The 72089-nt window shown below is 44.4% G+C and overlaps 3 protein-coding genes across 4 annotated transcripts; all 3 read right to left on the bottom strand.

Annotated features, from left to right (window-relative positions):
* Window positions 1-1774: 1774 nt before the first annotated feature.
* Window positions 1775-2320, bottom strand: LOC135392396 (uncharacterized). The gene has a single exon (XM_064623111.1). The coding sequence runs from the start codon at window positions 2318-2320 to the stop codon at window positions 1775-1777; it is 546 nt and encodes a 181-aa protein (XP_064479181.1).
* Window positions 2321-2349: 29 nt separating this feature from the next.
* LOC135392395 (uncharacterized) lies at window positions 2350-3881 on the bottom strand. Its single transcript, XM_064623110.1, has 2 exons — window positions 3470-3881; window positions 2350-3335 (listed from the first exon to the last, which is right to left on the bottom strand). The coding sequence occupies exons 1-2, from the start codon at window positions 3879-3881 to the stop codon at window positions 2350-2352; spliced, it is 1398 nt and encodes a 465-aa protein (XP_064479180.1).
* Window positions 3882-15520: 11639 nt separating this feature from the next.
* Window positions 15521-52261, bottom strand: LOC135391469 (uncharacterized). Of its 2 annotated transcripts, XM_064621732.1 has the most exons (3): window positions 52093-52261; window positions 27437-27507; window positions 15521-18222 (listed from the first exon to the last, which is right to left on the bottom strand). In XM_064621732.1, exon 3 carries the CDS (start codon window positions 18218-18220, stop codon window positions 15968-15970), a length of 2253 nt encoding a protein of 750 aa, XP_064477802.1. In that variant the 5' UTR covers window positions 18221-18222; window positions 27437-27507; window positions 52093-52261; the 3' UTR covers window positions 15521-15967. The 2 variants fall into 2 exon arrangements, with proteins under 2 accessions (XP_064477802.1, XP_064477801.1); XM_064621731.1 differs by lacking the exon at window positions 27437-27507.
* Between the last annotated feature and the right edge of the window lie 19828 nt (window positions 52262-72089).

Below are 72089 nucleotides of genomic sequence, written 5' to 3'. Positions count from 1 at the left end.
AGTCGCAAACTTTATTCTCACAGCTAGTCACATGGGTTACTAGTTTCAACTGAACTATTCGAATTTGAACTATTCTACAGCGCAAGCAAGTACATACAGCTTTTCATCAAATACGGTTCATTCTACCTGAGGTAGAGCACTGCACGGGCCCGGGCTTCGCGTGTTTTAGGCGGGCCTGGGCAGGGCTCGGGTTTCAGCCACCGGGCCTGGGCCGGGTACGGGCTTGGCAACGCCAAACATGGTCGGGCATGTACGCGAACATATTTCACGGGACTGGACAGCTGAATTTTCACGTTACTTTTTTTCCCCATTGGGTATGGGATATCAGGTATTTTCATCTGACAACTATCACTTTTTTACACGTGATCGTGCTTATTTCGTGAAAGGGTCTGTATTTCACGCGTGCATTCACACACATTTGGGGGCGATTGGTGTGGCGGGCGCGCTGAGGGTCCTGCACGAGCGTCAGTTAGGTTAGGTGTCGGGACATATTTCGTTCTCGTGAGGGTCCGGCACGAGGGTCAGTGAGGTTAAGTGTTCTGACATATTTCGTTTTTATGAGAGTCCGGCAAGAGGGTCGGTTAGGTTAGGTGTTCTGACATATATTTCGTTCGCGTTAGAGTTCGAGAGAGGGGAACTAACACCGGAGCATGTGCAGTCGAGCGGCGATGAGTCTCTCTTGAACCGCAATGTACATACGCCGCTGCGCGCTGCGTTCCCAAGCAAGCAAGCACAGAGCGGCTTGCCGGCAGAGAAAACAGCCGCTGCTGCGTTCGGGTGTACCGTAATTTCACGCGTATAAGCCGCACCGCAGATAAGCCACAGGACGCGTTTTTTGGGACGTTTTGAAAATTTTCTGGCAGATAAGCCGCACCCGCAGATAAGCCGCGGGCAATATGAGACGACTGATTTGTGCGACAAAGGAGACCATAGAGAAGGCCATAAACCCTGTGGTCCATACTCCGGGATCGGCACAGTGTACAACAGAGGAGGTCAGTTCTGGAGTTCTACCAAAATCGGATTGTGCCCTTGGGGGGGGGGGGGGGGGGGGTTCGTGGACTGATGGGTCAGTGATCTTCCAGAAGACGTGAATCACTGTCACAACTTTCCTTAAAGCTGCTTTGGGAAATGCACCAGGAAGATTAATCTACTCGAATGTAGACCCGTCCCTGTTACGCACTGTTCGTGCATCTGTAGGGCAGTGCTGTTCCAGAGGCACTGTCGGCCCTTTCGTTAAAATCGGCGTATGGGGAAAATACCAGGAAAAAATAGTCATCAGATAAGCCGCACGGTGGATAAGCCGCAGGGCGCCCGTGAGAAAAAAAAATCGCGCATAAGCCGCGGCTAATACGCGTGGAATTATGGTACCTCTGTACGGGCTGGGCCCGGGCCGGCGGTGTCGCGCCCGGGCCTGGGCCGGGCACGGGCCTGAAAATTAGGCCCGTGCAGTGCTCTAACTCATCACAAAATAATCAAATCAAGCCAGGAATTTTAGTGTCCAGAATTCAGAAAATTCAGTGATTCCAAATATGAGCCTCATGGCCTCTGCATTTTAGATAGTAATATAAATTGCAGCGGCCAAAGCAACAGTTATGACAAACACAACAAATAACCTCAATGATCTTGTAGAGCGAGAAAAGAGGCGACCAGGCCCTACTGAGGTTGATGGGTTTTTAATGACTGTTAATGGCGATGAACCGAAAACGAAAGCTCGGGTCGCGCGCAGTGCTGCGCGCAACCGATGGCGGTGCTGGTGATGAAGATGACGCTGGTGCTACAGGGCTCCCCCCGCAAAGCCGGCGAAGAGGGCAGCGGGAAGGTCGGGCGCCGGAGTCAAGGAAGACAGGAGGCGGACATGGGGCGGCGGGCGGCCCGCAGTGTGCGAGCTGCGGGGCCCATTACAATGTACCCGACGTGAAGGGGTAGAAAGGCCGGAGACAGGAGTTGAGCGCGGAGCGGGCGATACATGCGGTTCCGACTCCAGGAATGCCAGCTTGAGCCTGTCGATGGCCACAGTGTCGGGTCCCCGCGGGAGGTGCAGGCGGAAGAACTTCCCGGCTCGTGAGATGACCCTGTAGGGGCCGTCGTAGAGTGGCTGCAGGCTGGTGCGTACAGAGTCCCGGCGGACGAAGACGTGGGTGGCTTGAGGAAGGGCGGGGCTTACGAACACGCCTGTTGCAGGACCGGAGCGGGTAGGTGTGGGCTTGAGGTCCTGGAAGAGCTGGGTGAGATGGTCGATGTACGAGGAGGGGTCGGGCAAGAGCGGAGCCGAGGGGGTGAAGAACGCTCCGGGAAGGCGGAGCAGGCAGCCGTAGACCATGTGGGCCGCGCTGCAGCCGCCCTGGCGGATCACGGCGCGAAGGCCAAGCAGGACGAAGGGAAGACGCTCGGGCCATGTTGTGTCGCCGTGGTCAGTGGCGCGGAGGGAAGCCTTGAGCTGCCGATGAAGGCGCTCGACCAGGCCGTTGGCAGTCGGATGGTAGGCCGAGGTTCGGATGTGATGGGTTCCGAGGGCGCTGCACAGGTGACGGAAGAGGACCGATTCAAACTGGCGTCCTCTGTCCGTGGTGACAGTGGACGGGGCGCCGAATCGGGAAACCCAGGAGAAGAGGAATGCGTGGGCCACTGTTTCTGCTGGTCAGGAATCGGCGTTACCTTCGGCCAGCGGGTAAACCGGTCGATGCAAGAGAGCAGGATGCGGTAGCCCTTGGCCGGATGAAGCTGGCCGACCAGGTCGATGTTTACCTGGCCGAAACGGGCATCTGGCGGAAGGAACCGCGATGGAGGCGAGATGGTGTGGCGGTGGATTTTGGACCGCTGGCAGGCAAGGCAGGCGCGAGCCCAGGCACGGACGTTGGCATTCATGCGAGGCCATATGTAGCGCTCTGCGACAATCTTCTGCGTGCCGCGCACGCCAGGGTGGGACAACGAGTGGAGGGCGTTGAAAACAGGCCGGCGAAAGTCCAGGGGAACGAAAGGGCGCGGGGTGCCAGTAGATGTGTCGCACCATAGTCTCGCCGTCGAACCGGGGAGCGACATTTCGCGAAAAGTGGTGGATGCGGGGGATGAACGAAGATCGGCGAGCTCTTGATCAGCCTGTAGCGCTTGGGCGATGCCGTCCAAATCGACCGCGGGGGGCGGATGGAGAGCATTAACGTCCGGCCGCGAGAGCGCGTCGGCAGCTGCATTGTCTTCGCCGGCGACGTGGCGTACATCTGTCGTGAATTCCAAGAGGCAGCACTTGTGGCAGGTTTCACGACGTGAGTAGTTGCCGGACGCCGATCGCAAGGCGAACATGAGAGGCTTGTGGCCTGTGTACAGCACAAACGGGCGGCCTGCGAGAAAATGTCGGTAGTGTCTGCATGCCAGGTAGGCTGCGAGGAGATCACGCCCGAAGGTGCTGTAGCGTGTTTCTGGTGGCGAGAGGCGCTGGGAAAAAAACCGAGAGGTTTCCAGTGGCCACCCTGACGCTGCTGCAAGACGGCGCCGACGGCAGCAGTGGAGGCGTTGACGAACAACGCAGTTTCGGCGTCAGGACGAGGATGGTGGAGCAACACAGCATCTGCCAGGGCCTGCTTGACCTCTGCGAACGCGCGTTCTGCTGCCGGTGTCCACTCCAGAGGGGCAGCACGGGCCTCTTTCGGATGGTCAGCGCCGAGAACGGCGTACAGAGGTTGGAGCAAGGCAGCACAGCAAGGCACAAAATGTCGGGAGAAGGTCACGAGGCCGGGGAATGAACGCGCGGAGCCCTTTGCGAGAGGTGGGGGTAGGAAAGTCTCGGATGACCTGGACCTTAGGTGCGAGTGGCCGGATGCCTTCCGGGGTGATGGTGTGTCCCAGGAAGGTAAAGCTGGTAACGCCAAACTCGCACTTCGCGGCATTGGTTGAGACCAGAGAATCGAACCGAACCTGAACCCGAACCGAAAACCGTTAATAACCGTTATTTTTAGCCGGAACTGAACCGAACCGAAAGAGTCGACGCCATCTTGGAGCTGAACCGGAACTAAACCGGTAAAAAAATACCGGTTACCGGTTCAAATAACGGTTCACACGGAATTAAGCGCGGAACTTTGCATGTTGTGCATGAACGTAAAAACTATTTTTCCTCTTTTTTCTTCATTTATTAGCTTCGTAGACTTCCTTTTGCTTGCCGAAAAAGTCGTGCCCTGCAACAATGATCTGGATTTTCTCGAGTCACGAAGTAACAACAACAAAGATAGTAACTGAAAACTGTTAGGACTACTAATGTCTAAGACATACACAAGAACCTATATATCTTTTTTGTCACAGGTTTTTGTCAGAACCTTTTCTGCCACAATTATGCCGGACATAATTGTAACAGAAAAGGCGTACGCCTACTGTTTTCAACAAATCAGGGGAGAGAACGGTGTCATTCGAGATGATGGTTGGTTAAGAGGTGAAGTTACTGTCATTCCGTTTAATGCATTAAGTTTGCCGCGTGACTAGGGTATTAGAAAGTAAGGCGCCAGCCACCCTCATGCTGGTCAGAATGAAAAGAACATGGTGTTACGATCGCATGCAAAACAGATGACCATACTGTTCATACGTAACAACTGGATGGCAGCGCTGGGATGACGGATTCTTTGGCTTTGGACAGCGGCTTGAGTGACTGAGTGGTTCTTTTCGTACGCACACCAAGTGTTAGTTAGGAATTGGTAGTGCTATCGAAATTTTGTTCGGCTACTGTTAGGAATTTTGTTTGTGCGTAATATTCAGCAGTAGATGAACAGGCATAACTGACACTCACAAATCAGTCCGCTATGGATCTAAAGAAGCTGTTGAAAGCAGATTTTTTACTGCTGTGCGAAGAATTGGGGATTGATACCGAGGGTTTGCGTCTGAAGTCAGCCATCATAGCGGCTATTGTGGGATCGGGTGCCGATGATGACGAGCTTACCGAGTGTTGGGAACTAATACAAGCCCAAAAGACGGAGCAGGCCAAAAAGGCAGAAAGTGAAAGTCTCGAACGTCAAAAGGACAAGGAGCTCGAAAGTAGAAAGTTAGAAATAGAGCGGGATATTCAACTAAAGAAGGTTGAACTGGAGTTGAAGCGGCTGGATGGAAGACCGGCGTCGGAGGCAGGTTCCGGCGACCTAGATCGAGTAAAGATGACTAAGCTTCTGCAACCATACAAGATGGGGGAAGATACAGGCCTTTTCCTAGTTAACTTTGAAAGAATCTGTGAAAATTTTGGTATAGCAAAGCCTTTGTGGCCACAGCGCTTGCTTACCGTTCTTCCTTGCGAGGCCGCTGACGTTATCCCTCGCCTGAGTAAAGAGGACGCTGACGATTACAGTAAAGCAAAGGACAGCTTACTGCGAAAGTATCGTCTGTCAGCCGAGGCATTCAGACAGCGTTTTCGAGAATCGATGTTCAAAAAGGGGCAGAGCTATTCAGAGTTCGCGTACGATCTCAGGGCAAACATGACAGAGTGGCTCAAAAGTGCTGAGGCTTTCGGCAACCACGATAAAGTGTTAGAATGCTTTTGCTTAGAGCAGTTTTATGTGGGTGTATCCGATGACGTGCGGTACTGGATCCAAGATAGGATGGATGTCCAGACACTTGAGAAAGCCGCAGAGCTAGCACAGGAGTATGCCACGCGTAGGGAAGCTAAGAGTTCTCCCTAATTCGTACAGTGAGAGTCGCCACTCAGTCCAGAAGTTTCCCGAGAAAATGTCACGGTTTCGAAAAGTGGGGTTGCCTCAAACAAAAGAGCCGACTCCCAGAGAAAAGAAAGTAGAGGAGACCGCCCCAAAAGAGTTGCAAGAGAACCCCGGGGAAAGTGAGAATGGGGGTATGCCGCGTAGCAAGGAGTTCGAACGTAGACGACCGTTAATTTGCCACAGGTGCAAAAAAGTAGGCCATATTGCCGCACGTTGTCCGAACCCCCGAGTAGCATTTTCTTACGTTGCCGACGATGAGGAAAATTTAAGCTACTGCGACCCTACATGTTTGAGTTAGAAGTGAACGGGAAGCCGTGCCGAGTGCTGAGGAACTGTGCCGCTACTATGGATATAGTGCACCCCGCTTATGTCAGAAGAGAGCACCTTACGGGGAAAGTGTCTTGGATAAGGCAGGTTGTGGAGGAAGAAAGTGTTTGTCTTCCGATCGCGGAGGTCACTATTAAAGGGCCGTTTGGAGAATTGCGCACTGAAGCCGCCGTGTCAGAAAACTTGTCTGTTCACTACCCCTATTTGTTCTCTAATCGCTCAGATGAACTTCTGAGACAAAAGGGTCTAAGTTTTGAAAATGGTGTGGTGCAAGCTTTAACGCGCTCGAAAGCACGACAGTTGGCCACTCAGCTTCGATATGATGAGGGCAAACAAGATAGGCACATGCCCTTCAACAGCGAAAGTGTAGAGAGCCGAGTTGGTGCAAAAACTACCGCTAGTGAGAGTGAAACTGCTGTTAGAGAACAAGAAAGCACAAAGGCAACCCAAGTAACATGGCCAGAATCAACAAAAGATGATGACGCGGTAACAGAAACAACGGAAGAGACAGGGCTAAGATTTGGGGACAGCTGCGAAGCGAATGAGGTCAGAGATGACCCAGTCGACGGGAACGACAATGAGCAAGACCTAGAAGACCTTGAGGGAATTCTTTTGTCGCCCGTAAGCCGAAATCTGTCTACCCTTGTAAGGCTAACCAGCTCCGGTGGCGCAGCGGTAACGCGTGCGGACAATGTTTTACGGGGGTTGGAAAACTACGCAGTGCCCTACTTAGACGACGTGGCAATATTTTCTAATACTTGGGACGAGCATGTTAGCCACTTGAGATGCGTGTTTGACCGTTTGAAAGAAGCCGGTCTCACTATAAAAGCTGAGAAATGTCAGCTTGGATGTGCTGAAGTGGAATACTTGGGACGCGTTGTAGGACAGGGCAAGCGGAGGCCGGTCGATTTAAAAATCGCAGCCGTCAAGGACTTCCGTAAGCCTTCCACGAAATCTGAGATCAGATCGTTCCTAGGCCTCACCGGCTACTATCAGAGCTATATTCCGAATTATTCGGATATTGCGAGTCCTCTGACCGATGCGCTAAGGAAAGAAGAGCCAACCGAGGTTAAATGGGACGATAAGAAGGAACTCTCCTTTCAGACGTTGAAGAAAGCACTGACGAGTCGCCCTATTTTACAGGCACCGGATTACTCGAAGCCCTTTGTCGTACAGTGCGACGCTAGCAATCACGGGCTGGGAGCCGTTTTGTGCCAACGGGACGCACAAAACAAGTAATTCCCCATATAACGCTTCGTGCAAATACTTTACGTGCAAAGCGTCCGCCGCGCCACGGAAAATCCTGGCGGCAGCCATAGGAACTTGTTGTGTGAGTCCGCTCCGTTTGCGAGGGCTATTCGTACGCGTTCAATCGTCACCTTGCTTCGGTGACGCCGCGCCTGAATTGATAGCTGCTAAAGGTAATGCGGTACCGCACAAACTGTTGCGTTGTTGGGTGCACAAAAACGTATGATAAAGCGGGGTATGAAAAAAAAAGCTCCCTGGTTGTGTAGGCAAAAAAATGGTCCCCCAGGCTCCTGCGCGCCCAAAAATACAGGGGTGCGGATGGGGTAACTGACGAAACACATCACAGCCGACCGAGTGTTACCATTCGCTCTCCTCATTTGTTGAAAAATGAGGCATAGACCTTTTTCATCTGTTAGTAGATAATAAAATCTGCACGACATTCAATGAGTAACATAAAAGCGACATCATTCGCTGCACTAGATCGCTAGCGATACCGTTCGCTAGATGCTAGTACTTTTCTACTGGTGGTCAGACACGCGTGCTTGAATGTAAAAAGAAAAAGGAGACACGAACTTTACAGTTGTCCCCTGCATCTTTTCCGTGGTGATGTTTATGGACAATAAAAGCTGTCGCCTTCTCATTCGTTGTTTCATTGGCTTTACAACTCCACTTCTGCTAGAGATACGGTTCATCGACATAGAAAGTATGACAGAACAACTGTGAAACCTGTGTGACCAACAATAGGAAAACAAGAACATGATGAAAGATGAAAGCCACTGAAAAGGTTAGCCAGCATCCAGCACTAGCATCCAGGTTGAATTGGGAACTGCACCCCCCCCCCCCCCCCGTACAGAGAGTGTGAGGTCGGAGCCAGGCTAGTGAGCATACAATGTAAACCGTTTATGTGTGCTTTATTTTATTGGTACGAATACAGAAGGTAAAGTGCCTCTTTGCTTACTCCTCTGTAATCCGTCCTGTTATAAAAGAATGCGGGTACCATTTTCCCGACATATCTGCAAGACATTGCTTTGTCTGTACTGCACAAAAAAGAGAGAGAGGAACAGGAGGAACAGACGCATTGCGCTCAGTACAACCGGTGCAGCAAATGTAATCGCTTTTATGTTCCTCATTGAATGGTGTGCAGCTTTTATTGTTCATTAACATCAATGTTGATTTTAAAAAAACCTATGTCTCCCAATTTTAACAAATCGGGAGACATACTAGAGTTTCCACACTCTAGAGTTTCCCGCCAGATCCACACGAAGTGGACATGAGGAGAAGATGATTGTCGGCCATCAACCGTTTGCGTCACAAAATAAGCTACTCCGTGGATTCTATCTGTCTTCGTTTATGCCAATAAGCCTAATTGGTTGCCATAATCAGACCGTATATCGTTCGTGTTGTGTTGAGTGATGTTGTGATGTGTGTTCTCCATTCAGACAAGAACTTCCAACTAGCTTGGACCTTGTCGCTTTTTTCAACTCAGCTAATGAGAATTCTGCATCCACTGTAGGTGCAACCTTTGCAAGGTTGCTGGAAAATGTATAAAAGAAAACATACGCAAGTGCGGTGCTCACGAAGAAAAGCTAAAAGAATTGTAAAAACGCTCAGATGCCTGCTTCTGCATATAGCCTTATGCCTTATAGCCTTATGACCGCTGAGGACCGAAAGTTGTCGTTCGGAGTTCAAAGCGATTGAAATCCACAAAGATGCACAACCGATTCACACAATTTCGATGTTCATGACGTCCGCCACACACACTTTCGACTGGTTTCGATATCGGACGACTCACACAAAAGTTCGCTTTCCAACCACTACGTGGCCGCGCAAAGCGCCACCTTTAGTCTGTGCACGAGGCGTTATGGCTAGAACGAATGTGCTCTAGAAATGGACGCCTCCTTCGCTGGAGTCTCTCTCTCCAGCAATACAATTTCAATGTCGTGTATAAAAAAGGAAAGCTCCACGGTAACGCAGACTGTCTCAGTCGATGCCATTGAGTCCAGAACGGTCCTGTCATGGTCTGGCTTGGAACTAAATTGTGGGGACCAAATTGTTCGTTGCATGAATGTTGTACATGGTATGAAGTATTCTTTGGTTCCAAGCGTGAGACAAGAGTGTCAGATATGATCTTTAATTGTATAATAATTCCTTTTTATATTGTCACGAAGCGAAATGGGTCGTCGAATAAACAGCGGACGGTTTATTAGACTACTTGGTAGCAAAACACAAGAGTGATAGCTCTCTGAACACAACTGAGTCCAAAGAATGAATGCTCCAGCTTGGAGCGCACAAGCATTTAAGCATCGCGCCGAAAAGTCTAGAAACAGCACGTGCGTTTGCCAGAGAGCAGGCGATGTGTCTGGAAGCTTCTTGCTTTTTCTTCAGCATGCGCCGGGATGAGATGTACCGTTTCGTGCCTGCCCTGGAAGTTTCGCGATGATGATTCGTGGCATTGCCCCCTCCGTAGACGTGGCATCGTCCCGATGCCAGAACTTGTGTCGGCTCATCGCATTTCGTTTGCACCCTGCGAAGCCTCGTAGCCAACGTCGTCGTCTTTAACATTGTCGTCGGCGCCATTATCGATTAATGCAGCTGTCTCGTGGTCGTGATTGAGTATTTGCAAGTCACTGGTAAGGTTTTGAGCGTCGCGTCGGTCTGTATTGCTGTTCGTCGAGCTCGGAGACTGGTCGCGTCGTGAGTCAGCAGAAGCATGCTGCTGCCGTAGAGAGTCTTCAATTGCGGCGGGATGACTATGCGCTGAAGGCGGGGTCGGGTGAAAATCCGGGTAGACCCAGTCGTCGGTACGGGAAACGGCGGTAGACCCGGGTGGCTTCTTCACAGTGGTAGCGCAGAGCGGCCTCAAGTCTGATGTTCGCCGTACGTCTGTCTTGCGAGTTCCTTGTGCGTGTGGCTGGTAGCTGAGTGGTGCAGGTTGGGCGGGTCGCGAATGCGCCCAGCTGTTGCCGTGCCGCGCGCTGCCGATGGTGGCTGTCGTATTCATCTTCTTGCGGGTTGGGGTTCCATGGCCTGAATTCCGAAGGTAGACCACGCTATCTTCGACTAAGTCGTTTCTGTTCTTCCAGGCCGTTGAGCAGAGATTGCCCTGCACCTCACCAGAAATGTCACGAAGCGAAATGGGTCGTCGAGTCGTCGAATAAACAGCGAACGGTTTATTAGACTACTTGGTAGCAAAACACAAGAGTGATAGCTCTCTGAACACAACTGAGTCCAAAGAATGAATGCTCCAGCTTGGAGCGCACAAGCATTTAAGCATCGCGCCGAAAAGTCTAGAAACAGCACGTGCGTTTGCCAGAGAGCAGACGATGTGTCTGGAAGCTTCTTGCTTTTTCTTCAGCATGCGCCGGGATGAGATGTACCGTTTCGTGCCTGCCCTGGAAGTTTCGCGATGATGATTCGTGGCATTGCCCCCTCCGTAGACGTGGCATCGTCCCGATGCCAGAACTTGTGTCGGCTCATCGCATTTCGTTTGCACCCTGCGAAGCCTCGTAGCCAACGTCGTCGTCTTTAACATTGTCGTCGGCGCCGTTATCGATTAATGCAGCTGTCTCGTGGTCGTGATTGAGTATTTGCAAGTCACTGGTAAGGTTTTGAGCGTCGCGTCGGTCTGTATTGCTGTTCGTCGAGCTCGGAGACTGGTCGCGTCGTGAGTCAGCAGAAGCATGCTGCTGCCGTAGAGAGTCTTCAATTGCGGCGGGATGACTATGCGCTGAAGGCGGGGTCGGGTGAAAATCCGGGTAGACCCAGTCGTCGGTACGGGAAACGGCGGTAGACCCGGGTGGCTTCTTCACAGTGGTAGCAGAGCGGCCTCAAGTCTGATGTTCGCCGTACGTCTGTCTTGCGAGTTCCTTGTGCGTGTGGCTGGTAGCTGAGTGGTGCAGGTTGGGCGGGTCGCGAATGCGCCCAGCTGTTGCCGTGCCGCGCGCTGCCGATGGTGGCTGTCGTATTCATCTTCTTGCGGGTTGGGGTTCCATGGCCTGAATTCCGAAGGTAGACCACGCTATCTTCGACTAAGTCGTTTCTGTTCTTCCAGGCCGTTGAGCAGAGATTGCCCTGCACCTCACCAGAAATGTCACGAAGCGAAATGGGTCGTCGAGTCGTCGAATAAACAGCGAACGGTTTATTAGACTACTTGGTAGCAAAACACAAGAGTGATAGCTCTCTGAACACAACTGAGTCCAAAGAATGAATGCTCCAGCTTGGAGCGCACAAGCATTTAAGCATCGCGCCGAAAAGTCTAGAAACAGCACGTGCGTTTGCCAGAGAGCAGACGATGTGTCTGGAAGCTTCTTGCTTTTTCTTCAGCATGCGCCGGGATGAGATGTACCGTTTCGTGCCTGCCCTGGAAGTTTCGCGATGATGATTCGTGGCAATGTTGTAGTAACCTCGTCTGTTATACTTTACCGATATTTTCACTTGGTGTGTGTTGAAAGGGACTGGCGCTCGCTTGGGTGTTGTTCTTGGCTGGGTATTCGGCCAAGCCAGTGTTTGTTGTTTGAAATGAAAAGTGCAACCTGCTTTGTTATGAAAAGTCTGAGCCAGGGAACTGATGTGTGAAACCATAGGAACCAGGGACCACAGCGCAGTGTGCGAAGTGCCCGTGTCGTCACTCTTCAACAATGCTGGTGTTAGCTGCGCATGGAGACATCGCACGTCTACGAGACACCTAGATCTCTTCAGGGAAGCCACGTGGGTCCCTTCCCTTCCAAGATCATCCCCACCGGCGGAGGAGCTGTTACGATCGCATGCAAAACAGATGACCACGTAGACAGATTGGAAGCGGAAGATAATTTCGAGCGCCAAGGCTGGACGACCAAACCAGACACACATTGCGGGAAGCAAGCACTCAACTTCCCCTACTGTCCCTTCTGAGGGATTTGTTCTCTCCGTCGTGAGCAACGCCTTTCCCACGGACTCCGGCCACCAAAATAGGACTCGTACGTGGAATCCGACAAGGACGTGGCCCCAATGCGGTCTACAAAAGCGGAGGCCATCGGACCATCTTCGTCTTCCCCTACTATCCATGCTGCTGGACGGCCGCCACTTGTATACCTTTTGTACATAATGAAATAATCACTTTCGTTATACTTTGCTCCCTGAGTCGGTTCCCCATTTCTTTCGTTGGTGTCACGCTACCAAAGATGCTAAGACGTAACAATGGCGATAAAAACCGATATGGCGGTGCTGCATGGTGATGAAGATGACGCTGCTGCTACAATCTGAAAGACACCCTCTCTAATTGTGCCCTTTTTGTTTTGTTCTACATTGCTTGGGTTTTGGTGAGGCTTAGTTGTGTGCAATTTACGTCTTTGATCTGCACACCTTCTCGACAGGGTCGGCGAGAGGGAGGGGGTCAGCCAGGGATGGCGCCCCTCCCGACCCACCACCAGCACCAGGAGACGTGACGAGGGGTGCCAGGACTCATCTCCATAATTTCTCTCACCAGCCCTGCTTCTAGAAACCTCTAAACTCTGGAGCTGGAGGCAAAAAACTTCTACACTTGAAATCTTCAGATTAGGGAAGAATTTGATGAACATGACACAGTCTGAAACACAGTTGAATGTTTTATTGTACCACAATTACATTTTCCACCACCGTTTTGGCACATTATGGCCGGGGTTGCTATACGCCATTAAAACCTGAATCATCGTCATCGTCGTTGTTTTTCAAGATGAATGTATGATCATGGGGGAGTAGAAGTGGAAAGGAAGGCTTTCACCTGAATGCTCTACTTATGCAGGCTCCCAGAAGCACAGATCTCCCTTGTCACCTTCAACCCTGTTCTTGTTAGGGCATCCGCATCTTTTTCACTTGCCGCCCAAAACTGTAAAGTCTTGTTCTTGGATGCTATAAAAAAAACCTTGCAACCATAGGATATTGTCTGTTGTAAGAATTGAATTACAGTACCTTGTTGAGGTGTTTATTGGGACCGTCAGATCCCCATAGGCTTGTCTCTGGCCTTTTCGGATCAGTCGACAGACTGAGAGAAAATATAAAGTGGTTCGCTTCAATCATAATCTCAAAGTAGTTGCTAGAAAGTCAAATAAGCAGTGTGTTTTCCCTAACGATTTCAGGTTGGATCTATTAATGCCCTTCAAGAGCTCAATCGTCTAAATCACCAGAGGTGAGCGTGGGTATGGGCATATACCGTATTTACTCGATTAATTTGCGCACTTTTCTTACGGAAAAATGACGCAAAAGTTGGGATTAAACGTGTGCAAAATCTGTTAAAAGATGGGCCTTCAGGTGAATAATACAGTAGAATCTCGATGATACGAAGCTCACGGGGTAGCGGAAGACATTCGTATCAAAAGAGTTACACCAAAATAAAAATTTTGGCAAGAAAATAGACAGTGACTGTTCATTTTCCATTACTGTCAGTGAATCAGGTTGGTCGTAACGATCTTCTCTGTTCGTTTTTAACAAATGCTGCCGAAATTTGCGAGATAATTCGAAAGCACGTGCTTTCCACGCTCCTAAAACCGTCTTGAGAAATGCTGACGCGTAATGTTGCCAGAAGTTTTTCTCCTGATACGTTCCCTCCACGTGTTCCGGTCGACAGCTTCGCAGTTTATTGTTTCGAGGGGAGTAAAAAGGTCAAAACAGAGGTAAGGTTTCGTGCCATGTAATCCCATTGATCTTGTCTCCGCCACCAATGGGAGAGTCATTGGTTGCATAGCGCAACATGATGTAGGGAATTTGTGGTGAGGATCTCCCACCCTGTTCGAAAGAAGGAGCAGCATATGCCCCGTGACGCTGTCACGTCACGGGGGCCCTTATGCCTTAAATAAATACCGGTCGCGGGATAACGCGATGATGTCGTGCACGTGTAGAGTGCGCAAATTACGCGAACTGTTATTTTCACTACTTTTTTATTGACAAAGTTGGGGTGCGCAAATTATGCGAGTAAATACTGTACCCGCAGATACCCTGGCAGTTTTCGCCATCCTAACAGACTCATTAACTTACGCATTCTTCGCAGTTTTCATCACGAAAGATGGCTGAAAAAGTTTTTTTTTTTTTCACATATTCCAGGTCATTTGACCTTTCACTGGAGCACCAGTGGCTTTCACTTGAATAGCTGACAAATTCGACATCGAACATAGCGAAAAGGCATGCACTCGTGGAAATAGACGAGTTCAGAAAATCCCAGTGCTCTTTGCGCACGCATTGCATCCTGGGCGCTTGCTAAGCGGGGTAACGAAGAATAATCCTTCACATTTCCTTTCGCTGACCTTGACACGTCGTGGACAATGGAACGGTAGGGGAGAAACCGGAACAGTTTGGAGGCCACCCATTTCTTTCGTATTAGTAAACTCCCACAGTTCAAAGCGACGCTAAGCACTCTGGGATTTTCTGAACTTGTCTATTCCTCTATGGTTAGTGACAACTTATGTCCTAGAATTGGGACCGCCCACTCATCTGCGGAACGCTCCTGCGATTGGCTACCAGCCTTTGCATGACGCCCCTGCTTCGCGATTTAGTGCCGTCTCTCTCCCTCCCCCCCAATCCTCACTTGGCCGCGCCGCCAAAAAGAAAAAGTCAAGCGCGGACTACTGAACGGGAAAGTGCTGACACCATCATCGATCATGTGTACATCATCATCATCATTTTGTGTGTGGGGAGGGGGGGGGGGGATTCATATATCAAAACCTTTTGTGCCATTTGGCAATGTGCCGCACATGCGTTCATTAGGCGTTTTAAACTTAAAATGTTTTGAATGGCCCTTTGTACTACTTTAAAATCGGGTAATATGTGGCCCCTGCATACTGAAATGTAACTTATGGACAGAATTTGTACTTTAACATAAAACAAATGTTACATGAGCCAGCCAGGATTGTACACTTTGCTACAGCTTAACAAGCCTACAGATAAGCCTGAAGGGTGTTGTGTTTTTGATCAGAGACATAACCCTACATCATAATGACATAACATACATCACCCTATTTTACATAAACTGGTGAAATCTAGCTTATTAGAAGTCATATGTCCTTTTGCTAAGTGGTGTAATTTCTGCTCTGGCAGTAATACTCTCTAAAATGGAATATACAAGGATGTTGCAAGGAAGCACCAGCTGGAGAAGGCTGACAAGCCTACTGTTCCACAACTAATAAAGGGCATTATATTTTGTACTGATAGCACTTGCAAATTTAAGGTAGCTAAAACAGAATATTATTGATACCAAATACTTGCTTTGTTGCACAAGTCAACTACACACTTTTATAAATGCAGAATTTTGCACAAACAGTATTTACAATTTTATTTACAATCTGAAATGCATTTTTACAATATGTATTTACAGTATTGTTCTATAATGACTTCTGACAAAGCCAGAAAGTGAGGTGACAATGGCTAAGAGTGTGAAGGTTTGAAATGTCTGAGTGAGAGATCTTGTCACATTACCTTGATTTGCATGGACACTGCTTACTTGGAACACAATGCTGATTCGATGACTCTGAAGCCATTACAATAAAACTTAAAATTTACACTCTATTCACACAAATTCTAAAAGAGCCAAAGTGAATCAGGTGGGAATGTGACACAAACAACAATGTTGGCAAAAATGATTAGAGTCTTGAAACTTCCAACTGCACGTGGTGCAAGTTGGCACTTTGGTGATGTAAAAAAAGTCCAGCATTGCCACTAGCACATTTACCTCAAGCTGACATTGGAATAAAGGGAAACTTGCTTTAATGCATATCCAAGCTGGCTATGCCTCTTTTGCCTGGTGCCAAGTATGGTGCAGTTCGTTTGTAATTCGTTGAATTTCGCGGTGTACTTCTGCGAGACAACTGTGTAGATCCTGTACTTTGAGAATTGTATCCAGACCCTGAGCTAAGAGTTGCATTCCGTTCTGGTTTCATCTTGAAGCAGGTGAGGATGCTATCCTGAAGGTATCCACCAACTTTGCTTGTACACGAGAACGCTATGAAGATGAAAAGACCTTCAAGAGTGTTGAATATAATGAAGAGGTACCAGAGAACATCCAAATCTAGATAGCCTGCAGCAAGTCCAAATGACCACGACAATCCCATCATGACAGACAGACGAAAGTATAGCCCAAAGTTTCGTCGTGCCGTGCCACTGGAGTTCTTGCTTGCTGACTTAGTTGACCCAATAATCATTATGGCTGTTGACACAAAGAGGATCATGTTGACAATAGTCACCACTGCGGCGGGACCAGCAAAGAATACAAGCAATGCCTTGCGCTGGCCAAACCAGCAACTGTGCCTCCCGAATGCAGGTCTGTACTCACGGGGGAATCCATTTGAGGGCTCATCAAAGAACACGGCTGTTCCAATGATGATGGCAGGAATGCTCCATGAGTAAAACATATACACCAGATGCCGCTTCCACTGGGAGCCACTTCCAACGCGCAGCTCCCTCGTGGCAGCACGTAGTGTACGCCATACGTCGTATGCCATAGCATTGGTCCAGAAGAAGGACGCCGTGAAGAAGTAATATGCTATGATAGCAAGGGCTCGACAGGGGACAAATCTCAAGTGAGTCAGCTGACCCATGATGAAAGAAATGTAGGCTGCTAACAGGGCAACAGACAAGTGGGCCAAGTTTTTTCCCGACAAGTTACGCACTTCGGGCACAACTGCAAAGATAAAGAGATGGACGACAAGGCAGGAGATGGAGATGCCCAGGCCAATTGCAGATGCGTAACCCATGTAAGGTGAAAACTTTGTTATCTCATTGGAAGTGTTAATAAAGAATGCACACACCATGGCTCGGTTATCTGTCTGAATGTGAAAGTCTTGTGGTTTAAAGTCTTTGTCATACCGTAATGCATACATATGACCACTCGGTCGCAGCATATACTCATCCTGCTCTAGGTGAGTGTGAGTGCAGTTGAGGAACTCATCGGACATCACAACCCTTCCACCTGAGTCATCGTATGCCCCACTGCGTAAAAATGTTCGCAGACGACTTTCGTCATGTAGCACACAATGTTTTCCTTCTAGCACATATCCAGGTGTGCCACAGACAATGTTCCTGCACTTCTTGTAGAATGGATCGTACACCTCGGTCTCACCACACAATTCAACTTTCCCGACAATGTTTCCACTCTTTGGGTTGACGTCCATGAGCACGCTGAAGCTGAAGAGGCGTCCCTTGAGACCCGACCCTGCAGGTCCACAGTTTATTGGATATGTTACGTTGTTGCAGATGGCACAGTGGTTGTTACGATATGTGATCCCATCACTATGCACTTTAATTGTGTGTGATTTGCACTGCACTTCAGTTTCTGAACCACTCCAAGAAGGATCACAAGTGTCTACAACTGGTACACAATTGTATGATGCATTCACTTTCGGTGCCTTGTACTTTAGATCACATGTATAAAAATCACGTTCGTCATCAACATCCAGCCAAAGTCCCCACTTCCCTGCATGGAGCTCCAAGTTCTCTCTTATGTATGTTTCATTGATATCTGGAGCAATAAAAACATCATCACACTGCATATCTGGAATCCACGGTTTTGCTGTCTCATAATCATTGTTGCATATGGCACAGAAAATATTTCTGTATGACACTCCAGATGCTGAACTAGTAGCTGGTGCCTGCAGGTGTGGGTCAGTCACGGGGTCTGCAGGAGATTCGCACTGGCGCAAGATGTTGCCATCTCCTTCCCAGTCAGACATGCAAATTTGCTGGACTAAGATCCCGTCTTGCTGTTCATTGTAGCGGAAGCAGGACCATATCTGCCGTTGTTGTTTTATGGCGGGGTTGTCCGAACAGCAGTCACCATAAGCAGCACAGTCTGCATCACAGCTACAGGTGCGATATCGATGGAGTAAGTCTTCTGGTAACGATGTGTTATCATTGCCAATGCAGGTGCTGTTGCAGCTGGGTAATTCTGGTTGGAAGTCCCATTGTGCGTGACAGGATGGGGCAAGCACCCCCACTGCAAGCAGGAAGAGAGGCCACATCATACCTGTAAGGAGGAGCAAATAAGTTGTAAGGTAAAGCAGTGGCAAAAAATCTATTCAGAAGTAATTACTGTGACTACCTTGGATATCTAACCTGTCTGCGAAAAAACAAGTGACGTGTTTGGTTCTATTTATAAACCACTTATGAGGAGAAGATTGTGCCATGTGCATAAAAATTATATCTATTAAAGTTGTTAGTTCAGTAGTGACCAGCCATACAACTCCCTGACATGGCATTTGTCTCTTACTCTGTTTCTACCAGATAAGGCATGCCTTTTTCTTGTGCTCCGTATTCAATATTTGATTAAGTATTAAGAGCCTGCTTATTAGAAAAGGTTGTAGTACAACCCAATCACTCTACTCATTTTCCCCCACAACAGCAACTTTATTGTAACCACCGTACTACCCATTGTATCTTTCTAACCACGAAACTCCCACAATGTCACTAAAACAATGTTTGCTAATCCCGAGCATTTTGTGCTGATGGGAAGATTGGGAAAGGTTAGCCAATAGCACTGAGTACTTCCAACCACTGAAAGATCAAAAGCACCAAAAGGCAGGACCCTTCAACTGATGCACCACACCAGCTCCACCCCAGTTTTGTCTCCGTAGCGGTGTATAGACCGGAATTTTTGCCGTGCCCACTGCGTCGCCATTTTGCTTTGACTGTAGCACCACGATGCGGGCACTCCGGCTCAGTCCATTAGCGAAGGCGTGCGCTTGAGACAGTGCTTGTTGTTCGGGCACCCCATTGGCTTTAAAGATATGCATAAGTGTGTTTTTCTATATGCCTGTACTTCATAAGGCTTAGAAATGAAATAGAGCAAAAACTGAAATTAGCAAACAGTAATAAACTTCCACGATACAAAAGGGCCATATGAAGTTTCCAGTTTGTTAAACCATACATGGAACATGGTTATTATTTTTTTATGCATATATGGTGTATTGTTGATGAAACCCACGCAATCTGGGCTCTTTGATCTCTTTTTGCTTTCATGCAAGCCACTGGACTCCTCGAAGAGCTCTAAACAGAATTCCAACCTGTCGTCGCTTCGCGTTCACCATAACTCATCCTCTCATATTATCCTCTGTGAAGTGGGGTAGGGTCCTGTGGCTACTACGGGGAAACATGTCATTATAACTTCTTCATTTATTGTTATTGTTGTTGTTGTTAATGCAACGTTTTTTGGCAGTGTGGCGCAAGGGACTATAAAATTGCGGCTAGTACCGAATAGATAGTTTCTCTGATGATATGTTTTGGTATTCACACATTCCTTCACTTGTCAAGTAATGATAACTATGCTGTGTTGAGCACAGCTCTCTCTCTAACAGTAATATCAGCAGCATCATAAATTCTGATTGATGTTATTATTTCATGGTACAACGAGTTGTTAGCTCATAAAACCAATACTTTGATCTTTTTATATTGCTCTTCGATGGAAAACGGTTACACAAACAGACTGGCATAACTGGGCAACATTAGACAGACCATGCGCTCACCGGAACCAAAGAGAGAAGGATTGTTGTCACTAATGTGTGTCACAGACTAAACTACTTGATAATTGTGCTACGTTACGTAAACAAGGTTTTCATAATTCTATTTTTCGACATTGTTTACTTAAACTTGTCCATGCTATGCACAGTAGGAATTTCGTAGTTTGCGAATAACACCATGTATATTTAGTTGTGAACCTTGAATTAAAATTTGTTTGAAATTTGAATAACAACAAATGATTATGGAAAGCGTAATTGGTGAAAGCACTGGCTGTTGTGTACACATTCTGTCTTAACATTTTTAATGTAAATATGTAACGTAAAATAAATGTGTGCTGGATGTGGGCAAGATTAACCCGTTATTAAGTATTGCATCACAGTTTCATTCAGTACTGGGCATGAACATGTGAACGTTGCGGCCTTTTAAGTGCAGCTAGAAATCTGTGCAGCCGGTACACACCTTCATTCGCATTACAAATCTCATTCAACTGGATATTTTGCTCACATTAGTTCTTTGTACAGTCAACAACAGTGCAGTACAGTCCAAATAGATACCTGTTGTTCATTGAGAGCGATAGCTGCATGAAAATGCCACAACTCCAATACCGCACCTACAGGAAACTTGCATTCCGCGAGCTTCTCCCACAGCCCCCATTCTGCCCGTGCCTTCAGGTGGCGTGCCGTGTCGAGAGTAAGGAGGGAGCTGGTTCGTAGCTAAAATTCTTGTCTATAGTTTGTTTTCGTTTCAAAGCAATTTTCAATATTCAATTTCAAGTATCATTCAGTGTGTCTGTAGCATTACAGTATTTTTAGTATTGTAGTATTTTAGCATTGCCAGTTTTAACAGTCAGGATGTCGAACCGAAACGTTTTTCATTCTGGGTTCATACCGGTTCGATAAAAATAGTGGAGCTCCAGAGTAAAACAAATACAGTTCATACTAGTTCCGGCACAGATGACAATGCCAGTCAGGTCAGTGCTGTACAAGGACTAAAGTAATCTAGAGTAATCTATGATATTCTCTTTGAACTGGTTTCGGATCACCTTGTGCATGTGGTTGCGATTGAAGCAATCCAACAGTGTGGGAGGCTATGAACTTTTTTTTCTATCATGATCAATTTTTATAAAGCACCAGAGAGACTTGTGAATTGGGATATTTAGCACCAAAAGCAGTGGGTAATCACACTAGAGACAAAAGCATGACTTAAAAACACAGTTTATGACAGGAAAGAATGTCAAAAATGTTGTTGAATATACTTGACTCTTGCAGATGCAAGGACTAACTTCAAAGACGCATCCTGGTCACCATTGGAAACGTTATACGCCCTGCTACTGTTAATGAGCATGCCCCAACACTTTGCATTATAGTATATGCTCCATCCTGTTCACAAATAGAGGCTACTGGTTGATGACAGCACCTCCATATCCAAACGGGGTACCAAAGCTGTCTCCCCTAGCCCCACCCTAGTAAGCGAAGCGGAGATTTGCGGAGCTCAAGTCGGCTGCCAGTGGCGTACAAGTGCTTGCAGTCAGCTTGCATCTGTGTTCCGACACAGAAAAAAGAAGAAATAAATAGCGCGCAAAAACCTCCGCTAATCTCTTGTCAAAATTACCTAAATGTCGTCATAACGTTGCCCTTGTGTGGAATATTGCTGTTGTCATGTTGCAGCAATGTTGTAAGAACATTTTCTAACCATGTTACTAGAATGTGGCCTGAAGAGGATATTAGCGATGTTTAGGCAACGTTTGAAGAAAACATTGGGGCAACGTTTTGGCAACATGTGTGGTTCTGAAAAAAAAAAGACAAGATTGTATCGAATTTGGAGGTTCCTTGAAGAAAAAGGAGGAGTGAAACTCTGAAAGAAGTAAGTTGTGTGCGGTCATTCCATTCAATTTTTGTAAGACAGATTCAAGAAATGCTCTGGAGGAGTGCCACCTGGAAACTTGAAAATGATTGAGATAATACGATACAAGGTGGTTACGTGGGTGAGTTGGTCACAGTCCATCCTAAGCTCAGTAAAACAAAACTGACAGTTCACACCGAACGTCAACATAAGCACACTGACGGCATCTGAATGTAAGCTCAGTTTCAAGCTGATACATCAGTGTTCTGCCTTCGGCCTTTGGTGAGTTCCAGGTGCCCCAATTTTCCACTTGAACTGAAAATTTAGGCCGCTGCTAGGCTTTGCTCCGAAAAAAAAAAAATTCATTCAATTTCGGTTTGCAAACATTTTTTTTGTTTGTTTTCGGTTTTGGTTTGTTTCAACACCCTGTTCATACCTGTAGTACAGGGTGTGTGCAGAAAAACATGACCCGCATTTTTACATGTAACTCGTTGTCTGCTTAGCCGAGGAACTTCCGGTGGCGCACGACGGCGTATTTATGCGTGCGAAAGCTACAAAAAAATCCTGGAAGCCATACTCAATGTAAAAAAATAAACAAAGCGCGAAAACATGGGCTTCCATGCATTAGAATAGGGCGGTGATGACACTGCATGGTAGTGTATTTCGGTCTCATAAGAGTTATGTGCAGGCACCGCTAGGGGCACTGCCGATTAGCATCCATGTGGGACATCGTTTCGATTTATGCACCGATAGCTCCCCTAGCGGTACTTGAACACAACTCTCCTACGTGCACCATGTTGCCCTTTCACGTACACCCTGTTGTCCACCATGTTGCCCTATTCTGATGCACGGAAGCCGACGTTTTCGTTGTTCCGTTTATTTTTTAAGCTGGGTATGGCTTCCACAATTTTTCTACAGATTTCGCACGCATAAATGCGCCATCGTGCGCCACCGGAAGTTCGTTAGTTAGGTAGGCAACAAGCTATGTGCCTAAATGCGGGTCATGTTTTTCTGCACACACCCTGTACATCATTTGAGAAAGGGAAAATGGGGGTAAACTCCTCCTTCCCATGTAAGGTTCCCATGGGACCCCTCCCAAAATATTTTCGTGGCTGCACTAGTGAGTCCTTGTCTCTTCGGTGTGTGCTTCTTAGTTGGATGGGGTTCTAGGTCTTTTTTTTTAATTTATCCACCAGCGAAAATTTAAAGAAATTCAGATTTTGAAGAAAAAAAAAAGACCTTCTGGGAGTTCCAGTGACCGAGAACTCCCACAAGAAAAGCCATGTCCTGACAGCTGGTTGATGAGGTTAGTTACCTTCTGTGTAGAGATTATCTCACACTGCGAACTTTACCTGACATGAGGGCATTTTGAGGCTATTTGACTATTTCCCGGGTGACGTATGTGATGTACATGATGGACCACATTCAGAGTCTAGGGTCTAGGGACAACTGCTCCCACGTGGGGGCGATCGCGTTGTTCGTGGGCGGAGCTTTGTAGGGAGACACACAAACCAGTGAGATACTGTTAGGCAATGACGCTTTCCGAAGTTATTGCGTGAGTGCGAAATTTTTGCAAACGTGTGATCTTCTTGTTTTCCCCGTAGCAGTTTGCTGTAATTTGAACAGAGATAAAATTACTAGGTGATTCTATTTTCACACAGACAGATAAGACATCAGAAGAAGTACTTAGAGAAATCCTGTATTTTAATAACCTGAAAATCTCTGGCGGTAGAGCCGGGGGACACATCTTCTATAAATCGTATGGCTCGATAGTTTTCAGTGAAGATATAAACTTATGTTGTTTTCCGATGTGATGCTCCACGCGAGATGACAATAACTGAACTATTATACCACGGTGTGCGTTTTCGGGAACCAGTGCAGGGCATACGGTCGATCGGTCAGTTGGTGCATGGTCCAGTGGCAATGCGCCAAAAAGAGTTTTTGGGAGCCGAAGGTGTTTCGGTGCTTTATGGCACAAGAGTGAAGAGGTGCTTTATGGCACAAGAGAAGCCAAATCGGCCGCCGGCTCTAAAGTGAAACGCACCGCTTCCAAAACATTGTCGCCACTGGCGCAGCTGATCTAAATATCCCTAATTGGCTGTGTGATATATGTGTAAATATTTGGATGCTCATTGGTCTCAGAGAACTGGCGTCAGTCTTCCTTCGCGCTGACTAGGCCGGAGTCATTTGATTGAGGCGCAAGGATCCGAACGGTCGGTCGAACGTAGTCTTCAGATTTAGATTGTGGCGAACAGCTAGTGTGAAAACGGAATAGCGCATCCAGCTGATCATCACAACAGTGGAAAGACAAACATGACAGGGAATCCCTGCACTTCCAAAGCACGCAGAAATCGTGAGGAGGTCGCACTTCTTCCGATCTCCCGCAAGACAAGTAAGACACGGTAAAACAAGTTTGGTTACTTCTTGTTACCGAAGGAAGTAATCCAGGTTTATCGTGTGAAGTGTATTGCGTACAACATTTACGAGTCATTCTGTACGTTAGAGGCATTTCATAGTGCAGTGCGTTGCCGTAACTTGTGAGTTTCAGATATGCCGCTAATTAAATTATATGTGTGGTTATGCTATAGTTGCCCCTCATGCATGTCGCAGCCGTTCATTCACTGTGATCTATGAACGTTTGTGACAAGTGTGCTTTGGCGTTCAAATACGGAATCAACACTGATTGCCTATCCATAAGTGATTTTCGTTCAGAGTTACGCATCATCAATAAATTGTTTTATTTTATAGTTTAGTGCTCCCGCAGCCATTGGCAACAACGACACACCTGGCCCAGCTGCTTTCGAAAACTGTACACCTTTACGTACTGGGTGTGCGAACTGCGATTGGCTTTTGAACTGCTCTTCGGTGTCGAAGCATCTAAAGCTCCAGTGAAGACTGTTACAAGACTTGAAAAGATATGTACTGTAACGTACTGTAACTTTTTCTGAACAGTTCACGAGGACAAATAAACTTGCTTTATCAGCCATTGCTTTTTGTTTCTCTGCTTTGGAACAACACGTACGTTACTCTACAGCAAGCACGGAAGAAAAACAAACGAAGCTGAGACTGGGGGGGAGGGGGATGAGAAGAGAGACGAAAAACCCGAGGAGAGAAGGGAAAGGATGTTGAGAAAGGAGGTCGGTCTGCGCCTGCGCACTTGAACAGAGCTTTTTTCCCGCGCTGCTGATCTTGACCGCTGTTAGCTGTGGCTCCTGGAAATCACGTGGTTTGGGCGTCCGCCATTTTCCTTGGACCATTGCGTATATGGGAGCACCAGGCGAATCAAACAGTGCCGAGGGAGCCGAAGAGGAACAATCGCCGCAATACATGTGGTCCCACCTTCTGTTAAGAAGCGAAGGAAAACATTCTTCCAATGCACTGTAAATATTCTTTCAGTAAACAATAATAATCGTACTCCAGCAAGGGAAGGACAACGGACATATTTTCGTTTCCGTTTTCATTTTCGTTACTCCTATATTTTCGTTTCCGTTACGTTTCCGGTAATGGAACGGCTGTTGCAGAGCTGCGGGAGGACAGCCCGTCGCGCTCTGTCTGCACCCTGTTTTGCCCAAGTGCTGCTGTGGTGTCATGCGCACACACAACACAAGTAATTTTACGTTGTTGGGATGCACACATCCTGCAACATTTTTAAAAAAGTGTAGGAACATGTCTTCAGTCAGTCTTCTATCTTCAGTCACTCAGAGTCCAGCAACCCAAGATATGCGTAACCTTCATCCAACGTCACATTCATAGGCGAAAGCTCTCAGTAGTAAACAATACTGCCATAGCCACGGTGAAATGAAGGAAGTAAAAACAAAAAGAAAAAGAAATCATATGCTGTCATCCTCGTGCTATGGTGGAGTAGAGTGTGTGGAGTCTTGTGTAAGTCTCATGTCTTGATGTCATGGAGGTAAGTATATAATGTCACGAGTAGGTAAGCGAGTGGTTCACCCTCGATATCCAATATTGCGCTTTGTTTCCATGCTGTCGTGTAGAGGGAATGAAGTCATTAAAATACAAAAAGAAAATGAAAAGTCACAGAAATATCATCGCACATCAGTAATAGCCATTACCCGAATTCAGTACCGGACGATAATTTTCGTTTCCGTTTCCGGTAATGGAGGACAGTAGTGTGCGTTTCCCTTTTGGTTATCGTTACCATCTCCAATTTCGGTAATATGCCGTTTCTGTTTCCGTTACCATTACCGTTACCCTTCCCTGACTCCCGCACGTGTATTCGACCGATAAATTGTACAGTCTACGAAATGAAACGTTTGAACTGTTCTAAATAGGTCCCTACAGCATCCCCATGTGGAACAGCCTTTAAAATTATGGCAGTGTCTTTTCCGATATCTTATATGGTGAGTGGCTAACAATGAACCAGAAATATCAATATCGCGAGGTTTCCGAGGAACGGGATTTTGTGGGGAACCATAACGCCGTCCAAGGAATACTTGGCTGCTGCCAAATAAATGGAAGCCATCGCGGCGGCGGCGGCCATGTTTTAGCATTGTTAAGGAGTCCCCGAAAGAGAACGATCGGAAGCGAACTGATCGTGTCCTCGAAGCGACCAGGAAGGCCGCCGCACGGGAAGGATAATCCCGATGGAAATTGATGTTCTGAGGCTGGAACACAGAAGAAAGGACAAACACACAAAGCCTCAAGTGTCTAAGAACAATTAATGAATGAATTAACAATGATTCTTTCTTCAAGGATAATCCCCACGAAGTAAAGCGCACGCGCGTCGCTCCCTGCTCTCCCAACTGATCGTACGCGGAACTACTGGGACTGCTCAGCCGGTTCCCGAAAACTCTCTAATAAAACTCCCAAATATGTCCCCCTACTGATGCACATAAGATACATACTTAAAGGGACGGTCTCGTACGCCCTGCCCCTCTCATAAAGTGTACCATTCGATTGCCCCTTGTTGAAAATGGAATACTGCAAATTTACTCGACAAAGCACGTCACGGTTATTATATTTAATAACCGTGACGCGCAATGTCGAGTTTAATTGATAAAGATTGCAGAGCATGCCGCGATCTGTGTTGGCAACAATAGTCCGTAATAGGATACAGAAATCGTCTGCTTTTGCGCGCGCTAGTGCGCCGGCGTGAGCAGACGACTTTCAGAAGTGACTGGGGAGCGCGGCAACTCTCGTACATTTTCTTTCAGTTCTCAGGCCAAAAATGCACATTCTACTACATATGGTGGAAAGCTCGTGGCTTTCCAGGTATCCGATTATGCCCCACATTACCCACAGTCAACGCACGGACTACATTCTCCGCTGGCGGAGGTACCATAATTTCACGCGTATTAGCCGCGGCTTATGCGCGATTTTTTCTTCTCACGGGCGCTCTGCGGCTTATCCACCAGTGCGGCTTATCTGATGACTATTTTTTTCCTGGCATTCGCCCCATACGTCGGTTTTAACGAAAGGGTCGACAGTGCTCGGAGAACAAGGAACAGTCTAAACAAGGACAACGACACAAGAAGACACACAAACAGAGGCTCCTGTTTCTTCTTGTGTCGTTGTCCTTGTTTAGACTGCTCCTTGTTCTCCGAGTCATGTACCAACAAGCCCATCAAGCTACTCTGGTCGACAGTGTCCCTGGAACAGCGCTGCCCTGCCGATGCACGAACGTAACAGGGACGGGTTCACATTCGAGTAGATTGATCTTCCTGGTGCATTCCCGTAAGCAGCTTTAACGAAAGTGGTGATTCACGTCTACTGGAAGAGCAATGGGGTAGTCCACCGCCCTCTGGTTGTGCAGGACTGGGCCGAGCAGAGCGGCGAAAGAGACGTTGTTGTAACCAAGTTGTCGTAAGTGGCGTACTGGGGTTTTGGTCCCCCTCGAAGACAAAGCGTAAATTAACACTCACCTGTGACAGATCCTCGGATTTCACGCTGTAGTAACACTCACATGGCCAAATAGTGTCGGGACTTTGCGACGCTGCAAGAGTAAATTAATAACTAATCAGAATTTGCGGCAAGACGTTTCTGGAAGCCATTGCGCGGAAGTTAAAAACAACAACAAAAGTACTGAAAGCAGCACCCAACTGCGAGGACTACAAAAAATACACTGACTTTCGAATTTTGAAAACTGGCCTTATCCTCGAAATTTCCCCTGAATTTGTCTTGCGAAAAGGTGCGGCCGCAATTTAGAGAGCGAAACGGCGCGAGTCCCATCGAAAAAAATCGCCAGCGTTTGGCCGACAGGCTTATTACACTATATGCATGTTCCCAAGGTGTACGGTGGACGGGAAGGTGGTTCCTTCGTGTACATCTCTCGAAATGATAACGTACCTGTCAGCCCCAGGAATCAGCGTCACAAAGGAATGGGGAGGAAGCGTCGGAATGCACAGGAAGGTCGAAAGCAGAAAGGCGCATCGAAAATTCCTACAAAAAGCTCTCGGGAAAGCGACAATGGAGTGTTGGGGAAGTTTCTTTGGTGGCCCACATCCAGCATATCCTCTCGTTAGCAGGAGGAAGCAGAGTGAAAGAAGTCTCCTACATATCGCCTACGCATGAATCACACCGTTTGGCTTTCTGGAAAACTGTCCGGAACACAATTGGTATCGGGGAAGTCCTATCACCACCAAAGTTCCGGTTTTGAGCAATAAGGGCATTCGAAAGGGGGAGTGTTCCTTGAGGGTCTTGCCAGAAAAAGCAAGTGACGGTCGAAGCGCCGTACCAAGCACAAATTGTAACTCTGCACTGTGTATACCTCATAATGTGCTTTCAACATTTTTTGGGCGAAAGGAAACCGCTTTGAAGACATCCGCGAAGCTCTGCGGCTTTGTCGTCTCTCCCTTCGTCGGCCACACTCAGGGTTTTTACATTATGATTTTCAATCACCAGCTTGTCTGCATCTCAGCCACGCGACCCCCATACACATACGAACACTCATGTACTATTCAGCTGGGACGGGTGTCACCCCCTCCCGCATACTCAATTCCGAACTTTCAATATGACAATCCCGCGCAAATCCCTGGATAAAGTGGAAGTAAAAGTTGTCGCGATCGTTGTTTTTTCCATCAACCTGACGTCCCGCGAAATATTGAAATACGACAGGAAAGTAGGTACAGAAAATTTTGCAGTGAATGAGTTTCACTACGTCGAACTGTCACATTGAGTGCACGTTATTGTAGCACTACCGTGGTAAACACTCTGAGGACATTTCTGCTGCTGGACATCGATTCCACGGGAACATCATGGAGATGAGCTCCATGATACATGCATCGAGAAAATAATGTCTCGCCAAATATTCCTTAAACCTCTCGCCTAACGAATAAGCAAATTACTAAGTTCGCGAAATTAACAACTTTTACGGCATTTTCTGTGCTTACAAAATTAAAGCGTTGCTTTAAAGGAGCACTGACGTGACCGAATTTGTTTTGTTTTTCCCTACGGAGTGTTCTGCAACGAATAAAATTATCCTTCGAAGCAACGAGCACTGCAGGTGATCCACGGAATGCTCAATGAGCGGAAGTCATCCCCATATCATCGTCATCATGTATTTCTCTCTCTCTCTCTCTCCACGGAATGCGCGCGAGGCCCTTTAAATCCTCCACTCGTGAAAAGATCGTATCGGGGACTCGGGGAATGAGTGAGTGTAAAAGAAAAAATGGGAGAAAATTGGCAGCACCAACGTGGAAGCCGACTACTCCATACCACGTAGACAACTCAGGATTGTGTATTTATCCGACTGTTTTCCGGTAGTTCCCGTGTTCCTTGTCTCGGGGTTTAATTATTTTCATCATGTGTCACCAGTTAGATTTGCTTTTCACTCTTATTGATGTTTTTGTTAATTTGACTGCGCAGCTATAATACACCGTAGATCGAACTATTTTGCATGGTGGCTCCTGATAGACAATTTGACAGATGTGTTTGGAGCCACGTTAAATGTCACCTCACCGCTCCTTTAAAACGCGTGCGCCAATCTGTTGGAAGAATCCTCTCTTATTTGTGTTCCAATATACTGTAAACAGGAAATACAGTTGAATGATGGCAGTTAAAGAAAAGGCCTTTTCTTCAACTGCCATTGGTAGTCTCCGGCCCACGGGTATAGGCATGTAAAGGACTGAGATTTTCGAAACACTATAATTTCAAATGGATAAACACAAATCCGCTAACGCAATATCCAAGGCACATATTTGACGCAGCGACGTACATTGCGATTATGAAGGTTCGAGATATGCAGGGTGTCCCACCGAAAAAGGGCCAGGGCTAAAGAAAAAAACTGAGTGCTTTACACAAATGGAACCAACTGTACGTGCTTGGCAGTTGTGTGGTCTATCCAAAAATATTTTTTTCATCGCCCCTTGTCAATTAATTAGCGGTAATTAATTTTCTAACTTTTTAATTATCGGTTTTAGCTCTCAGATGTCAAAGAGGAAGTTGTAGTACATGTCAAAAAAGACAACTGAAGTGGTTCGAGGTCGCTATGGCTTGTGGTTTCGTTTTCTCCCGGGTTTAAAAGTTGGTTTCAGATGCCGGGCGGACCGCAGATCGCTGTCCACAATCCGGCACCCGCGCGAGACGATTCCAGCGCCCTCCGGCGTACATTGACCTTGAGATTAGCGCTTGGAGACCATCCTTGGGCCACGTCACACAAGAGGAAGATATTTCACCTGTTTCACGCGGCACATCTATCAGAGCGCACTGCAATCGTCGCGCGCGGGCGTCGAATTATGGGGAGCGCGCTGTGGTGCGTGCAGCTTCTGAAACCAATTTTTAAAACCGGGAAAAAACGAAACCACAAGCCGTAGCAACATCGAAACACTTCAGTTCGACATGTACTACAACTTCCTCATTGACACCTGAGAACTAAAACCGATAATTAAAAAGTTAAAAATTAATTACCGCTAATTAATTGAGACAAGGGGCGATGAAAAAATTATTTTTGGATAGATCACGCAACTGCCAAGCACGTACAGTTGGTTCCATATGTGTAGGTGGGACACCCTGTATTACGCTCGTCCGGCCTGTCTTCCAGAATTTTATTTATTTATTTTTTGTTCTTCCTCCGAGGGGCGGATTCGCGACTTAAGCAATCATGGAATCAGTAGCTTTTTCAATTCTTGTCAAGTGCAATCTTTGCAAATAACAAATAATCGATTAGTCCAGTGTACTGAAAGTTAAATTGCAGAGGTGCACCAGGTAGCTCAGGTCATAGTCATGATTTATTTGTTGTTGTTGTTTGCGGCAGCTCCGGGTGAACAGGAAAATAAACTTGATTAGGTTAAAGTACTTCTCCACCCGTATGTGCTTCCAATTTCAGTGCGTTGTGCTCCTTGGTGAATGGGAGTACCATTAGGAAGCACACTTTTTGGCGCCAACGTACAACGATTCGACATTCGTTACCTGACGTAATTTTCCCTGGTACTTGTAGTCATGGACGTTAGTTCATTGAATTTTAAAATTACACATACACAGGTAGACATTTTTGACTTCTGGCTACGTTACATTACCGCATAAAAGAAGTAACAGTTGCGGCGTATTGGCATATATTATGTCTTTTGGGGATGATCCCGCTTTAGCCGAGGCAGTTTACGACATTGCAAAGGTGTCCGACAGCAACAGGTGTGCACATACTATGCGCATCTATCTTGTTCGCGGTCAGACAGAAGAAGGCCCCACAAACCGGTTGTCGGCCAGGGAGTTTCGCGAGAGCTACAGTAATAGCAAACGCTTCACAGCCAGAAAAAACGAAACGAGCGATCGAGGAACCGTCGAATGTAGGTCAGGTATGCTGTGGGGATTCCCAAGACATCTCGCAGACGAAATAGAGCGAAGGATCAAGTGAGCCACAATGTTGTTCCACATTATTCTTCAAGTGGGGGGAAAGTAACAGGTTGCTTTCGTAATGATGCTAACATTGCTTTGCATGTGGGAACAACCTGCGCTCATCCGGGTGTTCTCTGTATGGTCTGCGTGCATATCCGGCTTTGATTTGTCGGGACCGATATGATTTTTTCCCTCGTAGGTCCCTTCATCCAACACCTCCGTATTGGTGAACATCAGCAACCTCAGAACATCAATTGCCATCTTGTGCGACCTCCGTCCAGGTCAATGCGGACTTCCGTCCGCATTGACCTTCCACATCTTCGAGGGCGACACAGAAAGAAATGACGGTAATTACAATAAAATCCCCCCCCCCCAATACACCATTAAATAAAAATACTACAGAAAACAGGAGCCGTGTAGTCGCCGTGGATCCGGACGGTCTGCGCCAAGAGAAATAAATTAGCCGCCTTAACAAATCGGGTACTAGAAACATGACGATTCAAGAAAAATACCTAGTTCTTGAAAATTATCATTATGATTGTCATTATGATCGCAAGATATATTATGGCAGTGTTCAGGAGCACTGAAATTTATCTGTACCTCATATCTCATCACATTTCTCTGCATCTCATATCTCATAAATCTCATATTTACACACTGTATAGTGCTGTTCGCTGTTTCAACTTGGAAAAAGAAAGAGAAATCGATAAGCTGACATTATTGACAATGGGCGGCTCCGAGTTTGCTACCGCAATATTTATATAAGAAGGGTCTTTAAAGAAAACACGTGAAATCAAATGAAATTACCCATAGAAATAAAATACAAGGGGTTTTGTACACAACTGTTCGGTCTCTATTTTTTAGTGCGTCACCATTCAACTTAGTGTGAGAATTAAGATGGGCTCATCTTAATTCTACCATTGGTAAACTACTACCGTGACGGTGGTAGTTTAGCACAGTGCACGCAAAGACCAGTCGTAACTTGTTGAGACTCATAAGCCACAACTGGTCATATGTTCCGGGGGGGGGGGGGGATATATATTTATTGAATGGAAAGGTCTGCCAGACCAAGGTCGGCATGCTATTCCATTAAAAAAAAAATCAAAAGAAAACGAAGAATAAATAGAAAGGAAAGGACGAATAGGAAAAGGTGAGTCTCCGTAAAAAGGAGGGAAAACAAAAACGAAAAGAAAGAAGGGAAAAGGGAAAAAAAATAGCAACGAAGAAAGAAGAAAGAGAAAAAAAAAAAGAAGAACGAAAACGAAGGTGAGGCTCCTGGAGCGCGCAGCTCAGAGCTTAGAGGCCAGGCCACTGCACTTCAGAAAGTGCAGTAAAGCAGTTGTGACGGCCCACTGTTGGTGCTGAGGCACAGGGCCAAGAAGTGCGGCCAGCGTGAGCTGGCTAACATGGACAGGGACTACGCAGGACAAGTGTAAAGACAATGCCGGAAAATCTGGTATTATGTATTTTATTTATATAGAGAGAGGGTAGCTTTGTTCTGTTGTTGTGTCGAACCCCGATACCCCTGGTATAGACGAAATCGTACAAAAGTATAACAACCACAGAAAGGAAACTGCGAGCGTATGCAAACGAGGGATGTTTTTTTTTTAATTCGGTGTTAGCCCCGTGAAGCAACTGTGGCTATGAGCGGCGTACAGACGTGGACAGATGGAGAGAGGACAGCAGGAAGGAGTGGGGGACAGAGGGGTTAGTATGCGTCCTGGGCCGACTTCAAGGGGAACTGTGCCGACATTCGTCTGTAAAGTCTTCGGAAAACCCAGGGAAAACCTCAGACAGCACAGCCGGTGAGAGGATTCGAACCCGTGCCACCTCCCAGTCTCAGCGTGGAAAGCGGCCACCCTAACCACTATGCCACGGGAGCTGGTAAACGAGGGATGTGTAAACGCTGGGAAATGAAGCTATTCCCATTATACGCATTTGTTTGTTTGTTTTTTTAACTCATTCGAGGTCTTATCCAACAAGGACAAGACGGACGATATCGTCCATCATATCATATAAGAGAGACAACAAGAGCAGCAAGAAAAAGATAAGTTGATGTCGTAGCCCTGTGCCCAAGTTTCACCCCTTGGGCGAAGATGGTGATTGCTAAGGAACAGGACGAGGAATATCTAAAAATACGCAGTTTCCTGCTTGAATTGCCATTTGTTTTGTCGCTATCTATACTATGTAACCGTTTTTATAGTTGCAACTCGTTTTTGCAAACGGAAGACAAATAATCAAACTCAAACTCAAAACAAGTAACCCTGAGAGTCATTGTGTACCCTGGTGGTAACTAACTGGCTCTTCCTTGCTTTAGCCAGGTTAAATGTGCGGCAACACGAAGGAGTTAGACAAAACGGGGGTACCGGCATTATAGCTTCAACGTCCAAAGGCAGCTATGGAGAAAAGCTTGAATAACATCTTTTTTTTTTCTTTTACAAATCAAATCAAGCTTCAAAGAGGTACAGCGCACGCGCAATAAAAGGCATATTGAGACCACAGGTAAATGAAATTGAGAACACAGGTGTCCTACCAAGTGCTCCTTAAAATGTAGAATTCGAAATGAGGGTGGTTAAAAAAGCTACATAGTTTGCCTTCGCGCATTACGCCCACAGAGTGACGTACGCGTTTGGCGCACAAAATTGTACGTTCTATACATTTGTACGTCTTTTCTGCAATCGCACACATAAGGGTGAAACGCCTCGGCCAGGTGGCGTGCAAGTTCACTGCGTACAGCGCCACTCGCGGTGGCGGAGTAATTACCGTCTCGCGCCAGCTAAGCCATAGGCGCAGCTGTTTCCAGCGAAAGCAAGTGAACGGCTACTTCTGCGTTGTGCCGCCGTGCTTTCCTAGCTATGGCAATGTTGCGTCTATTTTGTGGATTCGGCAAGGTGGAGAACGTGGAAGCATACTTCACAGGAGCGTTATTTTTGAAGATGGTGCACGATGTTTGGTAGAATATCTAGAGCTGTGTGATGGACAGGTATCACTAAGGAATCAACATTGCTACTACACTGAAATCCAAGTCCAGTTATATGTTCTCAACCTGTCCAAGGGTGTTTTGTTTGTGTACAGTCCGAAGGAGGCACAGACTGTGGTAGTCACTCGGGATTACTCGTTTCTTTCAGAATTAATCCCAAAGCTAGAGTATTTTTACTTTACATATCTCCTCAATGAGCTCAGTGAGACCGAATAAACTTGCGGCTTATATTATCTGAATATCAACATTTGCTTTATTCTGTAGCAATAAATGATGCTCAAGTGGAAGCCAAAGGTGTGTTACTGACTTCAGTGGTTAAAAGGACAGTCTCGTGCCAACACTGTTGTTTCAAAGCCCCACTGAAATTAAGTTCCATAGGGTTTAGAGACATATTCACTGCACTGGGATACATTTATTGGACTGGAGTGCACGAGTTGATGATAGGACGCTCAGGACCTGTCCTTGCTACAAAAGCTGTGCCGCTCCGGGGTTTTCACTGTCAGAACGAAAGACAGGAAGTCGCCCGTGCGGATGAAGTTTGGTGACAGCTTTTTTTGTTGGCCTTTTTCTTTTCTTTTTGTGGTCGTAGTACCCTCTACTACAAAAAAAATTATTTTCTCCTGTATACGAAAAAACACCCTCGAGATTTTTTAATATGTTGTAGAGGAAGGCTCATTCTATAAAACTGCGTTGGTTTCAGACGTATCTTCCGACCTCTTCATTGCGTATTTTACGCTCGATTGTAGCGAATTTTGGAAAAATCGCATACTTCCTCTTTTTTTCCATGAAAGTTACGTGTCTGGCGATTTTTCCTGTTGAAGTATTCCTTGGTGCCTTGGCAGGAAAAAAAAATTCATTAAAATTTAATGGTTTGATTGTCCACAAAAAAAATCGCGAAGTAGGAGGAAAATTGCGAAACTTTCGGCCTCTGTATACCTGCACCGATTACAGCACGACAACCGGGATTTGGATGCTGTGTGGAGCATAGTTTCCTCTATCCGCAAAAGAAAACCACACAGTTCTAGGTGCTTTCTATAAGCCGCACCTGCCGTTCACACCAGGCACGGTTTTCGCCAGCGCTGCGAACTTTGCTCGTGTCTAGCACCCGCCACATTGAGATTTGGGAAGAAATGTTTCGTGGTGTGTCGTTTTGCACAATTAGCGACTGCTAGAAAATTTTTTGTAAAAATTCGGAATCGTTTTGTGGGGGCCGAGCAGGTCAGCTGGATCATTTCGCGTGGAATCGCCCAGCAGCACACTCCGGCATACACGGGACGGTACTTTCGCCTTCCGTCGACAGGGGAGAAATTGGCGCTGGCGTCGTTCCGCTAAACTCCAGGCGCGCGCCCTTTATGAGGCAGAATTGGAAGCCGCACTGCTAAACAGAACGGGGTAGTGTATTATTTTGCCGCCGCATCACGCCGATTCAAGAGGACGCATTTTCTGCACCGTAGAGAGTTTGCGGTTAACAAGCTTCGAAGCGTCGTCCGCGTCACGTGTATCACATTGCTATGTATTGCCACGAGCTCAGGCAATATAGCGGTCAAGAAAGATCGACGATCATCACAGGCGGCAAACAGAACGGGGGATATGTTTAATGCGAAGTAAAAGAGAAGGGAAAGGCCAACAGAAGGCCAAAATGCAAAATTAGTTAAGAACGCTCATCGTCACAGAACTTGCTGTCACGTATAGCTTGCGCAATAAAGTTCCTGCTGGGCACACACGGAGGAAGGCTAGATGAGATGCTACAACGCTATAAGAGAGCGCATCGATTAAGCTCACTATGACTTTGTGTGCCGCCCTTGGGGTAGGCTTCACAGACGTAAATTTAATTATCCTCGAGATAACTGGGGACCTGCACGAGCGGCCCTCACCTCCATCGATGACTCATATGATGACAGCCTTGACCGTGCACCTTGTGACATCTTGCAGGAGTGATGTCATGTATTATTTTTTTCGTGTCTGGAGTCGAGCATATTTTTGCTCGCTCGCTTTAAGTACCCGTTTTTTTCGAAAAATAAACTTAGTTAAATAAACTCACTTAAATAAACTCTTACGTTAGTCGAGAGATTGCAGACGACCAGACGTCCTGTTCCTGCGTTTAACCTTCTGTCCGTGTTTCCTTGCTGCAACTTAGTCCATATGATGCCTCACAGCACATGGACGCTTTTTCGAACAGAGTAATGCAGTAGCGTAGCCGCAAAAATATTTCGGGAGGGGTTCTATACGGGGGTCACATCCATATCTGCAGAATCCCAGTTCGCCGAATGCAGTTATCTACGAGCGGGAAGGTCAACCCCTTTCGGTGAGCTGGGAAAGGATACACGAGCTTTTCGGCGAGTTGGGTATGTGGCCGAAAATGATATAAACACGAAAGGCGTGATGTCTTCAGCAATATGTGAGGGAACGCCCAATGGCTCATACTGAACCAGAACTCGACTGAATTTATTCTGCCGCTGAACCGAACCGGAACTGAACCAAAATAACAATAATAATTTGGAGTAACTTCCACGTTAAGTCCAGCCACATTTGTGCTGCTGCATGCTGCACGTGCCGCAGGGTAGGACTGTGGATAATTTCGACCACATGGGGTCCTTTTGAACCGAAATAGTAACTGGTTACCGGTTTGCCGGGACCAAGGAGGGTGGCCATGGACACCGTGCTGCACCCGAGCCGTCAAGCAAAGTCTCACAGTGTTTCTCTTACAAACCATATATAGCGCAGTTTCAGTGCTTCCGCAGCGTTTTGAATATCTTCTTTCGAATAAAAATCAAGCGCATTCATTCGACCAATTCACGAGGCGACTGAACAACAAAGTCAATATCTTTTTTTTTTATTCATTTCGAGCGCAGTCGAACATTTTTTACCAGAGCATTCATCATTAATCACTTTTTTTCTTAAAAGACAAAATCGCCCTTTTCCGTACGCGCTTCGTGAACTTTGACAAAATTTCCATACCTATGTCAACTCCCGCGCAAATTCCCAATGTACGGAGCAAGACGGGAGCTTCGTCAGGTGACGAATTCAATATCTTCCTCTTTTTCTTTTCTATAATCAAACTCAAACGGGAGCTTGTGCCACATATAATTAAAAATAGATAGCATAAAGGAGTACAGACGGCCATAAAAAAAAAAAAGCAAAAAGACCAGGTTAAGATGTCTGATAAAAGTGTGTCAATTTACGGAATACCACGAAAGGTTTTGATGTTCGCTATTTGCTTCCAAGAAAAAAAACTAACATAAACACAACTCCACGCGTTCACCCTTAACTCTTCACTCCGACCATAACAGGAGGAGAAGGTATGATGCACTTCACCGATGACGTTACAGGGTCCACGCGTTCTGATTCGCTGGTGTAATGGGAGTCAGCGCCCTGTCCCTTTGCCGCCGTAAACCAGTTTTGCCATGATGGCAATTGATGTTTTGAGGCTGGAACACGGAATCAGGGACAACAACGCGCAACAATAAAACAAGGAAGTCACTGAAAAGATTAGCTAGCTGTAGGACACGAACCCACGTCTTCTGAATTATCGCGACAGTAATTACCGAGACCGGATTACGGAGAGATTACCGTGGGATGAGTGAGAGAGTGGTTGGTTTGTCCTTCCGGATGACGCACCCTTGGCTGGGGAAGTGTGCTAGCATAGCTGAATTGGTAAGGGCCCTGGATCGGTAATCCAGAAGACGTGGGTTCGAGTCCGCTCAGCTGGCTAATCTTTTCAGTGACTTCCTTCTTTCAGTTTTGCCAGTTCCCCCGGAGAATTAGGAATAGAAGGAGCGGCCGAATCATGACCGAGTCAGGAGCAATGCTTTTTCAGTGCTCTAAACAGCAGACGACAGCTCACAACATTTCTCTGAACGAAACAGCGAGCGCGGAGTCGGTAGCGTCAGCACAAGGTCGCAGGCGGCAGATCACAAGCTGGTATAATGCTGTCCACCACCGTCGCGCACGGTCGCTCTTTGTGGTGTCAATTCTCGTTGTGCATCTTACGGGAAAAAAGGGTGTTACGAATGACTTCTGTGCTACTTTAAGGTTTCGTTTGGTGTGTACTTTACTGCGCTGTTGCGAAGATGACTGCCGCAAAATTGAACGCGTAACAGTTTTCCGGGCTTTTGATAAAATTTTTCATTTATTTATTATTAGTCACCTCTGTTGGAAAATGCATACATATTTACATACAGGTGGAGAACCCATTAGGAAACAACATCCCTGGCACAAAATGTTGCGCTGATCAGAGACGAGAAGTATCATCCAGGATTATATAGCCTATGGCACGATGATTACGTATTTGAAAGGTAGAAACGATGGCCATTACAGACGCCAAAAGAGAGCTCTTCAAAGTAGCGAAAAAACGCAGACGAAACTCGCGTACTTACTACCTGCGCTCTTTATTTTTTATCTCGCGAACCACGCCGGCAAAAAGATCCATAGGGAAAGAAGATCCACTAGTGGATCTTCTTTCCCTATGGATCTTTCTTACCTTTGGATTATTTTCCTGAAATTAGTCTCGGGTTTTTAAGTTATGGATCTATTCCACCAGCTCACTTGCTACCTCTCTATCCTCTCGTTAATGAAAATAATTGAGTTCCTACGTTACTTCTGAAAAGTAACGAGTTATTTTTAAGTTCGTTGCTACTTAATAGACTTTCTAGTTTTTGACTTTCCGTGATTAATTCACATGTTTGTTGTTGTGTTCGTGGTGCAAAAATATCGGAGTTACGTTGATCTCGCAACGAGCGGTACGAGACGCGTTGTGCAAATAGTTTTATTTATCAGCAACAGCAGCAAATAAGTGATGATGATGATGTAGTGGGATATACGAAAACTGCTCCAGTATTTGATGTGACAAAAGAAGCGTACATTTATGCGCTTTTTTAACGAGGCATTTGATGGTTTTGATCTCGTAATAAGGTTATTCAATGGAGCACAAAACAGACATTTAGGTTCCATGACTCTTCTACGCACATTTCGTAGAACAGCGCCAAGTTTTAATCTTAGTACACAGTGCCCATTATAAATAGGCAGCTCGCATCCGCCTTATGATGAACGTCATCTGAGTCTTCTAATGTACGCACAAAACTAATTTTATATATAATGCAACCTTGTCAAGGCTATGCCAGGAGCAGGCTTGCAAATGTTCAGAAAATCCTTCGTGGGAAGAGTCCTGTGAGCACCAGGAACTGAATTGTGTGCGGGAAAAAAAACTATTTAAACACATCTATGCGCGGGCTGAAGGGGACAATATTCAGAAATGCGCGCTTGGCAGCGAAGAAGGTCTCGTAAAATTGAAGCGTAAGAAGCAATTTCAATTGATTTGTTTGTTGACAATTAAATGAAAGTACGACAGCCTTCGAAAAGCTCGTCGCTTTCTAAGCGGCATTACATTTGTAGCGTTTACCGCGCAACTACAGGGAAGCGGAGTCAGACGCGCCATGCACGTACGATGGTACGTACGTGGCTGTCGTCTCTTGAAATATTTGTATACCAGAGTCGAAGAAAAAGAACTTGGATCCTTACACAAGTTACTTTGACAAAGTTTCAGAAAAAGGGAACGAGTTCCTCATGAAGTTACTGGAGCTCAAATGGAACGAGCTAGGTTAAATGTTACATAAAAAAGTAGCTTAAAGTAACGAGCTACCCCCACCAACACTGAAAAACAGCGCGTTTACTCAGGTCATTACTGGTGACCGATAGTGCAACCCATATGAGCGGCTCGTTACAATCGTGAAAAACATGCACACGCTCTACGACTTCGCGATGAAGTTCAGTCAGACTGTGCAATAGAGTGAGCTCGAACAATAATTATAGTCTTGTGCGTTGCGAAGAGAATAGCGTGTCGCCTATAGTTTCAACACGGAAATACATAGATGGAACTACAAATTGCGCCCTTTGGCCTTCCATGACTGTCTTCTTTGGTTCGTTATGCCTTCTCCATATAACATTAAGCAACTCTTGATGCGTGCGTAAAACCAGGAAGAGCATTAAGAACACGGGAAAGTTCTGCGACACCAATAAAATTCCACAATCACGAAATAAAAGAAACAGAAGGAAGCAACTTGGCTTGCCTGTTTCACTGTGATGATCACGTCCTATTATGACAGAATCACCAAGTATGGTCTTTGTCGAATTCCGGGAACAGACATCGCTGTGCACGTTACTCAGCGCGCGAGCACTAGTAGACGAGATCCATGCACATTATGAGTAGTCCAGTCAATGTCGTAGGTCTTGGTGGCGCCCCAAAGCGATCAATGCACGTGCCAATGTACTAACCCATCTCATCTCCACCATCCGTCCTATACGTTTACTCAGCAATATTACTGAAATAGATCTATATACTCTGCCAATGTCGCCTCTCTGCGTACCTATCATAGGGCTGTCTCGGATCGTAAATGGGATAAAGCGATGTCATAACGTCGTTATACGAACGGAAATTACGTACATTTTTTACCACGAGGAGTAATCAAAACTGATGTACGCTGAGCAAGTATAAGGGACCACATATAGTATATAGCTGCATTTCAATGTAATTATTCGTGACAAATCTCTCTGTATAACACTTTTTACGTATGCCCCCCACGAGGATCCAGGGGGCGTCAGTTTATACACGGGATCAGAGCCCGCTCTCCCCTCCCCCACCACGCGCTCCGACATAGAACCCCCCCTCGAACCGAGGGACCGGCCTCGGTGGCTCAGTCGGTAGCGTGTTCGCCTTCTGATCGCGGGTTCGAACCCGACCGAGGACGCCAGCAACTTGGTGGCAGGGTACAAGTTGCTTAGACACGCCGTCACCCGCGAGGGACGTTAAATACGGGGTGCCGTATGTGGTGAAGTTTCATCGCACGTTAAAGAACCCTCAGGTGGGCAAAAGAAATCCACAGACCGACCGCTGTGGCGTCGCTCATGTTCTCAGTTGTCTCGCGACGTAAGCCCCGAACAATTCGGTGTATTATCAAACCGAGGGTCAGGATCTGCCCCTGTACCCATTCCCATACTTGTTTCTCGTCCCATCGTCATTCGTGTAGTGGTTGTTTCTGAGTGGGGCACCGAAATAGTGCAGGCGACGCAAACAATTCGCTCGAGTCATTTCCTTCGAAACACTTTCCAGATACTTGCCGATATTTCCCAAAATACCCCAGCCGCACTCACTTCTCTGAGAGCGAAGCACGACAGTGCGCACCATACTTCGAACCTGATGCCTCGTATGACAATCAAATATATTCGATTCCAATTATTGCGTACGGAGCCATCTGAGGAAGATACGAGAGCGAAGGAATGCCAGGAGGAGTAAGGTATAACGAAAAATGTCAACCATTGTTATCAGCCGAGGAAAACACGCACGGTAACAACGCCACAGAACATCGACGTTGGCGCTTGAATGCTTCAATTGCTGGTTGTAGAAGGCAAAACCTCGTGCAAGTTTTGGTTTTATGCACCTATGTTACATGCGCTTAGCAGCGCCGCTAGTTCGTAAAAGAATGGGTTTATCTCGTAGATAAACCGACTAGAGGGGACCCGGGCGATCAAGGGACAAATTCGTGAGAAGCGTGACTGCCCGCTGATGGGGTCAATTAAGCGGGATTCCAGTGTGGGACCGATTCAGCCCACGGTCACTTGTGCGTGCGTGCAAAGACTGTTTCGCCAGGGGTGCCGCCACAGCTGTTTATTTTCGTTTCCTTTTTTTTTTTTTTTGTAGATTCGCCTCAATGTGATCCGTTACTCCGCGTGGCCTACTTAGGATTCGTACGACGTGGTCGCCTTTCTTTTTCTGGTACACATCGATTTTCTTGAACGTTTCCTACTAATGCTTTAATGTCTCGTAATCCGCCGTAAACACTGCAATATTACGGTGTCCGCCCATTTGGTCGGACGCCATTTGATCGAACACCGCTTGGTCGAAAGACGTTTGTTCGAAGGGAGTTTGTTCGAAGGGAGTTTGTTCGAAGGGAGTTTGTTCGAAGGGAGTTTGTTCGAAGGGAGTTTGTTCGAAGGGAGTTTGTTCGAAGGGAGTTTGTTCGAAGGGAGTTTGTTCGAAGGGAGTTTGTTCGAAGGGAGTTTGTCCGAAGGGAGTTTGTCCGAAGGGAGTTTGTCCGAAGGGAGTTTGTCCGAAGGGAGTTTGTCCGAAGGGAGTTTGTCCGAAGGGAGTTTGTCCGAAGGGAGTTTGTTCGAAGGGAGTTTGTTCGAAGGGAGTTTGTTCGAAGGGAGTTTGTTCGAAGGGAGTTTGTTCGAAGGGAGTTTGTTCGAAGGGAGTTTGTTCGAAGGGAGTTTGTTCGAAGGGAGTTTGTTCGAAGGGAGTTTGTTCGAAGGGAGTTCAAAGCTCCCAGCGTGTCCTTAGCACCTCTTTTTCTGTAATTTTTGATTTGAGCATACGGAGCAGGCAATCAGTGTCCTCTTCTTTGTGTGTGTGTGCTTTTTTTCATCTAAAGAGAGGAGACCACTGGTTATTTGCAGACCTTTGTTATCCACGAACAGCACAGCTGAATAGAACAATGCGGAAGTATCCGGCGAACCAGTAGGACTTCTTCGGTTACATGTATGTTGCAAGAACCTAATTTAGACTCACTTGCACATAGCTGCAAAGCAAATAACCTAAAACTGTTCTTTCTACAATACAATAGTCAGTTAACTACAAACATTAATAATATGTCGTTAAAATTTGTCCACGTTCGACGCGAATAAATCATTCAAAAATGTGATTTATTTATTTGTAAAAAATGTTTGTTCTTTGACAATTGACATCAATTATTTTGACAAAGTGTTGAGGGATTAGGGGTGAAAGGCACGTATGCCATGTTTAGTCACTATCTGTCAGAGCTGAAAAACTTATACAGTTGTCGAACGGGATAGAGTGAACCGAGGCCCTTGGACCACTTTCTGGATGCGAAAGGTGGGTTAGGATGCGGAATGTGTTCATGGGCAAGCGGATTACACAGAAATATTCATTAGGATAATGGCATTTAGAACTGAAGCTTTCTTTTCTTGGTTTCTCGTTTTTTTGTTTCATCAACGCTCCAAGTGAACCAATAAAAAATCGATCAAAGCCGTCTCGATCAAACGACGTTCGACCAAATGTCCTGAAACCCAATATTACTGCGTACGCGCCTCAACCACTTGGATGGGTACACAGGCCCATCGTTTAATAGAAAGGAACACTTGACTGAGATCAGTGTACACATCACGAAAACTTTGGTGGAGAAATATGAAAGATGTACTTTGAACATCGGTGTACAAACGCCACTGGATGAAAGTGTTTGCCTCAGAATCGTGCACACTTTTCGCAGTATTGCACAGGAAAGCATCAACCGAATAGCTGACGTGAAATAAAATTGAAGGGCGCCAGCGCAACAGGAAATATGTTGTCGTTCAAGGGCGCGTTTCCGTTTTCCCACGGTTCGCCCGAGAAAGTTCGCAAAATAGGAACAAAGACAGGAATGCTTAGAATACGTCGGGAAATATATCTTCGCTCGGCTACCGAGAAGCATGCCGAGAACAGCAAGAGCACTCGCTATTCATCCACATGCCCCTTTGGGCATCCAAGAGACGGGAATATGGTATTTTCTTCCGACAGCTGTTCAGGTAATGGCATTGGTATAGTCAAGTTGACGTGCTCCGTCCAAAATGCAGGTGCAGTTTATGCACTCCAGCAAACATCTGTCGCCTTTTTATGCAGCAGGTGCAACTGTCACGGACAGGGCAACTTTGTTGGTTAACACTCCCCTCATACAGGCTTTGGGCCACTCTGAGCGTGATACGGGAGATTTTGCTTGCTAGGTCTTTCTGAATGAAACAGCCTCTTTGGAAAAAAACTCCAACGAATCTCCGGGAAATTTTAAAACCTCGTAAACAGCGAGAATTAGTCGAGGCAGGCCACAAACACGAAGCCTCCGATGCCCAAGAATCAGTGAAATCGGACAACTCGGGGAAAAGGTGCTGACGCCAGGACTGGAACCCAGACCCTCATGATTTCCGTTCAGGGATGCTACCAAGGATTGCGTGATGTAACGTAGCGTCCCTTACCGGAAATCAGTGCTCCAACCGCCGCGGACTGAGGTGTTCTCTATGCACTTGGAATATTGTTCGGCACGTATCGCGAAGAAAGGATATTTTACGTGAACAGAACCGGAGTCGGGACTCCGTCCGCCACCGATTATCCCCCCAAAGGCACAGTGAAAACGAAATCCACTAAAGGTCGTAGACGACCACTACAGGCGTTGTCTAGCTTAGGATAGGATGGATGCTAGGGCAGTGGCGTAGGAAGGACATTGGCGCCTTGACCTAAGGTATTGAAGAATGATGGCAGCACAAACCAACGTCTATGGTGACGAACACGCTAGAGTGGCACTTGAAGCCTATCTAACCATAACCCTGGGTGATGCATATATGCGATGTGATGCGAATATGACTGCTGTTGGGAATACTCCCGTCGTAACGTAATGTCGTGCGCATTTGCGCAACGCAATACTGGACATACCCATTAACCCAATTACATTAAGACAATTGTGTGAACTGTTACGCATAAAAAGATTGATTTTTGCTATAAATGTAAAGATGTGTTATGAAAAACAGCGAGTGAGGTCAAGTATTTGGGGTTCAGCATCATCCTCATCACCATCCTCTCATTTTTCCCCAATAGCAATGGGGTAACATTCTGCTCAATGAGCGGAAGTCATCCCCATATCATCGTCATCATGTATCTCTCTCTCTTGGGGTTCGTGATTAGGTCTGATTTACTTTGGGACTCTCACGTCAATCACGTTGTAAGTAAGGCAAATAGGAAACTTTGGTATCTGAGGCGGAATATGACAAGCTTAACTCTTGTACCTGTACTGGTAGCTTATTAGACCAGTATTGGAAGATGTTGCTGTGGTTTGGGACCCCTATGTTCAATCCCACTCTTCAAAACCAACAATGATTCAAAATCAAGCATTAAGGTGTGCAGGTTGTTTCCTTTTATCTGCAACGAATTTTCATAAATAGGGGAGTTGCCTTAGGACGCTTTTACTTTCGCAATTGGATTGCTCGACGAGGCTGCTACTTGGAAGCTGCATTTATTTTCAATTAGGAGACTAATTAACAGATACATTTTAATAAACTTTTTAACTATTCACTTTAGTTATTCACTTTAGGGAGCACATTGCAATTGCGATATTAAAGCCTGATCTTCACGTCATGCACTGGAACCACTGACGAAGCACGAAAGTAATCGCAGTGCGCGCCGTAGACCTAATTATTTCAGCTTTCAGCTGTGTCGTCTATTGCGCACCTCAAGTCGTCGGCAAAAGAGCGACGGTGACGTCAATATCTCTGCCCTCACTTAGCGTCACAGAAAAGCGTAATGTTTCATGATCTTTCTTTTGTTTTTCTTTTTTTCCTGCCAAGAGCTTTGCGCATCACCACTACACAGCGCTTATCATACTTATTATTGCAGCAAGAGGATGCAGCAGAGATTAAGAACTGGTATAAAGTTAACGCATTGTGTCTGAACGTGTCCAAGACTAACATTGTATCGTTCACGCGGAAGAAGTCCCGATTGTAGTACAATTTAATTATGTTCTTGATAACCTATATCTATAGAGAGAGTTGATGTTATCTGTGATCTTGGCGTTTTTCTTTTTTTCTTTTTTTTTTTCGATAGTGCATTGAAGTTCAATCACCATGTTTCGCATGTGTACTCTGCTGTTATGAGATCTCTGGGGTGTATTTCTCGTATCTACAAGGGATTCAAGAACCGTTTTTCTTAACAACAAAAACAACAACAAAATAACTCTCCACTCGAGAGTAAACTGTTTTAAATATACTCATTTTCTCCGCATACTATACGAGTATGGAACACGCTTCCCTATACTGTTTCTTCTCTAGGTAATATAAAGCAGTTTGTGGTAGGTGTTCATGTACATCTGCCTCTCTAGGTTTAGTTTCTGTCCACTCCTACTTGGGTCCCGAAAGGGTCCTGTAGTATGTATATTCAGATAAATAAATAAATAAATATACTTATTCAGCACTGAAATACGCAGTACTCTCGGCATATTCGTCAAGTTGGCCACGAGGGAGACGTTCTCGTGCGTAAGTTTCTATTAAAAAAAAAACAAAAAACTACCGCATGTTCCTCGTGAAATAATATGTGTGGAAACATTCCAGAGCGGTACGCGGAAGACGACGTAACAGTTACTAGCCGGGATCCAGCGAGCGGCAGAACGCGTGAACCGGCGGTTTTCAAGGTCTTGCTTTCCACACTTCCGTATACCGGATGCCGCACACCCATAGCAGCGATTTCCCATCCCTACGACCTACTATGTAATACGTGTATGGCAAATGATAAAACAAGAAGCGGGGCTGTCGACTGTGCCTTTGGTTCAACAGAAGGGCTCCTTTCGGGACAAAAACAAATGGCACGTCTCGTGTGCGCTTTGGAAAATAAACCGCGCCAGTCATTTATGAAATACTGCAGACTTTTTCCGTTATATTAGTACAGGCGCAGTTTTACCTTCCTTTTTAACCTCGCGGGAAAGTGCAGCTGCGACTCTCTTACTCCTTGCGAGGGAAATCACTGAACTGGAACCACGACCACAGGAGCTACGAAGGAATTTTTGGGACATTCCACGAAGTGCGGGCGACCCAAATGTACATTTTAGTAGGACAGAGAAGTCTCCCTCGTGGCCGATCGAGCAGGTCATTGCTCCGCTTTCTCACTTGCACTAAAATGATTCCTACAGCACACATAGCGTTCTTTCTCCCGTTGTTACCTTGGCACGTTTTCGTCCTACAATGTCTTAAAGCAATATTCGAACACTACAGCGTGTCTCATAAATACACTCGTATATTTTTAAGGTCAATTACAAAGCTGTAGAACCTATAGTTCTTCGGAAGCATAAGTCTGGCACGAATTACTGTTATCGTACATTCGTGAACAAGGATTGCAGTCACCCTGCCACACATGAACAAATCATTGCAGTCTGTGGTGCTCTTGTAAAGACACAAAATAACATTCTAAGGGCCGACTATGCTTTTGAACTGATTACCAATGCTTCTCCACTCTCTGTGCACTGTACAACAGAAAGTTTCAGCGCATTATTTCGCTCATTATAAGAAATCATAAAATGTTTTTCCTGGTATTAGTGAGTTTTAGTGCATCGTACGCTATCGCCTTGGCGTGCGTAAGGAATAGCGTGGTGGTTGTGCGCAATCCGCGGAGCTCCCTTCTTGTTTTGCGCATGCGCAGAGCCACCAACGCTATCGCTTACGTACGCAAAGGATATAGCGTTGGATGCACTAAAACACTATACTAAGACAAATTTTGGTCCGCATGTCAATTGGTGCACCATCTGCAATCTACACTGACTGTGGTTGAATAAACAGAAAATAGAAATGTTCCAACTTGGAAATTAACTATGAGAGAGAGAGATTATCAGATGTCGTAAAAATAGACAGAGATCGCTTTTTCTGCACATGGCGCTTTTCTTGCCTTTCTGAGGGCCACCGGCCTCCTTAGGGATTTCCTTCCCTCGTCATGCTTTCACGTGAACCTTTTCGGAATGGGGTAGGGTCCTGCACTCAACGCAGGGAAACATCCCACATCATCATCATCATCATCCATTCATCTATGTTGTTGTTGTTGTATACACGCATATCATGGAACGTCATGATACATCTATACTAGAAATTGTGTGTACTATCCATGGGTTTTGTTTTTGTTACGACGTCGTTTAGAAATCCCATGTATGGCAGCAAATATTAGACGCTAAGCGCAAAACAATCACGTACTGTTGGGGACACGGTTAGCTAAAATCCTCTGTCAGTAGTTCGACGGCCCATATTAGCTCGGTTGCGCTTGAAAGTGTTGTGCGAATATTGTATTTGAAGGTGGACCATGTGCTGCACGTGTTTTTCACTCAAAAGAAAGTCATGCGACACCTGGACATTTGAGATGGAATACATCATGGAGTGCTCATTTTAGACAACCCGGTCCCCTACAGTACACAAGCTGCTCCTGCACTCGGGTCCGCAATCCGACGTATGACAGGAATGTGCATAGCGCGTGGGTAACGGTAGCTGTAAACAGAAAGTTTTAGTGCACGTACGCTATCCCTTACGTGCGCTAAGGCGATAACGTTGATGGTTCTGCGCACACACATAACATAAACAGCTTTGCGCACTGCGCAGAACCACCACGCTATCCCTTACGTACGCAAAGGCGACAGCGTGCGATGCACTAAACTCTCCAACAATTCCCACGCACTTATCTCCAAGCTGGTGTATCAAGTTAAAAGGACAACGTTGGCCTTAATTTGCGACGCAGTTTTGTTGATCTAATTTTAGTATATCGAGAGACTTGACGATAAGGTTCCAAAAACGCGATAAGCCAATCACTCTCTTTCTTTGAAGTGGTTGACATCACAGTCCTGAGATAGGATTTCACAGCTCCTTTTGTCGTATAGTCATCATTGTGTGACCTAAAACTCGCTAATATTGCGGAAGCAAACGTTAGCAATCGTATTTTCTGTTTTTCTATTGCGTCGCCAGCGCCATCAGAGAAGTAGAACATTTCTCAGAGGGGGGGGGGGGGAATATGTTTATTAAGAAAAAGAAAGGAAAGGTCAGCCAGACGAAGGTCGGCTTGCTATTCCAAACAAAAAAGGCAAGGCAAGGGGAAGGAAAGAAAAGGAGACGAAAAGAAAAATAAGAATAGAAAAGGGGAAGAAAGGAGGAGAAAAGGGGACGAAAAGAAAAGTAAGAGATTGTTCAATGAACAAGTGGCGAATGGTGTGTACCGTAACAGTGTCATGACTCATGAGTCAGGCAACCAGAAACGACGACGGAGGCACGGAGCTGTTACGAAGAAGCGGCTGTGAATACTCTCGGTAGAATTTGGACAACACACAACAGTGGAAGGCGAACTTCCTTCTAAGTGTGATAATGATACTTTACAGACGCGATATGAATGCGCTTGCGATTTTTTTCTCGTCTAAGAAAAAATTAATGTAGACTTTCAAAATGTTATGAGAGAGGGTGTCTTCCATAAAGGCACTTTCTTTTTACATTACATTTGCAAAATGGAAAAGGAGAGGGTCACAAAGGTATCACTTTTTACCTCCTAGACGATCCTCGACTAAGAGGTGCAGCGGAATATGGTCACACGAATATTTTTTTTAGTTTGTTTATGCAGAAATACCTGTATATGTTACCCAATATGTTATAAGAGAAGATCTGTTCTACAAATGGCACAATTTCTTTCACTTCCTAGAGGACCTCAGGTATGTGAAAATATTATCCGAAAAGTGTCGTTTTGTACGAACTGTCTAAATTCGCGGTCGCTTAGTTAACAATGAATACAGACCAGCTTCGTATTTTTATGTGAAGCTAATCTCCATACAGTAGTTTATGAGCATAAATAATTTCGGGCTCCTGCGAGAATGCTAACATGCCGAAAATTAATCGTAAACTTTGCCCAAAACGAGCTCTGTTCTTGCACTCACCACGTCAACAGATTTGTTCTCATTCCATATGCCCTATTAGATAAACATAACACCAGACAAAGAAAGGGCAGAAATGTCTGTATATATCAGAAGGACGAGCGGAACGTGCAACACTTTTCATGTTTGGACAAAGTTCGAGGAGCCCCCCAGTGTTCAAGAAAAATATATATATATATGTAATAAAAGAAGTTTATGTCCTATATACACACCCCTAAAGGAATACACACGATCTTTTCGGAGAAATGTAAGGGTTGAGCTACACCTCTGGCTGGTTTCGGCTGGAATGGCCCATATGTTATGGGGGAGTGTATTAACACTGAAAACATGGAAACTATTGGGACACAGTACAAATAATATTCACACAGTACAGGAACTTGGAAACATGAAATGAAAATGGAATGCGATGTGGCTGAAGACAGTGGCGTCACTAGCACCGGGTGACCCGACAGAAGGGGATGACAAATAGTTTTTGTTGCGCCTGTCCTGTCGTTGTGTCTCCCTCGTATCTCGTCCTAACCGCGCGTAGATTCAGTGAAGTCATGGACCAACTAGCCCAGCCCAGCAATCAACGCTTTCGAGATGACCAATAGCCTCTCTTTCTCTGCAGCACGATGCCCAAAAAGAAAAAAAAAAAAAAAAACACGGGGAGCTTTGTGCGACCACTTGATTTTTTATTGTGTGTATGGCACGATATGGAAAGGGATCCACTAATAGAGAGTTTTGGTGCATTTAGTACGCTATCGCGTTTGCGTACGTAAGGGTTGCGTGGATGGTTCTGCGCACGCCCATAGCAGAAAGAGCTTCGCGCAGTGCGCAGGACCACCAACGCTATCCCTTACGTACACAAGGGCGATAGCGTACGATGTACTAAAACTCTCTATTGAGTTGGGGGTGATGCAAAGAGCTCCCGCACCGTGTGACGCATACTGTAGTGACGACACTGGGTGAAGGTGTGGACGATCAGGACCTCATCTGCCAGTGACATCATGTGAATGCAGGGGTCGTGCGGTTAATTATATGATTGTTTCCGGATGTACAAAACTCGATACTTCCCATCTGTGTCTAACTGCACAGCGACTTATCAGCCTCTCTGACGTTTCTTGCATCCCCACATTCGCAACATCTAACATTTGTTTAATACTGCGTATACCGCACAGCCGAAAAAAGGTGCCTTTCTGTAAGAAGCATTGGAATATGAAATTTCGCCTCTCGGGTTTCATCTCTCATCTGAATGGGCTTCAAATCCACGTAGTACATGTTCCGCAGACTCTCAGTAAGATGTCGTTCACAATACGTGAAGGTATTAGACAGAAAACGGCCCTCGCTTTGCACGTTCAGAGAAGACGTGCTTTCGATGTTTTCTCATAACACCCTCCACATAATCAAGGACGTCGTACCAACTGTCTGTCCAAAAACCTGTTTCCCATGACGGCGTCGCGTCCGTCGCCCGGAAGTCTTACAAGACGATGTTCCACACGAATTGCTTTCAATGGGCAGTCACATCATCGAGCATCAGGGAGGGTACTATTACTATAACGAGCGGGTCATCGGAATGCAGTGGAGAACGACCGTTGGTCACTAGACTATGCAAAAGTGGGCCAGTCGATGGCCTCTTCCTACAAGTGGCAGGAATCCCGCGCGATCAAATTTTTTTGCTCCCGCTGAGTATATCCTCAACAGTAGTCACCTGAGTATATCCTCAACTGTTTCAAAGTATAGTCACCATAAAGGAAGATAAAGAATGCTACTGTCTTCGCATACCCAGTGCGACAAAAACGTCTGGACATAAGTCCTACCTACTGAGCACGCGGCTACAGAGGAAGAGTGGCCTCTAAATCATTTCACATTACAATTTTGTGAGGAGAATAACAGAGCCATCGACTATCATGCACGAATCGCTCGCGGAAAATATTAGCTAGGCAGAAGAGCCGTTGGTGTGGAACGAGTTGGAACATGTCGGGGTCAGGAGCAAGGGTGATGACTCATAGTATGGATGGACGCGTTCTTGGGCCTGGCTCCATCAGTGCCGTTATCTGTGACGCATGGCAGATTCCACTTTATCTGAACCCTTTCGAGCACAGTCGGCCATGTACAAATATGCGGAACCCGTCGAGGGTAATGTTTTCCAGACCCGTCAAGTTTTCTAATTGCACACATTACTACTGAACCTTTCTCAGCTGCCTAACGGAAATATGGCCATAGAATAAAGTTCCCCCTCCCTTCTTTACGCAGACACACCTTACATACCTCTGGAAGAAACGTTGCTCAAGTGGCAGGAAATCCAGAAATCTAAACTCACCTCTCTTGGTTTGACGTAGTCAAGGCGATATCCAGAGCGCATTGCAAGTACACCACGATCACATACTTTCTATCCGGTAACAGCGACGGGAAAACACGGACAACAAAGAGCTCTCTGGCCTTAACCTTTCCCTTCCAGTGGCCTTCCGAGATCTGTCTGTCTGAGAAGAACACGAGGGTTCCTCCTTTCCTACCCTCTCTCAGTTGTAAATGACGTCCACCGTCTCCTCCAATGGCTTTCGGGGAAAACAAACTGTGCGAGAGAAAAATCTCTCCGCGGGAAAACCAAGAGATGTTTGGGGGACGTCTCGAACGGAATTTTCTTTTTTCCTTTTTTTTTTTCGCTTTTGAGGCTCAACTTTCTTTTCGCTGGATGACCCGCTGCGCTCATCTCTTTCATCTGTGACGGACAGGAGGGTGTATTTATGGGACAGGGAAATACTAAGTAGCTTCCCTTTTCAGCTGCGTAGAATAATTTTTGAACATGTAGTTGCAGCCTTTACGCTATGTAAGCGGCTGACGACAGATGTTCATGCAACCGTCTACTGTAATTTTTGCTTCATTTACCTTTCATCGTTCCTTTTTCATTGGTAAACACATTACCAAGTTAGAGATTGCAACAGAAAACTCTTTATTGTTCCTACTAATACCTATAGCGACACCGCTAAAATCCGTTTGATCACTTATTGGTGAGGTAATTTCTTTTAATAAGTATATCCCCCTACCCCTCGATGGAACAACTTGCAAAGTCACATGGAATGCTTTGCAGCTTGCATGATGGTCATGGTTGTATAAGCATGCACGCTTGAATACGCTGGTCAAGAAATAATACCACAGAGCCAAAAAACCACACACATAGAGGGTAATAGCGTAGCTAAGGTGTCTTTTTTTCTTTTGTGATCCAGACCCTCAGCGAAGGAAATGCGACGTCAGAAAAAAGAAAGCAATAAAAAGAATAACATCAGATAGCAGCATGCATGACCCTCTGCGTATTGTTCGACAGTTCTTTTTTGTTTGTTTTTTGTTTCTTTTTGTTTTTCACTCCTTTGGTTGAAGGATGAGAGGTGATGCTCCCACAACCTACATCGACTGCTTTTTGGGGCATGTTCGACTCCCCAGCCCCCGCTAATTATCCGATTTTATTTGCAGGGAATGGAAGCATTAGGACCTGGACACACTTTTTCTGGGAGTCCCCAGGAAGCCTTGGCCCAACTGGACAGTAGATAAAAAATCTCGAAGTCCTGCAGGCTTTGGTGCTGTCCTTTAGAGACGACCACGTTGGTGAATTTACTGTGGCCATGAATGCTGTGGCAAATCTGGGGTCGCTGTGCCCACCAGGGGCGCCACTCTCTTCATTTTACTTTTTCTTCCACCAGAGCAAGGCTGCTTTTTTTTCTTCTTCTCTTTACAGCTCATATCGAAGCTCTTTATTTATTTGCGAATACTGAAGGCGGGGTTGCCGTCCAAGCAGGAGAGGGGGCAGGGGATATGCTTAATGCAAAGCAACAAAAAAGAGAAGGGAAAGGTTAGCCACGGTGTAGGCTTGCTATTCCCAAAAGCTATCAACCAAACAAAAGGAGATACAAGCAGCTGAGACACAGAAAATTATGAAACAATACAGAATAAACAACTCCTTCACTAATCGTTGCGCATAGGACGTATCAGAAAATGCCCAGGAGTTTAGATTCCCGAAGGAATCGTGTCAGCGCAGACGTGACTTCAGAGTGCTGAGTAATGCCAAGTAGCACCGCGAGGGAAAGCTCTCGGTAGCCCAAATGAGAAAGGCGGCGCCGGAGACTCGACCGGTGATCTTCGTACCGCTGGCAGGCAAGGAGTATGTGTGGCACGCCAACCTCTACGTGGCACGTGGGACGAGGCCGCTCAAATACACTGAGGTTCGGTGATAATACACAGTCGGGAGACAATGAATTCTACTCCTCTATATGGTACGCGGAAAAAAGAATACTGAAATATGGTGATGGTGATGCGATAAAGAAACACTGAAATATATCAACACGTTGTTGATGTTGATGTTGATGAAGAAAAATACTTGAGAGAGGTTGAATTCGCCACACGACAAATTTGGAAACTCCCATAAACAGACCCCCCCCCCCCCCAAAGGTGAAAAAAAAAATATAAAAGAGAACCACCCCCACCTTCGCGATAACTATCGGCCAAGGGCCAAAATCACCGGTTCACGTAGTGAATTACCGCACACTGAACACGTGACCTGAATGGTGTAATCCGGTTCTCATGATTTAGCCTAACACAGTGTAGGGGAGGAGGCAAAAGATAGGTTAAGGTGGGGCAAGATGAGACATGGGGGCAAGGCGCGACATTTTTGCTCGACGCCGCCTGTCTCAGAGACGCGTTGCTACATGCAGTTCAAACTTTACTTATAGGTGGCTCTGCATGTCCGCTTTATTGCACGTAAGAATTGTCCGGATTCGTGTATGCGTTGAAAAGAAAAAAATATCGGCTACTTCTGTCTGGAATTAAAAGACCCACCAAAAAGGCGCGATTTTCTGTTGTCCTCTTTCTTATTCTCTGTGCAGCAGCGTTTCGCAGGTTTATTCTGTCAATGTAAGTTCACATCCTATTTCTTTATTCATTCATCGAGATATATGCAGAATAGGGGGGGATATATTTATTAGACGAAATGGAAAGAAAATTTCTTTATTCACTCATAGAGATATATGCAGAATAGGGGGGGATATATTTATTAGACGAAATGGAAAGAAAATTTCTTTATTCATTCATCGAGATATATGCAGAATAGGGGGGGATATATTTATTAGACGAAATGGAAAGAAAATTTCTTTATTCACTCATAGAGATATATGCAGAATAGGGGGGGCGGTATATTTATTAGACGAAAATGAAAGAAAATTTCTTTATTCATTCATCGAGATATATGCAGAATAGGGGGGGATATATTTATTAGACGAAATGGAAAGAAAATATCTTTATTCACTCATAGAGATATATGCAGAATAGGGGGGGCGGTATATTTATTAGACGAAAATGAAAGAAAATTTCTTTATTCATTCATCGAGATATATGCAGAATAGGGGGGTATATTTATTAGACGAAAAGGAAAGAAAATTTCTTTATTCATTCATCGAGATATATGCAGAATAGGGGGGGATATATTTATTAGACGAAATGGAAAGAAAATATCTTTATTCACTCATAGAGATATATGCAGAATAGGGGGGGGCGGTATATTTATTAGACGAAAATGAAAGAAAATTTCTTTATCCATTCATCGAGATATATGCAGAATAGGGGGGTATATTTATTAGACGAAAAGGAAAGAAAATTTCTTTATTCATTCATCGAGATATATGCAGAATAGGGGGGGGTATATTTATTAGACGAAAAGGAAAGAAAATATCTTTATTCATTCATCGAGATATATGCAGAATAGGGGGGGATATATTTATTAGACGAAATGGAAAGAAAATATCTTTATTCATTCATCGAGATATATGCAGAATAGGGGGGGGTATATTTATTAGACGAAAATGAAAGAAAATTTCTTTATTCATTCATCGAGATATATGCAGAATAGGGGGGTATATTTATTAGACGAAAAGGAAAGAAAATTTCTTTATTCATTCATCGAGATATATGCAGAATAGGGGGGGGTATATTTATTAGACGAAAATGAAAGAAAATTTCTTTATTCATTCATCGAGATATATGCAGAATAGGGGGGGTATATTTATTAGACGAAAATGAAAGAAAATTTCTTTATTCATTCATCGAGATATATGCAGAATAGGGGGGTATATTTATTAGACGAAAATGAAAGAAAATTTCTTTATTCATTCATCGAGATATATGCAGAATAGGGGGGTATATTTATTAGACGAAAAGGAAAGAAAATTTCTTTATTCATTCATCGAGATATATGCAGAATAGGGGGGGTATATTTATTAGACGAAAATGAAAGAAAATTTCTTTATTCATTCATCGAGATATATGCAGAATAGGGGGGTATATTTATTAGACGAAAAGGAAAGAAAATTTCTTTATTCATTCATCGAGATATATGCAGAATAGGGGGGGGGTATATTTATTAGACGAAAAGGAAAGAAAATTTCTTTATTCATTCATCGAGATATATGCAGAATAGGGGGGGATATATTTATTAGACGAAATGGAAAGAAAATATCTTTATTCACTCATAGAGATATATGCAGAATAGGGGGGCGGTATATTTATTAGACGAAAATGAAAGAAAATTTCTTTATTCATTCATCGAGATATATGCAGAATAGGGGGGTATATTTATTAGACGAAAAGGAAAGAAAATTTCTTTATTCATTCATCGAGATATATGCAGAATAGGGGGGGATATATTTATTAGACGAAATGGAAAGAAAATATCTTTATTCACTCATAGAGATATATGCAGAATAGGGGGGGCGGTATATTTATTAGACGAAAAGGAAAGAAAATTTCTTTATTCATTCATCGAGATATATGCAGAATAGGGGGGTATATTTATTAGACGAAAAGGAAAGAAAATTTCTTTATTCATTCATCGAGATATATGCAGAATAGGGGGGGATATATATTTATTAGACGAAAAGAAAAAAAAATCCTTTATTCACTCATAGAGAATATAGATGCAGAATGTGGGGGGATATGTTTATTAGACAAAAATGAAAATTTCTTTATTCATTCATGGAGATATATGCAGAATAAAGGGGGGTATATTTATTAGACGAAAAGGAAAGAAAATTGCTTTATTCATTCATCGAGATATATGCAGAATAGGGGGGGTATATTTATTAGACGAAAAGGAAAGAAAATTTCTTTATTCATTCATCGAGATATATGCAGAATAGGGGGTATATTTACTAGACGAAAAGGAAAGAAAATTCCTTTATTCATTCATCGAGATATATGCAGAATAGGGGGGATATATTTATTAGACGAAATGGAAAGAAAATTTCTTTATTCACTCATAGAGATATAGGCAGAATGTGGGGGTGGGGGGATATATTTATTAGACGAAAAGGAAAGAAAGATTTCTGTATTCATTCATCGAGATATATGCAGAATGTGGGGGGGGTATATTTATTAGACGAAAAGAAAAAAAATCCTTTATTCACTCATAGAGAATATAGATGCAGAATGTGGGGGGATATATTTATTAGACGAAAAGGAAAATTTCTTTATTCATTCATGGAGATATATGCAGAATGTGTGTGGGGGGTATATTTATTAGACGAAAAGGAAAGAAAATTTCTTTATTCATTCATCGAGATATATGCAGAATAGGGGGGGATATATATTTATTAGACGAAAAGAAAAAAAAATCATTTATTCACTCATAGAGAATATAGATGCAGAATGTGGGGGGATATGTTTATTAGACAAAAAGGAAAATATCTTTATTCATTCATGGAGATATATGCAGAATGTGTGGGGGGCGGTATATTTATTAGACGAAAAGGAAAGAAAATTTCTTTATTCATTCATCGAGATATATGCAGAATAGGGGGGATATATTTATTAGACGAAACGGAAAGAAAATTTCTTTATTCACTCATAGAGATATAGGCAGAATGTGGGGGCGGGGGGATATATTTATTAGACGAAAAGGAAAGAAAGATTTCTGTATTCATTCATCGAGATATATGCAGAATGTGGGGGGGGGTATATTTATTAGACGAAAAGAAAAAAAATCCTTTATTCACTCATAGAGAATATAGATGCAGAATGTGGGGGGATATATTTATTAGACGAAAAGGAAAATTGGTTTATTCATTCATGGAGATATATGCAGAATGTGTGTGTGTGGGGGGGGTATATTTATTAGACGAAAAGGAAAGAAAATTTCTTTATTCATTCATCGAGATATATGCAGAATAGGGGGGGGGGGAGATATATATTTATTAGACGAAAAGAAAAAAAAATCCTTTATTCACTCATAGAGAATGTAGATGCAGAATGTGGGGGGATATGTTTATTAGACAAAAATGAAAATTTCTTTATTCATTCATGGAGATATATGCAGAATGGGGGGGGGTATATTTATTAGACGAAAAGGAAAGAAAATTTCTTTATTCATTCATCGAGATATATGCAGAATAGGGGGGTATATTTATTAGACGAAAATGAAAGAAAATTTCTTTATTCATTCATCGAGATATATGCAGAATAGGGGGGTATATATTTATTAGACGAAATGGAAAGAAAATTTCTTTATTCACTCATAGAGATATAGGCAGAATGTGGGGGTGGGGGGATATATTTATTAGACGAAAAGGAAAGAAAGATTTCTGTATTCATTCATCGAGATATATGCAGAATGTGGGGGGGGGGTATATTTATTGGACGAAAATAAAAAAAAATCCTTTATTCACTCATAGAGAATATAGATGCAGAATGTGGGGGGATATATTTATTAGACGAAAAGGAAAGAAAGATTTCTGTATTCATTCATCGAGATATAGGCAGAATGTGGGGGTGGGGGGATATATTTATTAGACGAAAAGGAAAGAAAGATTTCTGTATTCATTCATCGAGATATATGCAGAATGTGGGGGGGGGGTATATTTATTAGACGAAAAGAAAAAAAAATCCTTTATTCACTCATAGAGAATATAGATGCAGAATGTGGGGGGATATATTTATTAGACGAAAAGGAAAGAAAGATTTCTGTATTCATTCATCGAGATATAGGCAGAATGTGGGGGTGGGGGATATATTTATTAGACGAAAAGGAAAGATTTCTGTATTCATTCATCGAGATATATGCAGAATGTGGGGGGGGGGTATATTTATTAGACGAAAAGAAAGAAAAATCCTTTATTCACTCATAGAGAATATAGATGCAGAATGTGGGGGGATATATTTATTAGACGAAAAGGAAAATATCTTTATTCATTCATGGAGATATATGCAGAATGTGTGTGGGGGGTATATTTATTAGACGAAAAGGAAAGAAAATTTCTTTATTCATTCATCGAGATATATGCAGAATAGGGGGGATATATATTTATTAGACGAAAAGAAAAAAAATCCTTTATTCACTCATAGAGAATATAGATGCAGAATGTGGGGGGATATGTTTATTAGACAAAAAGGAAAATATCTTTATTCATTCATGGAGATATATGCAGAATGTGTGGGGGGCGGTATATTTATTAGACGAAAAGGAAAGAAAATTTCTTTATTCATTCATCGAGATATATGCAGAATAGGGGGGATATATTTATTAGACGAAACGGAAAGAAAATTTCTTTATTCACTCATAGAGATATAGGCAGAATGTGGGGGCGGGGGGATATATTTATTAGACGAAAAGGAAAGAAAGATTTCTGTATTCATTCATCGAGATATATGCAGAATGTGGGGGGGGGGTATATTTATTAGACGAAAAGAAAAAAAATCCTTTATTCACTCATGGAGATATATGCAGAATGTGTGTGGGGGGTATATTTATTAGACGAAAAGAAAAAAAAATCCTTTATTCACTCATAGAGAATATAGATGCAGAATGTGGGGGGATATATTTATTAGACGAAAAGGAAAATTGGTTTATTCATTCATGGAGATATATGCAGAATGTGTGTGTGTGTGGGGGGGTATATTTATTAGACGAAAAGGAAAGAAAATTTCTTTATTCATTCATCGAGATATATGCAGAATAGGGGGGGGGAGATATATATTTATTAGACGAAAAGAAAAAAAAATCCTTTATTCACTCATAGAGAATATAGATGCAGAATGTGGGGGGATATGTTTATTAGACAAAAATGAAAATTTCTTTATTCATTCATGGAGATATATGCAGAATGGGGGGGGGGTATATTTATTAGACGAAAAGGAAAGAAAATTTCTTTATTCATTCATCGAGATATATGCAGAATAGGGGGGTATATTTATTAGACGAAAATGAAAGAAAATTTCTTTATTCATTCATCGAGATATATGCAGAATAGGGGGGTATATTTATTAGACGAAAAGGAAAGAAAATTTCTTTATTCATTCATCGAGATATATGCAGAATAGGGGGGATATATTTATTAGACGAAATGGAAAGAAAATTTCTTTATTCACTCATAGAGATATAGGCAGAATGTGGGGGTGGGGGGATATATTTATTAGACGAAAAGGAAAGAAAGATTTCTGTATTCATTCATCGAGATATATGCAGAATGTGGGGGGGGGGTATATTTATTAGACGAAAAGAAAAAAAAATCCTTTATTCACTCATAGAGAATATAGATGCAGAATGTGGGGGGATATATTTATTAGACGAAAAGGAAAATTGGTTTATTCATTCATGGAGATATATGCAGAATGTGTGTGTGTGTGTGGGGGGGTATATTATTAGACGAAAAGGAAAGAAAATTTCTTTATTCATTCATCGAGATATATGCAGAATAGGGGGGATATATATTTATTAGACGAAAAGAAAAAAAAATCCTTTATTCACTCATAGAGAATATAGATGCAGAATGTGGGGGGATATGTTTATTAGACAAAAATGAAAATTTCTTTATTCATTCATGGAGATATATGCAGAATAGGGGGGGGTATATTTATTAGACGAAAAGGAAAGAAAATTTCTTTATTCATTCATCGAGATATATGCAGAATAGGGGGGGTATATTTATTAGACGAAAAGGAAAGAAAATTTCTTTATTCATTCATCGAGATATATGCAGAATAGGGGGGGGTATATTTATTAGACGAAAAGGAAAGAAAATTTCTTTATTCATTCATCGAGATATATGCAGAATAGGGGGGATATATTTATTAGACGAAATGGAAAGAAAATTTCTTTATTCACTCATAGAGATATAGGCAGAATGTGGGGGTGGGGGGATATATTTATTAGACGAAAAGGAAAGAAAGATTTCTGTATTCATTCATCGAGATATATGCAGAATGTGGGGGGGGGGGTATATTTATTAGACGAAAAGAAAAAAAATCCTTTATTCACTCATAGAGAATATAGATGCAGAATGTGGGGGGATATATTTATTAGACGAAAAGGAAAATTGGTTTATTCATTCATGGAGATATATGCAGAATGTGTGTGGGGGGTATATTTATTAGACGAAAAGGAAAGAAAATTTCTTTATTCATTCATCGAGATATATGCAGAATAGGGGGGGGGATATATATGTATTAGACGAAAAGAAAAAAAATCCTTTATTCACTCATAGAGAATATAGATGCAGAATGTGGGGGGATATGTTTATTAGACAAAAAGGAAAATATCTTTATTCATTCATGGAGATATATGCAGAATGTGTGGGGGGCGGTATATTTATTAGACGAAAAGGAAAGAAAATTACTTTATTCATTCATCGAGATATATGCAGAATAGGGGGGATATATTTATTAGACGAAAAGGAAAGAAAATTACTTTATTCATTCATCGAGATATATGCAGAATAGGGGGGATATATTTATTAGACGAAACGGAAAGAAAATTTCTTTATTCACTCATAGAGATATAGGCAGAATGTGGGGGCGGGGCGATATATTTATTAGACGAAAAGGAAAGAAAATTACTTTATTCATTCATCGAGATATATGCAGAATAGGGGGGATATATTTATTAGACGAAACGGAAAGAAAATTTCTTTATTCACTCATAGAGATATAGGCAGAATGTGGGGGCGGGGGGATATATTTATTAGACGAAAAGGAAAGAAAGATTTCTGTATTCATTCATCGAGATATATGCAGAATGTGGGGTGGGATATATTTATTAGACGAAAAGGAAAGAAAAAAAAGGGAGGAAAGGTCAGCCAAACGGGACGTCGGCTTGCTATTCCAGAAATGAATGAATAAATAAATAAAGAAATAAGAAATCAATGTGGGCACCCTTGGTTATACGGTGTTAAACAGAAAAATTAATGCATCCGATGATATGCACGAGGCAAGACGCGACAATTTAATGCAATTAAAATTTAATGTAATTTAGAAACTGGTAAGTCGACTATTAGGTGTCTTTATGCTTGCTCCTCATAGATTTCTTTTGTGCATATTGCCTTGGATTTTCCAGCAAGTTTTCCTGTTTCCTAAGATATTTCCCGCAATACAATACAAAGTAAAAAGCAACGCCAAAGTCCAATTAAACGAGCGCAGTGAATCTTCATCGCTAGACCAAATAACAAAAATGTCATCGATGTATCTAAGAAAAACAAGAGGTTTCGTCGAGAAAGAGTCCAGTGCTTTCTGTTCAAATTGTCCCATAAAAATGTTTGCATAGTTCGGGGATACACGTGATCCCATAGCTGCACCTTGCACTTGGACCAAATGGTTGTCATTAAAAGTAAAGTTATTATATTGGAGAACGAGTTGAAGAAGGTGAATAATGGCGGAAGTTTGGAGGATCTCAGAAGGGAAGTAAGTTTCCACGGCGCTAAGACCTTCGTCATGTGATATATTGGTGGATAGTGATGCAACGTCCATGGTAACGAGAGTCATGTTACTAAAATCCATAAATTCGTCGTTTAACGAGTTAATTAACGAGTTAAGCGACTACGCACAGAGACTAAGAGCTATAGAACCAGGCGAGATGCTGTATGGCACTGTCCAAGAAATCGAACCTCGTATGGTGAGGAAAGCATATCTTTCCGGCTGCCCCGATTATTGAATGAGCTCGGCTTCCTTGTCAATTCTCAACCCCCATCAAATGATCACCTTAAATCACTATTTTTTAACATCATTGGTTACTGGTATGCGGTCATATTAAGTTCGAATAACATTGATACTACTTTATCTGGGTTATCGATTGCTTGAGTGATTTGAAAGCTTGTTAACTTGTTTTGGTTGTGAATATCGTGTATGTAATCTACCGCTTGAGTGCTAATTAGTGTATGTATTCTACTGCTTGAATGCTTTAATTTGTGTATGTTGAGTATACTGCATTGATGTGCTCCGGCTGTAGGTGCCAGAGGCCTTTGCCAAGCTCTGACAGATCGAGCTTTCTGTCTCTGGCTCCGCCACGTTTGTGGAAATAAATAAATATATATATATATATATATATATAATTTTGACTAGGAAATCATTGGTGTCCTTGACGTATGATGGAAGAAGCAACGGAATGTGTTTTATGCAGTGGTCAACAAGAAGGGATATGTTTTCAGTTGGTGTGTTGATGCCTGAAATTATCGGTCGGCCTGGGTTGTTCCCTTTATGTAAGCAGAAACGCGCGCAAAAGCGAGCGACCAGCGACACATCAGACTGGCGGTGCCTTGTTTGCAAAGGACGGTTGAGCAATAGTGCCGGGTTATGTGTGGTTTTATTGCACATCATTTGGGCGGTGGGCTCAAGGGGGTTGTGTAGGGGCCCACCGGCTTCACAACAACAACAACAAATAAATCGTGACTATGACCCGGGGTGATTCACCACTGGAGAGCAGTACACTACCCATTACGCGCGAAACATTAGATGTGAAATATGAGAATTAAGTTACGAAGTTATGTGCAAGTACAACTGTTGAGCTCTCCTCCGCTGGCTGCGCTGCGCTACGCCACAAAAAGGAACGTGAAGAAAAAAAAAAAAACACACATGAAAGAAACACCAATGGTGATTGAGATACAGAGGAGGACTCTACAGCGTCTGGAGCAAACCGGTAGACAAGAGGAACTCCAAGGACATCAGAAGACATAGACAGTGTTGCACGTGGCTCTGACCACGGCTCTGACATGGGCCAAGAATTGCAGCCAGGTTGAATGTCTGTCGGCTAGCGGTACTCAAATGAGCACAGAGTTGCCGCCTCTCCGTTTCATAGAGCTCACATTCTGTTAGGACGTGCTCAATGTTCGCTACGACGCCACATTTGGAGCATAGACTGCTGTCACAGTATCCGATCCGGTATTTCAATTGGGGAGTGTAGGCTACATTGAGACGAAGTCTGTGCAGAAGGGACGTAAAATAGCGTGGTAAACGGTCTGGAGCTGTGAAAGACAAAGTTGGATCCACCGGATACATGAGACCTGCTGAGTGAGAGAGAGGGGGGAATATACATTTACTAGAGGGAAAGGTCTGCCAGACCAAGGTCGGCATGCTATTAAAAAACAGCAATTAATAAAAATAAATAAATAAAAAACCCGCATCTCAGAGCTTGGTGACCAGACCAGTGCTCTTCAGAAATTGCAATAAAGCTCTTGTGACGGCCCATTGTTGGTGCCGAGGCACAGGGCCAAGAAGTGCGGCCAGCGTCATGGTTGTGCCCGAAGCGCTCGAGGCGAGAGAGAGAGGCTTTACTTTGTCTGCTTGGATTGCAAAAACTAATTTGTATAGTTCATTACCTTGGCGTGTCTCATCTTGCCCCACGCGATGTCTCGTCTTGCCCCGAGGGTTGGGGCAAGATGAGACTATCTGCATTTCTGAATTTCTTGTTGTTTGTTTATTTTAGACCGTGGCTACATCCGTCCTGCATTTACAGGTCAGAAGCTCTAGACCTCTGAGAATGTGCCTATGGCTATTTAAAAAAAAACGAAAAAAAAATTACATGTTCAATTCCAAATTCTGTCTCATCTAGCCCCACATTATCCTACGGGTCTCTATTTATGCGCAACTGCCCATTGTACAACTTCAGGCGAGCTATTTTGCGTCGAAAATCTAATTGTTCAAAACCCAGTTGCTAATCAATCATGTTTGTAACAGACGAAGTTCGATGATAATCACTGTAGCATGGTATGTACGCGTGCTATCGCTAGGTGATAACTGATAAGATATCGCCTGTCTTGTGTGTTTGGGTGACGCCCCCATCGCGAGTTACTTAAACAGCGATTGACAATAAACAGCGTTCATTCAGCAGCACCCTCTTGTCGAGTGCCGTTCCTCACGACTGGGGTTAGGCAGTCAACGCTACAATCACTATTAATAAAGCGGGCAGATAAGCGCTGAACTCTCAATTTTAGATATCATGTGTGCGAATATTCGAGTGTTTCAAATATAGAAGCGAATACTTATATGTTCGATTCGAATTCGGAACTGAACACGAATTTCAGTATTCGATTTGCGAATCGAATCGAATGCATCTTCCATGCCGGGAAAAAGGCCACGCAAGAACAAACAATTAATCTACAGCGAAACCGCGAGACACTGTTTCCACTGGCGTGCTGCCAAAACTCACTTTCCCATCTTCATATGACTTTACAACCTCGTTGGTTTTATTCAAGCATAGCATTGCGTTAAATGCATTTTTTTAGTACTTCCTGACAAGTAAATGCGAGGAATTTGCTATTCTTTTTCCAGGAAGTCAAAGTTAATTACGCATCTCTACATAACAACTTTATGCCTTTGCTAGTTCTATTCAAGTGTGCTGTCAAAAGTCACTTTACTTCTTGTATTTCGTATCTGTGTGCTAAACCAATGAGGTCTGTCACAGATCATGTGCAAGGGGGCCATGTCACGACCATCTGGTTGGTCACGGCGCACCTTTCGCGATGCCTTCGTGTTCCCTCTGCCGTTTTCACGAGTGGAGTTTACTTTCTTTCTTTCTTCTATTTGTATTTTTTTAAGTGAGCAAAAATTAAAAAAAATCTGCCTCGTTTTTTTTCATTCCAAGTTCAATTCCCTGAGCCGCACGAAAAACTTGTGTCCTTGCTAGCGATTTTGCAAAGTGGTAGCAGGTTGCAGGTACATTTACGTGACCAGTCTGTACGGAAACTTTCCCCTTTTTACGTTAAACATTCATCCATCCATTCATGAATCAACGAAAACGTTTTACTCGGTAACAATCGATTCATTTTGTTATTAATGGTATCGCACGCACCTTCGTTTGCAAATGTAACGGGTCCTTGTTTCGGACGACGTAAGGTTGTCGTCGGACGAGCTCATTCATTTCTTGCAGACGTCACTATCGAGGCGGGGCATGTAAATAACGCCCACTTGTCGACAGTCCCAGTCCCATTTTGCCTAACGCTAGTCACCCCTCCCGCCTCTTTAAACCGATAATCCGGATTAGGCGAAATGGGAATAGGCGAAACGGGATGTAACCTCTGTATCCTGATGAAAGATCATCGTTAATTTCTAGGCACCTTGAGGCTTTGTATGTATTTGTCCTCCTTCTATGTGTTCCACCCTCAGAACATCAGTTCTCTCATACTCTGTACCCTATCACGGACACTCCCGCAGGGCGACGTAGCCGTTCTTATTGTTGCCAACACAGGTCGCGGCATGCTCTGCAATCTTTATCAATTTAATTCGGTTATTTAATAACCGTGACGTGCTTTGGCGGGTAAATTTGCAGTATTCCATTTTCAACCTAAGGCAATCGAATGGTACACTTTATGAGAGGGGCAGGGGGTACGAGACCGTCGACGTGTTGCAGCAGTCTGTTTCGTCCTCGAATGCACCACCTTCGGAATGCATACTGGCAGATTTTGCGCTTGTATACTGCTGCAAATTAAAATATATCTGTTATCTGCGTACGTTTCCTGTACGTTTGCACTTTATTCTCACTCCGGCAATGCGGGCAAACCGTTCGATTTTGCAACTATTCGCTCCGTATTCGCTTCGGTTGTCGAACCACTATTCCCACGGGTCTAGATATTAATGCGGTGAGGATCCCAGATAATCGAAGCATATTACAGGACTAGTCTGACTAGTGTGATCGATGTAAGAAGCGTTTAGTTCAACAGTTCGAGAAGCCTTTGATAACTTGCGTCGTAAGAATAATAATAAAAAAGTTTACAAATACTTCACTTCTTTAGCTGTTTATAGATACATGTGTTTGTGTTGCCAACCAAATATCGGAATGCCACCGGCTGCTTTTTGTTAGTGGATTGGCAAATTTGGCATGGTACCGTTTTATCAAAGTTATTTTCCATTTGCCCCTTACACACCACTCGGAGAGTTTAGAAAATGCTTCCTTTAGGGCAAGTTGATCGGCAATGTGTAAATAACACAGTCATCTGCAAACACTTTTATGGTATACGAAGTACTCAGAGGAACCGTAAGGCGAAATTGAACCGCGCTATTTTTATGCACCACAAGGTAGAACTTGGCTTTGTGATGACGAATGCAAGCCATGACGACTCAATTCTCCATATTTTCATATTGGTGAATTTCAAAGGTTGATATTTCTGCGATGGCGCCGCCAACAGACGTCCGCCACGCGAAACTAGTGGAGGTCACCCCGGATTGGTGGACAGGTATCACGTGACATTGAAGTACTATATTACGCACATGAGACAGAGTACTAATTATTACCATTACCATTATTACCATTATTACCATTATTACTATTATTATTAGAGAAGAAATAACCTTGTCATTTATGGAATACCAGAAGATCCTGCTGAGGACAACACATCGTTGCTACACAAAGTCGCAACTGAAATTTTTGAGAAAATTCTGAGGCTTAGGTGTTACGAACATTGAAAGAATTCATAGAATTGGTAGGAGAGCGGATAAGGCGCGCCCGGTGATCTTGAAACTAATCGATTTTCGTGATAAATTAAAAATTCTGAGGTGCTGCAAGAGATTAAAAGGCACAAGCATTTCAATCGGTGAAGACTTTTCAAGCAGGGTACGACGCATACGTAAACATTTATGGGATAGCGCTCGTAGCAACCGAGAATCTGGTGATCGGGTGTTACTTTTTTATGATAAGTTAAGGACTAATAATGAGGTCTATGCATGGGACGAACAGCTAAACAAGAGGTACCTAGTATCGGCACCGCGCAATGGTCCTACCTCGGCGCACGATTGACTCTCGGATAACTTGCTGGGTAAATTCCGGCTTATTAACGTTAACGCTAGGAGTGCTACTAATAAGACCGTGGAAATCAAAACCATTTTGCTGAATTTTGACCCTCATGTTTTGGTGATTACCGAGACCTGGTTAAACACCGATATCGGTGATCACGAGTGGGTTCCACCAGGCTATGCAGTGTTACGACACGATAGAGACAGAAGTGGAGGAGGAGTGGCGGTAGTACTGCGAGGGGATGTTGAATATTTTAGATTACCAGATTTGCCTGATGTTGAAGCTGTTTGGTTATTAATTAATTCTTGTATACCCCGCTTGGTGGTTGGTGCTGTGTATAGGCCATCTCGCTCTTCCATTAGCTATGCTCAGAGCATGTGTAATCATATCGCGTCAAAAGTCCGTGTGATCATTGCTGGCGATTTTAATGTGCCCAACGTGGACTGGGATAATCTTACCCCGTCATTCGGTGATTACCAGCTTGCTTCATTGTTTACGGACATGGTCTTTAATCGTGGCTTACGTCAAATTGTAAACGAGTATACAAGATGTCATGGTGACAGTGCTTCTATATTCTTGATCTTGTGTTAGTATCTGGTGCCGTGTTAAGGAACACGTTTGAATGTATTGTGTCTGATGGTATATCTGATCACAAGCTGGTTGTTGTAGACGTTTATCTGCGTCATGATCCTGTTATCACTCCCGTAAATAATTATTCTGATTTTGTTAACGCTAATGATGCTGGTATTTTGGATTTTATGGAGCGCAAGTTTGATGAATTTAAATGTTTTAAAATGAAAGATCATACGACCGTTGACGACCTCTTCTCATTTTTTGTAACGATAGTTGCTCAGACTGTGCAGCGTTTTGTACCGGTCCGTAGGAAACGGGCACGCAGGTTCAATCCGTGGGTCAACCGTTAAATCATACAACTGAAACGCAAAGCTGAAAGATTGCGCGGAAGACGTGTAGAAGGTAGTGAGCTGAGTCAATGCCGTGCTACCCTGAGGAACAAAGTTCGAGAAGCTAAGTTCAGATATATAAACGAGACCCTAGGCAATTCCTGCATCTCCACCAGTTATGTCGGAGATTAAGAGGGAGCAACTCAGCGGGGCAATCGAGAGGTTTATTCCGACCGGCAAGAAGAAGCAGGCACGCGCGATCATTCAGATGCGAGCACGATTAGGGCATCGTCTTCATTATCTTCACGACAATATTGAGGTGTTCACGGTGTTCTTGAGGATATGGAGCATATTCTTTTTCATTGCTCCCACTACCAACCTTCCCGAACCACATTCTCCGAGTCTCTTCGTCAGCTGGACTCTCCCTCCTTCTCCCTATCGAAATTGCTTGGTCCCTGGCCTAATCCAGCCCAGCAACGCTCTGCGCTCAAAGCTCTTCTGACGTTTCTGGACACCATCGGACTTCGATCGTTATTGTGAAGGGGCTCGTTATTTTATTCCCCACTTTCCCACCAGCAATGAGGTAGAGTATCGCCTGTGGCGATGAACAACAACCTATATATTGTGATGATGAAGTGGGGAGGTTTTGGCGGTTGGCGATGAAGCTCCCCACTCTCCAAAGCCAAAATAAAGTTGTTGTTGTTCCTTTCTGCTGATCCAAGTAAATTCTGGAGTTTCTTCTCGTCGTCACATAAACCAATAGACAAGATGAATATAGATAATCGCGTTGTCACTGAAACTGTTCAGATAGCACAGCACATGAATCACTATTTTTGTTCTGTCTTTTCAAAAGATGATGAACTTAGGCCGGATTACGTAGTCAATGTGCCACTGTCTGTTCCTGATATTGTTGGTTCCCGTACGGGAATATTTAATTGTCTGGTCCAAGTGAACGGCAAAAAGGCGCTCGGCCAAGATAATATTCCCAACTCATTTCTTCAACGATACGCGGAATGGTGCAGCTTTTATCTTGAATTAAGCTTTGAGAAATCCCTGGAGTCGGGTCACGTTCCACGACAGTGGAAACAAGCTAAAGTAGTGCCTGTTTTCAAGACAGGTGATAGGCTAGATGTGTCTAATTACCGACCGGTTTTCCTGCTATCGACCTGTAGTAAGATCCTTGAACATATTGTATACAAGCACCTAATAGACTTTTTTGAACAACATAATTTTTTTTGCGCCATCGCAGCACGGGTTTCGTAAAGGTGTGCCCACAACCACGCAGCTCGTTAAAACGGTACACTGTCTTGCTTCATCTATTAACCTTCGGGGACAATTGGACATCACATTTCTTGACCTTTCTAAGGCATTCGATAAAGTACCTCATGTCGCTTGAAGCACCGTTTGAAATTTTTGTATCTGGATGTTTATGGGCGATTAAAAATAGACTTTTCGCGATACCTGCAGCCTTTCGCAGGAAGATGTACACGCCAATCACGATCACGAACTTTGAAGCCTTTCAATGCTAAAAATGATTGTTTTAAGTATTATTTTTTTCCAAGAACAATTGTTGAGTGGAATGCGTTGCCTGAAACAGTGCTGAATAGTTCATCTGTAGAACAGTTTTCTACAGCTTTATCATTGATGTGTCCTGATGCTGCCCTTGCTTGATTCTGTGCCCATCCCTACTTAGGCTCATGAAATTGGGCCAGTAGTATGTGAAATAAATAAATAAATAAATAAATAAAAATTACATGTTTTGAAAAAGTGGCGGCAGCTCCTGATTAGTTCGGTTCAAATCAAACTGTTGTAACCTGCATGAACGTCATGTGTCTGGAGCGGTCCTCAAACTAAACCTAAACCCCCTATACTTCGTAAAAATAGCGCGAACCTTTGAGGATCGGCACTTTCCTCCTCTCTCACGCGTTCTACGGCGTCTTGCCTCTTTCATTGGGCTTTCGCTATCACGTGGTGCGGAGCCTCTTCCGCAGCTGCCATTCCGGCTGCAGAAAGTAGGAAGACGTAGGGAGCGCCAATAGCAAAATATACGACTGCGCTTGTTGCTGAGTCTCCCCGTCAGTGTTTTATGCAAAAATTATCTATACAAATATATTATAAAAATTTTATGAAATAATCTGTGAACATTGCATGCATCCTTGAGAACGTAAAACAGTGCGGAGTATTTGACCTCCTGTTTCTAAATCAAGTACCACACAGAACAGTGTTGTTTGTTGAAGTTCCTGTTGACGTGCAATGCCTTTTTGACAGTTACTTTTTTTTGTCCCCAACCACTTCACTTTATTGAACCAAGTTGAACCAACTCGTTTGCGGTTTGAACCAAGCAAGGGTGCTGTTTGAAGCAAGCGGTTTTAATACGTTGAAAACGTGGGAGCCGTATAAAATTTCAAGCTTGTTCGAATTAACCCAAAGTATGGCTTATCAGAGCTGTAATAAAGGTCAGCGTAATTACTTAACCCTTTGAAGGGTGATGGTTTCATGCTGATACCACCCGCGTTTCGCCTTCTGTACCTCAAGCGGGGAGTGGTATTCGCTCCGAGATCGAACGGTGTCGGCGCGCTGCGGAAAACGGAGAACTATCGCAGTGTGGACGCGTCGTCTGCTTTTACACGTTTATTCCGCGTTCAGTGCCGTAGGTGGAACCGAACGGTATCGTACCATCGCGGCACAAGTGATCTTCCGGTGAATATACACAGGAATTACGGAAAAGAACCATCAAATCCGAACATCGGCCCACGTATTATCTACACTAGAATGGTGACAGTGTCGCCCCCTATAGGTCGATCTCGCAGCGAATTGCATTGAAACCATCGAGATCAGTGATTGAAACACGTCAGCGGCTCAGGGAGCGCCATCCAGGGGATGCCGGTGCAAACGCGCTCGTTTCGCGCCAAGGCGCGCGCGGGAAAATCAAAGTGAAGAAAAAGAAGCGCGTGTTAGTCAACATCTTTGTTCTTTGTTGATCGGATTTTCTAGACTATCATACGAGGTCTCATACGAGATGTTTTGACATGCAATGTACAATGTCGGGCTTTGCATGACGCAGGGACGCAACTGTTTGCTAGACCATCATACCAGGTGATGTTTTGACACCAAATGTGCGCTGGTTTCATACGTGTAGTACCACCCTATATCTTGAAAGGCAAACGAAATACTCGTGAAAAGATGTCTGGCGGATATCATGAAGATGTCATGAGGCACAGGACAAAGTATTATGACAAAAAAATGTATTCTAAATGTATTCTAAGTGTAGTGCTAAATGTAGTGCACCTACACTGCTATGGGGACGAGACGTTCTTTTTTTTTTCTTTTTTCACAGTATATGCTTTCTGAAACAACAAACAACTGAGAAGCAAACTAGTATAACGG

Source organism: Ornithodoros turicata, chromosome 4 (assembly GCF_037126465.1).
Source record: "Ornithodoros turicata isolate Travis chromosome 4, ASM3712646v1, whole genome shotgun sequence".
Taxonomy (NCBI): Eukaryota; Metazoa; Arthropoda; class Arachnida; order Ixodida; family Argasidae; genus Ornithodoros; species Ornithodoros turicata.
This window is presented reverse-complemented; position numbering and strand designations above follow the sequence as displayed.

What these genes read in the sequence shown, in the direction of transcription:
- LOC135392396 (XM_064623111.1), bottom strand. Translation starts at nt 2,320, where the DNA reads ATGGTCTACGGCTGCCTGCTCCGCCTTCCCGGAGCGTTCTTCACCCCC.
- LOC135392395 (XM_064623110.1), bottom strand. Translation starts at nt 3,881, where the DNA reads ATGCCGCGAAGTGCGAGTTTGGCGTTACCAGCTTTACCTTCCTGGGAC. An exon ending in CGGCGCCGTCTTGCAGCAGC is followed by an intron (nt 3,336 to 3,469) that starts GTCAGGGTGGCC and finishes ATTTTCTCGCAG; the next exon opens with GCCGCCCGTTTGTGCTGTAC.
- LOC135391469 (XM_064621732.1), bottom strand. Translation starts at nt 18,220, where the DNA reads ATGATGTGGCCTCTCTTCCTGCTTGCAGTGGGGGTGCTTGCCCCATCC.